Source organism: Lissotriton helveticus, chromosome 8 (genome assembly GCF_964261635.1).
Source record: "Lissotriton helveticus chromosome 8, aLisHel1.1, whole genome shotgun sequence".
NCBI classification, from domain to species: Eukaryota; Metazoa; Chordata; class Amphibia; order Caudata; family Salamandridae; genus Lissotriton; species Lissotriton helveticus.
The window spans coordinates 1,699,067,387-1,699,139,475 of record NC_136069.1 but is presented as its reverse complement, the minus strand read 5'-3'; positions in this window follow the sequence as shown (position 1 = coordinate 1,699,139,475).

Genomic DNA, 72,089 nt, shown 5'->3' with positions numbered 1-72,089 from the left:
AATGTGTGACATTGATCCACATTCTGTCCATCACTGTTGTGTTTGCAATTACCGCTCTAAGTGTACTGGGGATGCTCAGACGTGAGTCCCAGGCACTCCACACCACTGGAGTCAAGCTAGCCGGGCTGATGAGAGGTGTTACCTCGAAACCGGGCCGGTCCTCGGATGCTTGATTCCGTTCTGGGAAGGACATGGCTTTTGTAGTTCGGACTGGACTGTTCCCATGGGGCACAGGGTCAGCGCTGATTTGCATATCGCCATTGTCTAACCCAGGGTGGTGTGGAGTGGAAAAACGATGGATTTGGGCCCAGATCTTTGGACTGGGGTGAATGTGTGACATTGATCCACATTCTGTCCATCACTGTTGTGTTTGCAATTACCGCTCTGAAGTTTCTGTAGGTCTGACTCAGGAGAACCCGAGGTCTCTGGTGTGTTGATCCCCTGGCACCGCTGGGTTACCGGTTCTGTACCGGTTCTTAAAAACCCAGTACCTCAGGTCCCCAAGTAGGATAGGTCAACACACCAACCACATTTCACCTCTACAAGACTTCATTTGCATTTTCTGGTACTGCCTATGAAATTTGGGGTTCCCATGAGATATTATACAGAATAAAATGAAATTTATACAATTGTAGCTTTTGCAGTACAGTTCAGCTCCACTCTGCTGGGTCGCAGGTCACTTTCTCAGGAGCATCTTGGCTGTGGCTGCCAGCTGGCTGAGTTCCACTGTTACAAGGTTTTCTTCCCTCTGCCAAGGTGACATGCGCAGTAGAGATTTTCAAGATGGGGTTTGGACTCCCTCCCAGGCCCAAGGGTTTACGATACATGAAAAGTAAGCGAAAAAAAATTAAAACATAGAAATAAATGAAAACACTGTATACCATGAATAGCTACTCTATACCCCTTACTTTATATAAACTATGGCATTATGTTTTAGTGCAAATAAACAATAACACAGAAGCAGCAGTACAAGCTTCACCATGTGAGGATACAAAGCGGACATCTTAATGCTAATGCGCAAGCGCAAAGATTCCCACCAGAACTGCAAGTACGTCACGTCACGTGAGTGTGACTAACGCATGCACAGAAGAAACCCCGCCAAGCAGCGGCCATTTTTAGTGACAAGCGTTATGGGGTTTTAGTACACACATAGGCAAGCGTCTCTCGGGCATTCCCAGTGTAAAATAAAGGGAAAATTAGTAAGACAAAACAGGTTGGGTTACTCTGTTACATGTTATTCGAGGTTCATGAATTCAAGCGAGTCGCGTAATGTGCGAATCCTTGCTCCATCAATCCCCTCTTTGATGATATTTACTATCATCACAAAACCAATGGAATCAGATGCCAACTTTCACAACTTTCCCAATTCGATCTCTTACAACATTCGATTAAATTTCTCTTTCGTATCTTTGTTAGGGTGAGAATTCTTCACCCTTTTATAAATCTGATTATTCAGTTCCTCTAATTCAAGTTCATCCACACTCCGTTTTATGCTTCTTTTGTTCACAGTATACTTCTTTTGGTGTTTGCGACATTTGCAACAGACAAATATGAGAAATATGATAAAACCTACTACTGCAATTGGCATCAGTACCTTAATCAATAAACCTTTACCTAAATTAGAAAACCAATGACCTACAGCGGAGAGACCATCAGTAAGTCTCTTCCAGGCACTATCAACCTCCAGTGGTTTGAGTTCCTTTTCCAAATTTGTAATGTTCCTTACATACTTTTTAATTTGTACACTTTTGTCCAGTATATTAGTGCAACAATGTTGCTCTTTAAACATTCGGCAGACTCCACCCTCTTTTGCTAATAAGGTGTCAAGAGCAAGTCTGTTCTGCAAAACCATAGATCTGATCGCAACCATTTCGGTATTGACCATCAGAAGTCCACTAGCGGTGTCAGTAGACAACCGATCCACTATTGTTGACAATTTGCAAATTCTGTGTGTGTTCAGAACCACTCACACTGCAGGTATCAATGCACTAAATGTACTACCCATTATTTCACCTACACTTTCTCTTTTACTACGCACTAAACTGTTAGTGTTTTCGTTGCTTCCAGCAATTTCATTCACATGGTATATTTTCGGGAAGACAATTCCAAAATAGCAGCTTCCATACCAGTGATCCGGCAATTTGAAAAAAGCCTTGTTTCCACATATGTAATAAATTCCGGGAAACACAGGTTCTGACCCATTTTTGAAACTCCAACCTCCAATTACCTTGTAATTGTGCTCACATTGACTGGAACCAATGAAAATGTTATTATAATAACTAGTCTTTTCTCGGTGAAGACAAAGTTTCCCCTTTTTCTCGAAATCCAGCAACAAAGCAGGACCAGCCACACCATTTGAGGTGCTTCCCATGTTTTCAGCCCACTTAGGAGTTTTCTGCCTTTTATCATTCGCCTTTCTTTGGAAACGTTCTCTTCTTTTCTCTGCCATGTTTAAAAACATTTTCTCTTGTTCATGTAATGAACAGGTCAAGTTATCTCTGTGTGCTTCACCTAAATCTATGGTACCTATAGTCAGAAAGTATTCTCCCATATAACGTGTTACATCACTTTTGGTATGTACAGGGTTCAGATTTCCACGTATAGGAAGTTCAGAAAATATCACGTCTGAGTTCGAGTAATAGTACTGTAACGGTCCTCTTTTATAGAATAAGCTAGCTAAAATACTACAGGAAATTCCATATGTTAGTGGCAAGTGATGGTATGTCACTCCCTCAGCTACAGAAGTAGGTAGCTTCATGCAAACGTAACAGTCTTCTATTTCCATGGTTTCTACATAATGCACTAAAAGGTTAGCGAATACGTTTAAATGAGTCTTGTTCTTGATTCCGTGATAACGCAGTCCTTCCTAATCTGGTGCTTCTAAGTTCGATTTAGTTTGTCTAATGCTAAGTGCTTTCTCATGTCCTTCTATACTTTGTGATGTCACTTCTTCTGCATTTTTCGTCACAGTCTCTGTAGTGTCAGTATTAGTACTTTTGCTCATCATATAAGGAATAGTAATAGTTAGTCCTATCCATAATATTAACACTAAGGCTATACTACATATACATACTTTACAGCATGTTTTACAGCAATTACGTCTAGGTCTTCCATTCACTTTTGAATCAGACATTTTCGCTCAAAAGAAGTGTTCAACCCCTTTTTGTAAATTTGCACAGGTAGCTTACACTGGGCAATTTCAGGTTGGTTCTTCTTCTTCGGCAGACTGGTCAGCAGTCAGGTCTTCGTCACTGTCGTCAGTTATATCAAGATCCTCAAATTCCTCCAACACCAGGTAAGTCCATTCAGGATCCTGATACTTTTCGTTCAGTCTTTTTATACATTCACTCCTTCACTTGGAGTTCTCTCCAGTTTGCTCAGTCTTACTGGAACCCAGTCTTCTTTGCTCAAGCTTCTCTTCTACTGTTTTCAGTCTTAATCTTAGTCTTTTGATGTACCTTGGCCCTGTATTCTTTTTCTTGAATCTTTTAACTGGCACTGTGGTTTGGCTTTCTTCTAATGCTCTTTTATTCTCGTTTGGTTGTGGTACTTCTGTTTCTGTTTCCTCCCTTTCTATCTGACTAGTTCCAGGTCTTACTTCAGTTTCTTCTGCCTGGTTACTAAGCTGGCCTTGTTCAGGTGTAGACTGGTTTTGACTTTTGGGCGTTTCAATTTCTGTTTCCTGAACACCTTCGTCTAGTTCTATCTGATCCTGTTCAAGCACTTCGAACCTTTGATTTTCTTCCGCTTGAACTTTCTCCCTAACGTCTGTCTGTCCCTTTTCAACTTCAGGAGTTCTTGGAGGTGTGTCGATCACTTGTTCTGTCCCTATCTGATTTTCTTCCTCATCAGATTTGACATGGATTTCGATAATCTGATTGTCTCCTCCTATTCCTGTCTCGTCCTCACTATTCCACTCTCTGTCTGAGTAGGTTTGACTTCTTGTTCTTATGGGATCATCTGTCAGGTCGATTATGGGTATCCACTCGTCTTGACTGGTGCTCGGTTGTTCGTCATCAGCTACTTCAGGACCAACGTCGGGAGACCCCTCAGTTGGACAACCTTCAGCGTCAGTTTTCTCGTCTTCGGTGACCTTCTTGGTGTGGCTTGCATGGATCCACTTTGGCACCCCGGCACACTTCACCGCTGTTGTGGTCACCAGGATCACTTGTCTTGGTTTTCCCCACTTCGGTGCAAGGCAACTTGAACGAGTGTGTTTCTTAAGGACCACCCAATCACCTGGAAGCAATTTATGGACTGGAGTTGCTGGACTGGAGACGGCGTCTTCCCCAATCTGGCGAGAGATAGAACGCACTTGGTCACCCAGTTGCTTGCAGTACTCAAGTACCTAATCATCAGAAATGCTTATTAGTTTGTGTCCTGGCACCCATGCATGTCTCATCACTCTTCCCATCAGGATTTCGTGGGGACTCAGGCCTGTATTTCGGTCTAGAATACTTCGGATTCCCATCAGAACAAGAGGTAAAGCCTCTATCCAATTCATGTTAGTAGACTCACACATCTTTCCTAGTCTCGACTTGATAGTGCCATTCATCTGTTCCACCACTCCAGAAGCCTCTGGATGATATGCACAGTGCAGCTTTTGTGTAATCTTGAATGCTTCACAGAGCTGACCAATCACTTAATTCTGAAAATGCCCACCTCTGTCTGATTCAATTGTGACTAGGACCCCGTACCTAGGTATTAGTTCTCGCAGTTCTAGGCAGACAATGACAAGGACATCTCTCATTCCTTTACAAAGGGGTAACTGGATAAAGTCAATTTGTAGTCTTGTAAAGGTACCTCCAGCTTTCCCAATTTTACCTATTTCAACAACTGTTTTCTTCCCAGCGTTGAATTGCTGACATGTCAAGCACCTCTGGCAGAGTGACTCTGCTACTTTCCTGAACTTCGAGCTGAACCATGTTTGTTTAAAAACACGAACCAGGGCATCCCTACCAGTGTGTGCATCTCCATGTATTAACCTGGCCATAGAAGCAAGCAAGCTGTCAGGTAACACAATGTAGTGAATGAAATGATGAATGGTCAGTAGATTCTTGAAGCTCTTTATTTCAAGTAAGATGAACAGGGATAAAACCCCACCAGGAACAGGATGTTCACTGCTCAGCCCTCTCTCATCAACTGTCATTCCACATCCACACCAGGCACGCTAACGTTCTATTCACTCTGTCATTCATCATTCAACATTCCATACTGACATCACATACATACTGGCTGAGCAGGAAGCAAGGAGATAATATAAAGCACAACATATCTCCTTTTCTTCAACGAAAAATAAACACAATAATATAATACATTGCGAAAGATAAAATTTGCAATATATATGCATATTTAAATTTAGACTATAATGAAATAGACTAAGCAAATATAGCTAAACACAACCTAAGCAAATAATATATATGTACATTTAAATTAAAACTAGAATGAAATAGACTAAGTAAATATAGCTAAATATATCCTAAGCAAATATAGCTAAACACATCCCCTTCCCTTGGGAACATTATAATTGTAAATTGCAACAATACCAATGTATGTATAGAATAACCACTGCAAAGAAGGCACAGCTGAAGCTAAGTAAAAAGATTATGTAGGGTATAAACAGTAGGAAGGGCGTGCGCACACCCCACTCTGAATATGTATAGAGACCAGCTCTGAACTACCCTACGAAGAAAATAACCTCTAAACTTAAAGTGTCAGCAAAACAAGAAGCATCATATCATGAAGCTAAATTTGCAGTACTAAATTCGTAATATATAAATAACAACAATAAATTAAATCATGAAGGTAATACAGACTAACTGCTGTATCAAGCATTGAGAGTAATACAGATTCATACGAATTGCTGTACCTAGCATTGAAAGTAAAACCAGCTTGAAGCACTGTACTAAGCATATAACGAAACATATGCATACCTGAATTGTTGTATAAAGCATAAATATATAACATACTTATATGAATTAGTGTAAAAACATTTAAGTAACACATATTTGAAATACTGTATGAAGCATAAAACGTAATACATACTATTGGATTACTAAATTATAAGAATAGCTGTAAAACACCTTGCATAAAATTTTGTAAATATCAGTATAAATTATTTAAACATAGCTGTATAAATTAAATAAACATCACTGCTACCCTATTAACGGAAAAGCAGTTTAAAAAGAATTGGTGTATGAATCATAAACATTGCAGTCTTAGTGATATAACTGTATCAGTTACTAAAGGCTTACAGTGTTATTTAAATTGCTGAAATATGCTGAAACACCTATAACATAACCTTTAAGTAGTAATAAAATGAGTCCCCATGTTTAAATAAGAGCTACATGAAGTACCGACTTAATCCAGCAGATGGCAGTAAGACGATGACTAAAGTAATTGAAAACTAAACAGAAAGAATGAAGATTGAATATTATTCCGTCAGTATTTCATCAGCTGCGACACCTCAAGGCTCGACTGTTCCACGTTGAAAGAAAAGGACAGAATGACAATATTTGGAGACTTCTTATAGCAACGCTAGCACTTCTCTCATCAAGTCTCAAATGTATTTGTTCTTCTTCGTTTACCTCGCGCTGTCACAGCAAAGTAGTAGTTGAAATGGGGAGTCAAACTTGACCTCATATGTGAAGACGAGCTGACATGCACAAGGAGAAACGCGCTGTGACCCATGAAATACCAGCGCGGGCAGAGTGTCAGAGGAATGCGCTCCGCAGGATGTGTGGTGTAGCATTGTTTCCGGTTATCACGGAAACGAATATGTAGATAGGTGGCAAAGATTGTCATGACGTGACACGTACTCTTGCAAAGATTCTGAAACGTCACCACATGCAGGATGGCTTCACCGAGGAAGGAGCTCTCCATGAGAAAGGCAGTTGGCAGTTGAGAAAACGTAAGATGCCTCATCATTTGTAACTGAAATTAGCTCTGAAGTACAGGCTTCCACACAATAGAATTATAATGGGAATCACCCGTTTCTCAATGAAAACCACTCGTTTTTTCAGCAAACTGTAAAGCACTCATAGGACATTTGATATAAATTCCTTGCTCTTAGACTTCCACAAAAGTGAATTTTAAATGAAAGTAACTCGTTTTTTCTCTTTTGTAGCAAGAAAGGTTGTCAGACTCTGTGAATCTCAGTATTAAATCACTGTACTCCACACAATCGAATTTTGAAGGAAATCTTTTGTTTTCCCTTTCCCTTAGCAGCACAGGTTTTCCCTTTTTCTTGGTGGCAAGTTAGAGTATTTGAGCTAGATCTGGCACATATGAGAGTTTAGGGCGACCGATTTCGGGGTCACTGGTGGGGTTTTGGAGTGCCAGGTAGCTTGGGGAAAACTTTAGTAATATAAAAGTCCTTTACCTTAATTGAATTCTTCTCTTTAGGGTAGTACTGCTTGAAGGTACCTTGTAAATAGTATGTAGCACGCTGTGAGTTCTCCAAACGTCGCCAAAATGTAGTGAATGAAATGATGAATGGTCAGTAGATTCTTGAAGCTCTTTATTTCAAGTAAGATGAACAGGGATAAAACCCCACCAGGAACAGGATGTTCACTGCTCAGCCCTCTCTCATCAACTGTCATTCCACATCCACACCAGGCACGCTAACGTTCTATTCACTCTGTCATTCATCATTCAACATTCCATACTGACATCACATACATACTGGCTGAGCAGGAAGCAAGGAGATAATATAAAGCACAACACACAGGCATACCATCAGGGCCAACCATGACACCATCCTCGTTTCTCTGTTGACAACCAAACTTTCTCCATCTTCCCTTTTCCTTTGGTGTTGCTGCATTCTGTAAATCTCTCAATTCTTCCCATGTAGGCACATTCTCAAACACCATAAGTTGGCAGCTGTTTCCGTATCCCCCCAATTTGATATTGACAGACATTCGATGTCTGGCACAATGTTGGGCTACTAGGTCAGCATATCGATTACCTACTGGCACATTATCGTCACCAGATCTGTGAGCAGTACACTTGACCACTGCCAATTCTTTTGGTAACTGGATTGCGTCCAGTAATTCCTGTACAACTTTTCCATTTCTGATAGGAGTACCTGAAGAAGTTAGAAACTCTCTTTGTAGCCACAATTGGCCGAAGTCATGCACAACTCCGTAACCATACTGACTGTCAGTGTATACGGTTACTCTTTTATTTTTCCCAATTTTACAGGCTCTTGTCAATGCAACCAATTCGGCTACTTGTGCAGACTTTACTCCAAATAGACAGGATGCTTCTATAGTGCGTGATACCGTGACTACAGCATAAGCAGCACTTAGGCCTACAACTTCGTGTCTCAGACATGAGCCATCCACAAACAGCTCGTAATCTTCTACAGGCAGGGGCATTTCCTTGATATCTGGGCGTGGTTTAGTACTGAACTCAGTTAAGTCAATGCAGTCATGCTCGACCTCTCCCTTCGCTTCTGCAATCAGTGAGTCTGGTAATAGGGTAGCTGGATTCAATATGTTACACCTAGTAATGACCACATTCGCAGCACCTACAAGAATCCTCTCATATTTAGTCAGTCGACTAGGGGTAAGATATTGGGTTTTGGTTCTTGTCAACAAGATCACGACTGCATGTGGAACATACACAGTTACAGGATGTCCCATAACAACGGATTCACTCTGTTCTAGACTCATGCAAGTTGCAGCTACTGCTTTCAGACTTCCGGGTAATCCAGCAGCCACTGGATCCAGAGTAGCAGAGAAATATGCCACTGGACGTCTAGTCAAACCATGCGCTTGTGTTAGGACTGATAGTGCACAATTGTCTCGTGTGTCACAAAACAGTGCAAATTCTTTCGAATAATCAGGCATTCCGAAAGCAGGGGCTGTACATAGACATTCTCTTAATTTAGTGAATGATGTCAAGCTTTCCTCATCCCATTCCACTGGGTCTTTTGCTCCTTTCTTTGTCATTTTTATTAATGGTCTTGCTAGGACTGCAAATCCCACAATCCATTGACTGCAGTAACCTACGACTCCAAGGAACATTCTGATTTCTTTCTGAGTATTGGGTAATTGCATGCTTCGAATTATTCTGATTCTTTCTGAGGTAACTTTCCTGACTCCCTTTTCTATCTGGTGCCCCAGATATTTTACTGAATTGGTACAGAACTGTAATATGTCCTCTTTCACCTAGATGGTTCAGTAAGGCAATGGTGTCAACAACACAGTCTTTCTGACTCTTGGACGCCACCAAGAGGTCGTCTATATATTGCACCAAAACTGAGTTTCCAGGTAAAACTAATGATTCAAGGCACGTTTTCAGAATCTGATTAAAGATTAAGGGGCTTTCTGTGTACCCCTGAGGGACACGATTTCAAACGAACACGTGATTGTCGAATTCAAATGAGAAAATAAATTTGCTGTCTGGATGCAATGGGATCGAAAAAAATGCATGACATAGGTCAATCACGGTGAACCGCTCAGCATTCCAGGGAATCTGATACAGGATCACTGCTGGGTTCGGAACAATAGATCAGCAAGGAACGACGATTTTGTTTACCTTTCTCAGGTCCTGCACTACTCTGTACTTACCACTAGGTTTCTTGATTCCAATTATGGGTGAGTTACATGGACTACTCATCACTTCTTGTATGATGTTTGCTTCTAGCAATCTTTTTATTTCAATGGCAACTCCTGCTTTCACTTCTGCACTCCTTTTGTACTGTTTAGTATTTGGGTAAACTGCATCTTCTTTTATGGCTATTTTAATTGGGTCTACATTTGCTATTAGTCCTATATCTTTTCCAGTAAAGTCCCATATCTGGTTTCACTGTCTGTTGGAGTTCTTCAGGTAAGTCCTGTATTGTCAGTCTTTTAATTTCTGAGTCAGGTCTAATTAACATTAATTTGTATATTCCATCTTCATCTGGGGTTTGAATTTCGACGCCCTTTGGTGTGCAAAAGATGGTACAGTTCATTTTACGCAACAAATCACGTCTCAGTAAGTTTACTGGACTGGTATCACAAACAACAAATCTATGCATTTCTTTGAAGTTCCCTATTGTAATCTCCATGGGCCCAATAACTGGGATACTAATCAATTGATTAGATACTCCCACTACTTGGATTGCTTCTCCCGAGAGGGGTAGGTTTGGAACGTCTGCTGTTCTCACAGTAGAACGGGTAGCCCCAGTGTCCAACAGAAAGGTGACATCATTGCCTTCAACCTTTCCTTCAATGTATGGCCCTGACTGGTCTACCGGCAAGGAGGCACCAAGTACGCACTCCTCGTCCTCCCCCCTCGGGCCCCGTCAGTATTGATCGTCACAGAGGAAAGTATCATTCAACAGAAATTGCAAAGTTGCTGCATTTCTATCCTCTTTCCTCCCCAAATTTCTATGTCTTCACCTTGCGGTGTCTTTCCCTTAAAATTCGGCATAGGTGCACGAGGCAACTGACTCGCCTTTACTTGTTGCTGGGTCTTTCTTGGTTTTTCATTCTGCGTCTGTGGATTTAAATCAGTGGTTTGGGGGTTATTATTCTGTGCGTATGGACACTCGTCTCTCCAGTGCCCTATCTGTCCGCACCTGTGACAGGGAAACTTCTTTTTAGCTTCCTCTCGGCTCATTTTCATTTTGGGCTTCCCTCCACCCCCAGATCCTTGATTTTGGGAATTGTTATTCATTTTACCCAATTGCTTTTCTTGTTGTTCTGCTAGTTTGACTTGTGCCCACATAACCTTTTCTTTCAAAGCCTTTCGTTTATCAGCCATCTCATCCTCACAGTACTTTGCGTACCGTAAGACCTCATCAATCTTCTTTGACTGCCAACAGATTTTATTGTCTTTGATCCACCGGCAAATTTCAGGTCCTAAACCGTTTACAAACCTGTAAATAAAGTGGGTCATATCCTTCATCTCGATGTTATCTATACCGCTGTAAGTTTTAAACACCTGTAGCAATCGTTCATAAAAGGAATGCATAGTCTCATCTCTTTCCTGGGTAGTTCTATCTATTCTGGTCCAATCAGTTTCCTTTGCAGGCACTTTTCCCTTCAAATGTAACATTACCTGATTGTATTTATTCATTACCTCATCGGAAGGAGCTCCTGTAGTAGGATTCCTTGGGTATTCCTTACTAGGCCAACCAATGGCAATTTTACATTCTGTCCACAAATCTACAGGAACCACTATGTCGAAAAACCCATCCAGATATTTCCACAGGCATTTTTGTACCTTTACAAACCTTTCTACCTGTCTGTACCACTCCACGTGTTTTTCTCTTAATTTTGGGAAGTCATTGGTAAAAGACACAATATCTTGTCTGGACCATGGAACATGCACATACTTTCCACCTGGCACTTCTCGCATAGGATATAATTGTTCTGGCTTGTCAGCTTCTTTTAAAACAAACTCAGAAGTCATCTGTTTGGATCTACACTCTTCCTTTTTCTTTGCCCACCCGGCTTTCCATTTTTCCAAGACTCCCCATTTTTGCAACACGTTCAACAATTCCTTGATCTGTACCTTCTTTCCTGACACATTCATATTCTTTAGATCTTTTTCTGAGAATTCTGCTCTGTAGGGTTTCTGTAATGGCTTTGATTTTCCAATATCTATTCCCATACTGGCGGCAGTGTCTGTTAATTTCTCATGGAACACTCTGGTATTACGGGTAAGACTTTTACAGATAAATAGAAGCTCTTCCTCAGAATAGGTATTCAATCTGTCTAACCCCACGTTTCCTGCCATCAGTTCTTCTATTTCTATTCTTAGTTTGTAAATATCTAAGGGTTTTGACTGGGGAATTTGTCTCTTTAATTCTCGACTCCATCTCTCAATCTCTTCAGGAGTCACTACTGTGACACTTTTAGTACCTGAAGTCGATTCCATTTGAATCTCTCCTGTATTAAAAGGATTATGTCTCCTCTGCGAACTCCTTCCTGAGTCCCTGATCGGCAAATCCATTAACGAAACCTCAGATTCACATTCACTCATCTGATCATCTACAATTAAAGGCTCTTTTCTCGGCTGTACTATAGCTGGGGTAATAATCGGAGCCTTTGGACTCCCCTGTCTATCCCCATACAAAGGAACAACTGGTCCAATAGTTACTGGGATTGTCAAGGCTTCAGGGCTTGTATTTAACTGGGAGATTTTCTGAATTATCTTGTTTCTTTGTTTGGCTAGAGCCTCTCGCTCCTTTTCCTCCAATAACCTTTCTAGGGATTTCTCATGCAGTACCTGTGGAGTCAAAGTTGGAGCATAACTCAGGGCAGTAGGATGCGTCATACTTGGTCCTTCACCATAATTAGGTTTCAGGAACAAGCTTCCTGTGTTTAAGGATCTCGGTTCTTCCTCATACGGAGGTCTTGGACAAAAGTCCCTCTCACCTGAATATCTTGATTCTCCACTAAATGGTGGTCTTAGACAGGTATCTCTGGCACCCATGGGTCCTAGGCCCTCGTTCTAGGAAGGTGTTTGACAGCCGTCTCCTACATTTACAGATCTAGTCCCTTCCTGATAAGGGGGTCTTCGGGAAGTATCCCCTACACTAGAGGATCTAGGTCCTTCGTTATAAGGAGGTGGATTCTTCATGCACAGGTCCTCCAAATAATCATCATCCGATTCCCCACTAGTTACCCAGTATTTGGTCTTTTCTGCTTTTTTCTCTCCCACAGGATCACCCATTGCCATCATAGGATACAGTCCTTCTACTATCATATTCTGTCTCCATTGTTTCATTTTTTTATCTCGGGTTTCTTGTTTCAGTTTCGGATACCATTTGGTTAAGCCTTTGTCCATTCGGGGCTTGTCTCTCTCAAAAGCCTCTATCTCCCATTCCTCTAATGCTTCGTACTGTGTCAATCTAGGTCTGGGATGTAAATCATTCATTCGGGTTCTCAAATTAAATAGAATCCTGCCATTAAATGTACCTTCTAACGGAAAAGCCAAAATTCCGTCATCCTTGGTATACTCCGCCCAGTTTTCCAAACATACACATGAATGGTACCCTTTATCAAACATCATGAAAGATGCGGGAGTATTAGGTGGCGGTATGATAACACCTTCTCTAGTTTTAATAGGTTTGTCTTTCTTGAAATAATTCTTCACTTTATTTACAAGGGACAATTTTCTCTTATTTCCATAGATAATGCTGGTGTTATGACCTTTCCACTGATCGTTTTCAAACCCTAAATATCTTGGATCAGGTCTAGTCTCTGGCCTATACGTATGGCACATATAACTTCCTACAAGCGACTTTGTTTACAAAATCACTCTCAATCCAAATGCGTCTTTTATTTTCGTGCAACCAATCAAAGGCATGGTTTCAAATAGTCTCAACCAATGGGTGTGCGGCCTTTTCGCGAGACAGGTTCTCACGCTTCGGCACTCACCCCTCCTTTACAATTCCAGCTCCGCTACACACCCGCTGTTTCGACCAATACCAGCGCTGCACAGAGTGACGTCAGAGCAGCTTCGCAACTGACTCCCTCCTTTACCAGGTAACGGAAACTTGATTTCTCTTTTAAAGGCCAGTGCTTTAGTTATTTAACAACGTAAACACATTCGCCACTGTACTCGAGTGTCTACGGGTCAGTTAAGAACGGGAGAAACCCCAAGGAAGGACAGTCATCAGTGGGACAGCAGGTGCAGAATGGACACCCCAGTACAGGACAGGAAACCCAGATTAGGATCAGGACAGGACCACCAAGGTAAGACCAGCACCCGCAGTTCGGAAGCAACGCCTGCGCTCCACCCTCTCTGCAGCTATCAGCCAGAACCCCGATTGGGTTATCGATTTCCCCAGCAAAGTGCTCCGCCAGCACTTAAGGTTTCTTAGCAAAAACTCCTTGAGTCTCTGGAAATTATGGACAGAGTATTGGGTAATTGCATGCTTCGAATTATTCTGATTCTTTCTGAGGTAACTTTCCTGACTCCCTTTTCTATCTGGTGCCCCAGATATTTTACTGAATTGGTACAGAACTGTAATATGTCCTCTTTCACCTAGATGGTTCAGTAAGGCAATGGTGTCAACAACACAGTCTTTCTGACTCTTGGACGCCACCAAGAGGTCGTCTATATATTGCACCAAAACTGAGTTTCCAGGTAAAACTAATGATTCAAGGCACGTTTTCAGAATCTGATTAAAGATTAAGGGGCTTTCTGTGTACCCCTGAGGGACACGATTTCAAACGAACACGTGATTGTCGAATTCAAATGAGAAAATAAATTTGCTGTCTGGATGCAATGGGATCGAAAAAAATGCATGACATAGGTCAATCACGGTGAACCACTCAGCATTCCAGGGAATCTGATACAGGATCACTGCTGGGTTCGGAACAATAGATCAGCAAGGAACGACGATTTTGTTTACCTTTCTCAGGTCCTGCACTACTCTGTACTTACCACTAGGTTTCTTGATTCCAATTATGGGTGAGTTACATGGACTACTCATCACTTCTTGTATGATGTTTGCTTCTAGCAATCTTTTTATTTCAATGGCAACTCCTGCTTTCACTTCTGCACTCCTTTTGTACTGTTTAGTATTTGGGTAAACTGCATCTTCTTTTATGGCTATTTTAATTGGGTCTACATTTGCTATTAGTCCTATATCTTTTCCAGTAAAGTCCCATATCTGGTTTCACTGTCTGTTGGAGTTCTTCAGGTAAGTCCTGTATTGTCAGTCTTTTAATTTCTGAGTCAGGTCTAATTAACATTAATTTGTATATTCCATCTTCATCTGGGGTTTGAATTTCGACGCCCTTTGGTGTGCAAAAGATGGTACAGTTCATTTTACGCAACAAATCACGTCTCAGTAAGTTTACTGGACTGGTATCACAAACAACAAATCTATGCATTTCTTTGAAGTTCCCTATTGTAATCTCCATGGGCCCAATAACTGGGATACTAATCAATTGATTAGATACTCCCACTACTTGGATTGCTTCTCCCGAGAGGGGTAGGTTTGGAACGTCTGCTGTTCTCACAGTAGAACGGGTAGCCCCAGTGTCCAACAGAAAGGTGACATCATTGCCTTCAACCTTTCCTTCAATGTATGGCCCTGACTGGTCTACCGGCAAGGAGGCGCCAAGTACGCACTCCTCGTCCTCCCCCCTCGGGCCCCGTCAGTATTGATCGTCACAGAGGAAAGTATCATTCAACAGAAATTGCGAAGTTGCTGCATTTCTATCCTCTTTCCTCCCCAAATTTCTATGTCTTCACCTTGCGGTGTCTTTCCCTTAAAATTCGGCATAGGTGCACAAGGCAACTGACTCGCCTTTACTTGTTGCTGGGTCTTTCTTGGTTTTTCATTCTGCGTCTGTGGATTTAAATCAGTGGTTTGGGGGTTATTATTCTGTGCGTATGGACACTCGTCTCTCCAGTGCCCTATCTGTCCGCACCTGTGACAGGGAAACTTCTTTTTAGCTTCCTCTCGGCTCATTTTCATTTTGGGCTTCCCTCCACCCCCAGATCCTTGATTTTGGGAATTGTTATTCATTTTACCCAATTGCTTTTCTTGTTGTTCTGCTAGTTTGACTTGTGCCCACATAACCTTTTCTTTCAAAGCCTTTCGTTTATCAGCCATCTCATCCTCACAGTACTTTGCGTACCGTAAGACCTCATCAATCTTCTTTGACTGCCAACAGATTTTATTGTCTTTGATCCACCGGCAAATTTCAGGTCCTAAACCGTTTACAAACCTGTAAATAAAGTGGGTCATATCCTTCATCTCGATGTTATCTATACCGCTGTAAGTTTTAAACACCTGTAGCAATCGTTCATAAAAGGAATGCATAGTCTCATCTCTTTCCTGGGTAGTTCTATCTATTCTGGTCCAATCAGTTTCCTTTGCAGGCACTTTTCCCTTCAAATGTAACATTACCTGATTGTATTTATTCATTACCTCATCGGAAGGAGCTCCTGTAGTAGGATTCCTCGGGTATTCCTCACTAGGCCAACCAATGGCAATTTTACATTCTGTCCACAAATCTACAGGAACCACTATGTCGAAAAACCCATCCAGATATTTCCACAGGCATTTTTGTACCTTTACAAACCTTTCTACCTGTCTGTACCACTCCACGTGTTTTTCTCTTAATTTTGGGAAGTCATTGGTAAAAGACACAATATCTTGTCTGGACCATGGAACATGCACATACTTTCCACCTGGCACTTCTCGCATAGGATATAATTGTTCTGGCTTGTCAGCTTCTTTTAAAACAAACTCAGAAGTCATCTGTTTGGATCTACACTCTTCCTTTTTCTTTGCCCACCCGGCTTTCCATTTTTCCAAGACTCCCCATTTTTGCAACACGTTCAACAATTCCTTGATCTGTACCTTCTTTCCTGACACATTCATATTCTTTAGATCTTTTTCTGAGAATTCTGCTCTGTAGGGTTTCTGTAATGGCTTTGATTTTCCAATATCTATTCCCATACTGGCGGCAGTGTCTGTTAATTTCTCATGGAACACTCTGGTATTACGGGTAAGACTTTTACAGATAAATAGAAGCTCTTCCTCAGAATAGGTATTCAATCTGTCTAACCCCACGTTTCCTGCCATCAGTTCTTCTATTTCTATTCTTAGTTTGTAAATATCTAAGGGTTTTGACTGGGGAATTTGTCTCTTTAATTCTCGACTCCATCTCTCAATCTCTTCAGGAGTCACTACTGTGACACTTTTAGTACCTGAAGTCGATTCCATTTGAATCTCTCCTGTATTAAAAGGATTATGTCTCCTCTGCGAACTCCTTCCTGAGTCCCTGATCGGCAAATCCATTAACGAAACCTCAGATTCACATTCACTCATCTGATCATCTACAATTAAAGGCTCTTTTCTCGGCTGTACTATAGCTGGGGTAATAATCGGAGCCTTTGGACTCCCCTGTCTATCCCCATACAAAGGAACAACTGGTCCAATAGTTACTGGGATTGTCAAGGCTTCAGGGCTTGTATTTAACTGGGAGATTTTCTGAATTATCTTGTTTCTTTGTTTGGCTAGAGCCTCTCGCTCCTTTTCCTCCAATAACCTTTCTAGGGATTTCTCATGCAGTACCTGTGGAGTTAAAGTTAGAGCATAACTCAGGGCAGTAGGATGCGTCATACTTGGTCCTTCACCATAATTAGGTTTCAGGAACAAGCTTCCTGTGTTTAAGGATCTCGGTTCTTCCTCATACGGAGGTCTTGGACAAAAGTCCCTCTCACCTGAATATCTTGATTCTCCACTAAATGGTGGTCTTAGACAGGTATCTCTGGCACCCATGGGTCCTAGGCCCTCGTTCTAGGAAGGTGTTTGACAGCCGTCTCCTACATTTACAGATCTAGTCCCTTCCTGATAAGGGGGTCTTCGGGAAGTATCCCCTACACTAGAGGATCTAGGTCCTTCGTTATAAGGAGGTGGATTCTTCATGCACAGGTCCTCCAAATAATCATCATCCGATTCCCCACTAGTTACCCAGTATTTGGTCTTTTCTGCTTTTTTCTCTCCCACAGGATCACCCATTGCCATCATAGGATACAGTCCTTCTACTATCATATTCTGTCTCCATTGTTTCATTTTTTTATCTCGGGTTTCTTGTTTCAGTTTCGGATACCATTTGGTTAAGCCTTTGTCCATTCGGGGCTTGTCTCTCTCAAAAGCCTCTATCTCCCATTCCTCTAATGCTTCGTACTGTGTCAATCTAGGTCTGGGATGTAAATCATTCATTCGGGTTCTCAAATTAAATAGAATCCTGCCATTAAATGTACCTTCTAACGGAAAAGCCAAAATTCCGTCATCCTTGGTATACTCCGCCCAGTTTTCCAAACATACACATGAATGGTACCCTTTATCAAACATCATGAAAGATGCGGGAGTATTAGGTGGCGGTATGATAACACCTTCTCTAGTTTTAATAGGTTTGTCTTTCTTGAAATAATTCTTCACTTTATTTACAAGGGACAATTTTCTCTTATTTCCATAGATAATGCTGGTGTTATGACCTTTCCACTGATCGTTTTCAAACCCTAAATATCTTGGATCAGGTCTAGTCTCTGGCCTATACGTATGGCACATATAACTTCCTACAAGCGACTTTGTTTACAAAATCACTCTCAATCCAAATGCGTCTTTTATTTTCGTGCAACCAATCAAAGGCACGGTTTCAAATAGTCTCAACCAATGGGTGTGCGGCCTTTTCGCGAGACAGGTTCTCACGCTTCGGCACTCACCCCTCCTTTACAATTCCAGCTCCGCTACACACCCGCTGTTTCGACCAATACCAGCGCTGCACAGAGTGACGTCAGAGCAGCTTCGCAACTGACTCCCTCCTTTACCAGGTAACGGAAACTTGATTTCTCTTTTAAAGGCCAGTGCTTTAGTTATTTAACAACGTAAACACATTCGCCACTGTACTCGAGTGTCTAGAAAGGAAAGATACGTTTTACTGCAAGTAAACCTCTTCTGTCTACTTTTCATACACTACGGATAGATCTCTTCCGCCTACCCTTCACTCAAGCATTAGGGAACCTGCTACTTCTTTTGACTCATCCACTTCTTTTCGGGATATATACTAAGTCTAAAAGTTTCACTAGCGAACCCCTTTGCTATCACCCAAGCTCCGAGGAACCTGCTACTCCTTCCGTGTGACCCTTGCTAGGTTATCACAATAGAAGTTTTGCCAGCGAACTCGTTGCCATCAATTATTCGAACATACATTCAGAAAACCCTAATCAGTGCTTCCAGTTCTGCCTAACCTGCACTAATTTTCCTCAAGCCAATGACCTCACTACGGTGTGGATTCTCCTCACCACCCGCTATCCAATTCCCCGGGGATTCCAGACAACATATAACAATCACTAACGAGTGTATTAGTACATTTTATCAATATAACAATAGAAAAAACTATTTAAAACATTTCATAATTTTCAAAGCAAAAACATTTCACGTGATTTTCAATTTAGCAGCAATATAATATTCACAGTTTAGCAGCAAAATCTTTATAGCAGCATCCGACCTACCTACCTATCTTAACTACTCCTACCTAACTTTAACTAGTCCCTAACCATTACCTCTGCTACCAGAAAAATACTGATAGAGCGCGCAGGTCACCCAACCAACAATTTTAACATATACGTATCGGGCCCATAAACTTCAATTTACCATATGCATTAATCAGGTGACCTTACACTCTACTACCAGTATCCCTGTTCCTTACTATTTTATTTCTACTGTACCCGACTTACCAATCCACCATTACGGGTACCTATGACCACAATGGATCAGGGAGCTAGCTGTAAAAGAAAGGCAGCAACACAATACCAACTTTATATTCTTCTGTATTTTCATAAAGACCACAGACTACGGGGAAGTTTTAAAGGTTTTATCTAGATTTCAGATTCGGAAAGCATGAGATTTATTACAAGCAAACAATCAATAACCAAGATAATAAAAAGCACATATCCATAAAGGAAATAGATCAGGCTAATCATTTATGAGTACTAAGAAAGGTAAAAACAGGGAATATACTAATCAGAATTTTCAGTGATTGAATTTCTGAATGAATAACTATAGAAAAAATATATAACTATAGGGAAAATTATGGAACACTTTAGAAGGTTACTACTGGAAATACTTCAGATAAATGGGTATAGAAAGGACCTGGTTTATATTGCGAGAATTTGGAATGCTATACCACTATTGGAAAGGTAAAAATTAGGGACACGCTATAATTCTAGAAACATCCCTTCAGTCAGCTTAATTGAGAAAATAATAACACACATCTATTTTCATGAACGATATGGAGAATTTTGCTTAGGGAAGGGAAGGGAAACATAGGAACATGCTAAGAAAAATAAATGTATGACTTTTCATTTAGTAGTTTGCGGAAAAAGCATGGAAAATCACCATATGCAAAGGTATGTCTTTAATAAAGCAAAAGACGGAAAAATAGAAAGGTGCAGTATAGAGTTTCAGCACTATATTTACCTAGAATGGTGTGAAGACCAACCCTGGCCACGGGTCAGTTAAGAACGGGAGAAACCCCAAGGAAGGACAGTCATCAGTGGGACAGCAGGTGCAGAATGGACACCCCAGTACAGGACAGGAATCCCAGATTAGGATCAGGACAGGACCACCAAGGTAAGACCAGCACCCGCAGTTCGGAAGCAACGCCTGCGCTCCACCCTCTCTGCAGCTATCAGCCAGAACCCCGATTGGGTTATCGATTTCCCCAGCAAAGTGCTCCGCCAGCACTTAAGGTTTCTTAGCAAAAACTCCTTGAGTCTCTGGAAATTATGGACAGAGTGCTCCGCAGCCCTCTGTATCAGTCACCTATTGAGTGCGTTGGGTCAGTGACAGGTCAGCTATTCGGACAAGTCGGATAATTTCTCTAGCTAAACCTAGGCTAGTTATACTGTTTTCGGGTCAGTGTACCACCCCCCAAATGTGGCAAGTGTCAGAATCCCCAATTTCAATTGGTCCCCAAGTAGGATAGGTCAACACACCAACCACATTTCACCTCTACAAGACTTCATTTGCATTTTCTGGTACCGCCTATGAAATTTGGGGTTCCCATGAGATATTATACAGAATACAATGAAATTTATACAATTGTAGCTTTTGCAGTACAGTTCAGTTCCACTCTGCTGGGTCGCAGGTCACTTTCTCAGGAGCATCTTGGCTGTGGCTGCCAGCTGGCTGAGTTCCACTGTTACAAGGTTTTCTTCCCTCTGCCAAGGTGACATGCGCAGTAGAGATTTTCAAGATGGGGTTTGGACTCCCTCCCAGGCCCAAGGGTTTACGATACATGAAAAGTAAGCGAAAAAAAAATAAAACATAGAAATAAATTAATACACTGTATACAATGAATAGCTACTCTATACCCCTTACTTTATATAAACTATGGCATTATGTTTTAGTGCAAATAAACAATAACACAGAAGCAGCAGTACCAGCTTCACCATGTGAGGATACAAAGCGGCCATCTTAATGCTAATGCGCAAGCGCAAAGATTCCCACCAGAACTGCAAGTACGTCACGTCACGTGAGTGTGACTAACGCATGCGCAGAAGAAACCCCGCCAAGCAGCGGCCATTTTTAGTGACGAGCTTTATGGGGTTTTAGTACACACATAGGCAAGCGTCTCTCGGGCATTCCCAGTGTAAAATAAAGGGAAAATTAGTAAGACAAAACAGGTTGGGTTACTCTGTTACATGTTATTCGAGGTTCATGAATTCAAGCAAGTCGCGTAATGTGCGAATCCTTGCTCCATCAGTACCAGAGGGCCAGTTATGCACTTGTCCTTCCTGATGGCACATAGGAGAGGTTCAATTGCACATACAAAGAGCGCCGGTGATAAGGGGCATCCCTGACTGACCCCTGATTCAATGTGGAGCCCCTCAGATAGTGTACCATTTATAAGGACTTGGCTTTCACATCCAGTGTATATTAAGCCAATAGTTTTGATGAAACCTTCTGGGAATCCCATTTTTCTGAGCACTTTGAAAAGGTATTCATGACTTAGGGAGTCAAAGGCTTTCTGGAAATCAAGGGCCAAGATAGCTAGTGGATTCCCCCTGTCTTTCGCTAACCACAAGGTGTCTCTAATGATGGTCAAGCTGTCCCAGATTTTCCTTCCTGGGACCGCACATGTTTGGTCTGGGTGCACGATGGAGGCCAGCACCTTTCTGCATCTTCCTGCCAGGACTTTACTTAGGATCTTACTGTCCACATTCAAGAGGGTGATTGGCCTCCAATTGTTGATGTCCAGCTTGTCCCCCTTTTTCTCCAGCAGTTTGATGATGCCCTGTGGAAAGGAGGGGGGTAAAAAAAATGTTTCCAAGCATTCTTTCAACAGACTCCAAAAATCCTTCGCAATAAGCCCCCAGAAAGCTTTGTAAAACTCCCATGGAAGGCCGTCTTGCCCAGGGGCTGATCCTTTTGGGGCTTCCTGAATGATTTGGAAGAGTTCTTCTCCTGAAATGGGGGTGGTTAGAAAATGTTGTTCCTCTTGGGATAAAGAGCTCTGCAAGGACCCTAGAAAATCTTCACATGCACTTATATCTGATGGCTCATTTTTGTACAATTGGGAAAAAAGGCTGTTGTTATTTTCCCTACTTTCTCTGTGCCCTTTTGTGTTTGTCCTTTTGTGTCTTTCAGTTCATTCATTACCTTTTGCACTTGCTGTGCCTTTTTGAAAAAAAACCTTGAGCACTTTTCATCTTCCTCAAAGATCTTGATCCTTGAGTTAAAAATGTATTCTTTTCCTCGTTGTTTCAGCCATTCTTTCAGTTCTGTTTTTGTTTTTTCTCTTTCCTCCCCTACTTCCATTCCACCCCTTTCCAGGTTTTCTAGCGTGATCATTCTTTGTTGTATTTCGTCAAAGTTTTGAAACTTTTCCTTGCTTTTGATCATGCTCTGTTTTCTGAAAAAAGTTTGTTTGTTTTTTTACCTCTTCCCACCATTCTGCTAAGGATGGGAAACTTTCCTTTCTGGTTTTTAAGTTGTTGTACATATCACTGTAATTTTTACATATATTTTCCTCTTGTAATAACAAGATGCTCATTTTCCACACACACCTCCCCATTTGACACATGTTTGAGATTTCAACAGTTGCTTTCAAGATTTTGTGGTCTGACATACCACTCTCGTTTGTTTCATAATTCCTTGCTTTTATATATTTGGAGGTGAAAATGAAATCAATTCTTGATTTACCTTTGCCACTTTCTGCTTCCCAGGTAAGCCTTTGTTTTGACCATGCTTTTGCCCCTGTATCTGACAGTTGCAAATCTTTACACATGATTTTGAGACATTTTGCAGACTTATCAATTTCGTAACAATTTTTCTTGCCACATCTGTCTGTGGGGTTTATGATGCAGTTGAAATCCCCTGTTAACACAATTGGGGTTGCACCTGGAATAAAAAGTGGGAGCATTTCAAACAGGGACATTCTTTCATTCTTGTCGGTTGGTGCATAAATATTACAGACCTTAAAGGTGATGTTTCTGTATTGTATGGTGACCATCATAGCCCTGCCTGGCTGTATAATTTTTGTATCAAGGATTGACATTTCTTTGTTTTTTATGATAATGCCGATTCCAGCATTCTTGTTTCCACCCCCAGACCATTTGAAGGGGCCTTCTTCCCAATATTTGGATATGTGACTGTAGTCCGTGGAGTGGGGAATTGCACATTCCTGTAAACATATAATGTCCCCTTTTTGTGCTTTGCAGAGCTCAAACACTGACGCTCTTTTCACTTGTGAGCCCATTCCTCGGGCATTCCATGATATGATGTTAAACATTATATTTGCAATGGTGATTACTTTGCACGGTACACAATACATGTTAAACCTGAACATTTTCAAAGCTCAATGGCGACCAGATGCTGTCACATATTTGCTGATTGCTTTCACTATTTTGCGTCTCTTGCCCGCCAATTTCTTCTGCTCCCCCTAAGTATGGGGACTGTAGAAAAAGGTCTTTGTGGGGGGTTACTCCTACCTCTTGTGAGAATAAGCTATATCCTAGGTCTTCTGAGTCTGAGAGGTCCCCTAGTACACTATACCTGGACCCCGAGCAGTTCTCTTTTGGTAGAGTTTTCTTCCTAGTTTCTTTCTGTTCTGTTGCAGCCGGACCACTTGGGGCCGCCGCTTGTTTTTTAATTTTGATTTTATTTCTTTTTTTAACCATCTGCATTTGGCCCTCGGTGGTTTTTGTTTCCTCTTCTGAGGAGGTCTGTTCTTCTCTTTCCCTTTTTTCCTGTGCCCTGTCCTAGGCTTCTTTGATGATGTTATATATATCTGTAGGGATAAGAGTACAATCTGAATCTATTTCCCTGTCTTCCACTTGTGAGTCTATGTCTGACATCCCTTTAACTTTCTTTTCACTTTCCTCTATTTCTGTCATTTGAGTTTCCTCTACTACCTGTGTACTTTCCTTGGTTTGTTCCTGTTCTGCCTGTGGGGTAGGGGTAGGTGCGACCTGTATTACTTGTTTTTTTGTGTTGGGTGTTTCCCCGGTGCCTCCATCACTTAAAGATTAATGGTGCCAGTACTGTGGCGTAAGGTTTACTATCCCCTGGCTGGTGATGTTTGGCAGCTGCAGATGCCGCATATGAGAATATTTGCTTTGGGCATGCTCTATAAAGGTGCTCTTTTGATCCACATAGGTTACATGATTTGAGGGCATTACATTCGGTGTGTTTGTGGCCAATGTCCCCACAGAACTTGCAACCCTCATTTTTGCATTCTTCTTTCAGGTGGCCAAAACTTAAACAGTTCCTACAATATTGTGGTTGGCTTGGGTAGTTTAAATAGCCTCTGTTTGGGACCAATGCAAAGGTTTGTGGGAGGTGGGTCACCCCCGAGCAGGGTTTGGTTTAAGTATCACAAAAAACGCTCTCTTGCCATTCCAGATTCCAAACTTATTTCTCTGTAATATACCTCCCCTCACCTTTGCGCAAAACCTGTTTAAAAAACATTCAATCTCCCGTGTGGACACATGGGCATTGTACATATGGACAATTACTGGCACCTCCTTTGCTGCTGCCATAGCAGTAATTTTGACCCCTTGAGGTTCTCATGTGAACATATGAGTGACACACCCTGTAAAAACATTTCATATTTCAGCTCTGTAAAAAACGTAATTTAAAAAAAACCTCTATATTTGTTTTGCTGTACACATTTTAAATCCTTAGTAGTACATTTAAATACTTTTTCAAGAATTTCCTTCTCTACATACTCTAGATCCTTAGTACCGCTGTACTCTTCTTCTATTTCGATTTTTATGGCAAGCTCCCCATACTGGAGCGCTTGTTATCCATTTTATCTGTGCGCTTTCTCCCTGTGCTTAGGGCAACATTTTGGCTCTGTGATTGTAGGCCATCTGTGGCTGAGCCCTGTGATTGCCCACACAAGTTTACACCAAGTTCAAAGTCAGTGTTCAAAAAGTCCTTCGTTTTCCCAGGGATGCAGTGCCCCTGTCTGCCACTCGCTTTAAGTTAGAAGTGAGCCGAGGTGCCGTCGAGGAGCGCTCTGTGTGGAATGTGGGGGCGTGGGCCTGATTTTATTTATTTTATTTATTTATGCATTTTTATATAGCGCAGACTTTACCCGAAGGTGTCAGAGCGCTTCACAATAGGAACAGAACTGATACATGAGACCATTACAAGTGAGCAAAATACAAAAGCAAACGTTACATTAAATGACGCAAAAATGACAATCGTGAGCCAACAAAATACAAGAGGTAGCAAACGGTGCATTACAAAAGTGACAATCGTGAGCCAACAAAATACAAGAGGTAGCAAACGGCGCATTACAAAAGTGACAATCGTGAGCCAACAAAATACAAGAGGTAGCAAACGGTGCATTACAGGAGGAAAAAGTGACGTGTGCAGGTTACAAAAGCGTACAAAATAAACATAGAGGTAAAATACTGTAATATATGGAGGACACTCAAGCACAAGAACATTCGTTACGTAGGCACTGGTGGCACTTGTGGAGGTACACATGAGTCCCAAACACAGGTAGGATAATACTGCAATAAATGGCAGACTCTCAAACCACAAGAACACACTGGGAGGACACTTCCAAAGTCATGCAAAGTAGATTTTTCAATTATTAAAAGGGCTTCCTTCAGATAATAGAGAGGGCATGGATTATATTTGGAAGTGTCTTTGAAGGAGGAGAACTTTGAGGTCAGTTTTGAAGACCTGGGAGGAGGTGGTGGTCCGGAGCTGAGGCGGAAGTGAGTTCCAGACTCTCACTGAGCTGCCTGAAAAGGATTAGGCCATCGATCTTTCCTTCTTGAAAATGGGAGGTTCCAGCAGTAGAATTTCCGCATTTCGTGATGGTCTAGAGCCTCCAGAGAGTTTCAGTTTATTCTCCAGGTAGCGCGGAGTGGAGGAGTGCAAGGCTTTGTGGGTGATGCAGGCAGTCTTGTAGATAGCTCTAGCCTCGATGAGAAGCCAGCGGAGGGTGGATAATATGGGAGTGATGTGGACGCTTCTTTTGACCCCATAAATGAAACGAGCTGCTGAATGGAGAACAGACTTAGGGGAGGATAGGTGGGATTTGGGGAGGCCAGTCAGAAGAGAATTGCAGTAGTCCAGTCTGGAGAGGACCAGCGATTGGACCAGGGTTTTAAGGTCATGCTCCGGGAAGAAGCGACGAATCCCCCATAGAAGGCGCAGTTGGTATCGGGCAGACTTTGCAATTGAATTAATGTGGGAGAGTAGATTGAGCTTTGTGTTGAGTAGGACACCGAGGGATTTTGCGCTGTCGACAATGATGGGTTTGTTGTTCAGCAGATTCATCTGGTCCATCCATGATTGAACCGGGGGAGGAGAAAGAGAGGAGGAGAGGAGGAGGAATTCAGTTTTGGAGGGATTCAGAATCAGTTGATGTGTTGACATCCAATTTTGAATGGAGTCGAGGGTAGAGCTTGGGACGGAGAGATCGTGAGTGGAGGCAACCTTGAGGTAGATTTGAGTGTCGTCTGCGTAGAGATGATAGTTGACCCCAGATTTACTTAGGAGATTTCCCAGAGGTTCCAAATAGAGATTGAACAATGTGGGTGCAAGAATAGAGCCTTGGGGAACACCTTCACCCACCGACAGAGGAGATGAAAGACTATCCGCTATTTTGATCATTTGGGATCTATAAGAAAGGAAAGAAGAAACCATTTAAGCACAGTGCCCTCCATGCCCATTCTCTGTTGAAGAGTGTTGAGGAGAGTGTTGTGATTGACAGTGTCAAAGGCTGCCGAAAGGTCAAGGAGAATTAGAAGACAAGATCCCCCTGAGTCTAGTATACGCAGCGCGTCATCGATCACTTGCAGCAGGGCAGTTTCAGTGCTGCTGTTTTGGATGAAGCCGGACTGAATATTGTCAAGAAGATCATTGTCCTTGATATGATGAGAGAGTTGTTTCGCAACACATCTTTCTGTGATCTTCGCAAGAAAGGGTAGGTTAGTGATAGGGCGGAAGTTGTTGAGGTCAGATGCATCAGCAGTTGGTTTTTTAAGAAGCGGGGTGACCTGCCCAGTTTTGAAGGGAACAGGAAGGGATCCTTGACAGAGGGAGAGGTTGACCAGAGTGGTCCAATAGGGAAGAGAATGGGTATAGAAGTCAATGGCAATGGCACTAGGGATGGGGTCGAGCGAGTGGTTGGAGGGCTTTGTTTCGAGGATGCACTTGAGGAGGACATCTTCAGAGATGGGGTCGAAGTTCCGCCAAATGGCTAGAGATTTGCGCTCCTCTGGAGGGGTAGGATGAGCAACCTGAACCACAAGTGATTTCACTTTTTCGTCAAAGAATACAGCGAAATCAGCAGCTTTCTTAGTAGAATCATCCAATTTGGAGGTTGGGGGAGAGTAGTTAGTATACTTGATGAGATCAAATAGTTTTTTGGGTCTATTTTTGGCTGAGTCAAGGAGGGTTCTGAAGTGTGATGCTTTCCCAAGGAAGATGTGCTTGTGGTACTTGGATCTTGCTGAACGAAGCGTAGCCAAATTATCGGTGGAGGGTGCTTGCCTCCATTGTTTCTCCAGGAGTCTTAGGTGCTTCCTTTCTTCATATAGGGATTTGTTGAACCAGGGTGCTGAGGGAATGAGCCTTTTCTTTTTGCTTTGGAGAGGAGCGACGCTATTGATTTCGACTGCAAGGACTGAGAGGCATTGTGAGGTGAAATCATCAACATCTAGGTTCGGGTCTAACCTTGGAAGTGAGGGAAACAGTGTCAATGTTTTTAGCGTCACGGAACCAGGAGGTAGCCCTCTTAGGTTGGCCAAGAGTTATAGAGTGCGCTAGGTTAAGAGAGAATGGAATGAGGAGGTGGTCAGACCAGTCTACGTGAATAGGGGTAGCGATAGAAAGCATGCCTGCTTTAGAAATAACAAGGTCCAGGATTGAGCCCTTAGAGTGTGTTGATTCTGTGCAGTGTTGAATAAGATCGTTTGTAGAGAGGAAGGTGGCCAGCAAGTTCACGGAAGAGTCTTGCAGGGATCCCCAGTGGAGATTAAAGTCCCCCACGAAGGTCTGATTGTCACTTTGTGCGTATTGGTCGCTGATGAAGTCAGTGAGTTCCTCCATAAACGAAGGGCCGCTGCCAGGAGGGCGGTATATGACATGGAGTCTGAGGGGTGAAGCTCAAGAGATAGACATTCAAAAGTGCGGATGGCGCTAATGGGAAAAGCTTTGAGTTGAAGGGAGTTTCTAAAGATGACTGCAACACCTCCCCCAACTTTGATAGGTCTGTCATTCCTGAAAATAGAATATCCTGTGGGTAGCAGGAGATCAAACATAGAGTGAGAGGTATCGTTGAACCAGGTCTCTGTTAGGAACAACAGGTCAATATTGTGAAGGGTGATGGTATCAGAGATTTCGAGTTTGTGTTTTATTGCGGATCTGCAATTGTGGAGCAGACAGCGCAGTTCTGCCGAGACTATTTTGGTGACGGGGGTACTTGGGCTAAGAAGGGTGATAGGGATATTATACCTATATGGGGGTGCACTGGAGGGTTTAGGTGGATGCTTGGTTCTCACAGAGGAGATGGTTGGAATAGAGTAGTTAGTTGGGATACTCGGAGGTGCTGGTTGAAGAAGGGTGGCGCTCAAGGGCTTGTGTGAATGAGCGATGTTTGCAGATGGCAGGTTGTGCTTGGCTATAATGGGGTGAGGGGGCGAGGTGCATCTCGTGGGGAGGTGAGAGTTTTCCAGAGGAGTTGAGGTGAATGGGGAAGTTGAAATCTTAGAGCTTAAAAGTGAAATGGAAGCTACCAGCTGGGAGATGGAGGTGAAAAGAGAGCATAGCTTATTTTCAAGAGAGAGTAGGGCAGAGCACGGAAGGTTGGGTGTCTCGATGGCAAAAGGAGGGGGTGATATAGGTGGTGGGAGGCAGGGAGAGATGGGAGGACAGGAGGAGAGTTGAGGTATAGGGTTCATAGGTGGGGAAAGGTGGAGGTTGAGAGCGGGGGTTGGTGTATCAGAGGTGAAGGGAGAGTTGTCTTTGTTGGCGTTGCACGAAGGAAAGGAATTTAGGACATGTTTAGGGGGAGATGGGTGCGGAACAAGATGGTGGGGAAGGAGAGGGGAGGACTGTGAGGTGACATAGGAGTGTAGGAGGTTTGGGAGGAAAAGAGGGGCGGTGGTTGTAGAGGTCCTGTTGGCTAGGAGAGGTGGCTGTGAGGGAACCGGTATCTGGTAGAGTGGGGGGGTTGGGAGAAGGGGAAGTTGAGGACAGGGAGAGGGGGTAAAGGGGGCAGCACAGCATTGCTAGCGGAGAGGGGGAAAGGAGAGAGATGCAATGGGATTGTGAAGAAATCGGGGAAAGAAGTGAGGGGAGGAGGGGGTAGAGAAGAGGGCGAGAGGGAGGAATGGGGGAGCATAAGGAAAGTTAGCTGTGGGAGGAGGTTGGCGGAGGGGTGGACTAAAAAAGGGAGTAGCAGATAGGAATAGGGGGGACGAGATGAGATTGGGGTACCGGGACGGTGCAGATTGGACGAGGAGCGTATTGCCTGGTGGTAAGGCTGACGTGACAAAAGGGGGGGTAAACTGTGAAGTGGGAAGAAAGGGAGAGGAGGGCACAAGGGAGGGGGAGGGAAGAGGGCTGACCTGAGCCTCCCGAGGGTGCAGTCTATTGGAGTATAGGGAGGTCAAGGGAGGAGAAAGGGAGTAAAGGGTGGAGTTAGATGGGGAGTCAGGGGAAAACCTGGTCGCAGAGGAGGGGAGTAGGGAGGGTAAGAGGTGGTCAAAGAGAGAGAGACAGGTGTCTTTGCCTTGGATCAAGACAGTACCGTCGTTATAGATTGAGATGGTGAGGGAGCCGTTGAAATACGCAGAGGGGGAAATCTTTAGTTGTTTCCCATGAGGGATAGAGGAGGCGGAGGTAACGTTAAGAGAATTAGATAAGCTGGTGGACCAAGAGGGGGTGTCGTGAGTGAAGAAAATGAAATCATTTTTACGCCTCCCAGAACGACAATTGTAAAATTGGTCAACAAAAAGGGAATCAGGGAAACGTTCAATAGTCTTATGCTTCAATCGTTTAACTGAAGCTTTAGTTTGGCCGGGAGGAAAGATGATTTTGTAGCAGTTAATTCCATCCTTTACATGAGAGGTGGCCATGTTGGGGACGTGAGAAAGAGTGAGGGGGTATGAGACGGGTGTTACTAGGAAAGCGGTGGTGATGAGAAGTATAAGGACTAACAGGGGGCACGTATTCCAGGCGCATCGGGAGTGGAAAACTGAACTAATGTGTTGTCTGGGAAGAGAGGTGGGTATTTGTTGGGCCCTTCATCTAGGTTTATATGAAACCAACTGGCACAAGATAATATTTACAAGGGAAATGATTACATATGGTACGACCAACTGGATCACTGTCAAAACCATCACACTGCACAATTAGTCAAAGTAAAGCAGATCACAAACGAACACCCAGAGACTATTGGTGGTCACTGCACTTAGCATCAGCCTGACACATAAGCACATTCGGCACCAACCGCATTGTACGCCCATAATCTCAGCAGACCACTATTGGACCCTAATCATAAACCATAATGTCAAGGTTGCTGCCAATGAAGCGAGAGTCCTGACTCAATCAGAAATGTCCCCACGGATAAAGGTGTCATAAACGGTGCAGCTGGCACTACTTGCAGCACAGCTGTAAAAGGCCAAACGGTGCAGCTGGCACTGCTTGCTGCGCAGCTGTAGAAGGCCTAAACGATGCAGCTGGCACTACTTGCTGCGCAGGTGAAAAGGCCTAAATGATGTATCAGCAGAGGACATGCTGCGCTGAAGAGAGTGAGAGCCTTCCCGCCCACCTGTGGCGCTCAGCAATTACCGGGCTCAAACACCGCTTAGTAGGTCCGAAGGTGATGCTGCAGCAGCAAAAGTGGGCTCACGATATGAGGAGCATGAGAATCGCTGTCCTAAATCTTGCTTTCATCCACCATTTTGGGGTCAGGCGCGGTGCGCTGGGTGATGGGATAGGAATCCTTTATCTAGTACTTATTTGGGAGGGTTTAAACAGAGCAGCAGCAATGGCTTGGCATAGGGGCTCATAATCAGACCAGAGAACCCCTTGAGCAGAACAACATTGCAGGGAGGCAGTCTCTGATTATATCAGGTTCCAGACACGGCGCCATTGTAGAGACAGGCTAATGACTGGAGCCTTCTTCACGACAAGATGGACCCCCACTGCTTCTCTCAATCTGTGAGGCACTCATTCCCGCTGCTCCAACGCAGCATCGGCAGCTCCCCCTGTAGGGTCCCAATATATTGCGGATCGCAAGAGACGGCAGGAAAGCGCAGGCCAACCACCTCAGTCGAGCTGGGGGGCACAAGCGACACCCCTGCCGCCGCTAGCACCCGGCAGTTCACGAATCCTTAACCCCCAGATTGATTACTGCGCCTCACACTGGGCTGTAGGCAGTTGCAGAAGAACATCTCAGGCAGAGGAAGGCGAGGTGCGTGGTGGTTCTATACGCGCCCCTCCCCCCACAGGCCCCGTGTAAGCAACTGGAATACGGCGCTTCACCGGGTCAGATGAATCTCCCGGCTAGCGGCGAAATCTAAAGGGGCTGTGTGCGGTCTTTGCTGTGGTGGGGACGCGGCGGCACTCACCAGAGTCTCCCGCGGCTGGGGCAGCTCCGAGTAGTTGAGGCCTCAGGCATCGAAACAGGAGAAGTGAGCAGGGGGGGGAGTTGTATCGCAGGGCTAGAACGGCCTTCCCCGGGCGCTCAGCGGCTCCGTTCTTCGACCGGAGGATTCCGCACCGCTTCAGGCAACAGTCACATCGTGCTCGCACCGCGATGCCAGCGCTGGCCCCAGGAACATGCCATAATGCTGGGTGGCCAGACGGAGCTTCAGAGCCGAGCGGCCATTGCTCAAGGCGGGGGCGGGTCCTTCCCATTCCCATCCCATGATTAGGAGAAGAGTTCCGAGTGGGACCCCAGGGAAGGCAGGACAAACACTGATGGGGGCACGGGTCTCTCTGCGCCTCAAAACGGGGATGCACTCAAGTGGAAGTGCGAGCCCCCACTGATGTTTGAGGTGGTATTTGCTGGGGGGATGGAAGGGGCTTCCTGCCCAGTGCTAACAAAGGGAGAGAATCCTTTTTCTCTTGTGTGCGCCACCAGCCACCTTCCGAGTGAAAAACCGGTCCCAGACTCACCTCACTTGTAGATTCGCGGCTCCGGCCCGGCCCTCTAGGTGTACTGCAGTGTAATGATACTCACAGTCTTATATGTAGTTTCCAGCTTTATTGCAAGAATATAATCCAATACAGGTGAGCACCAGGGAGCAGCCACTATCCAGCCCCACTCCTCTGCAACCGCTCCTTAATTCTAAAGATGCAACACAAGCATTCTACAAAGCATCATAGCATTCTTACCACGAGACACAGCCTTAAAGGTGAAGACAGAATAAGACAACATAACACAGCCCCCTCTCTTCAAACAAGAAAAAGAAAGAAAGCATAAAGTAATAAACTAAAAAATAAATTAAAAAATGACAAAACAAATAACAATAAATAAAAGATAAATAAATATATATGTGCATAATCAATTCATAACATAGTCCTTGAGCCAAGAGGGTAATGTACTAGTTCTTTTACCATTACTTCTCTCAACTAAATTGGATTCACCAGATTCACCACTGGCATTGTTGGAATCTCCATTGATATAACTATTACAATGACCAGTAACTCTTCCCCCCTCTTCACAAAAACATTGACCCACAGTAAGCGAGTCACTTGCGACTCCATTCGTGTTCCCCTCTGTACCAGCAAAATGTGCTTGTAGGCAACTGTTCTCAAAATGGTCTTCCATCCAATCATACATGTTTTGATTATCTGTCACTTCTCCCTCCACCTCATCAGATCTATTGTGACTAATAGCAATACTCTTCATATTCCATACTTTTCCATCACTTAATCTAACAGCATTTCTCAAAACTTCAATTACTTGTTTCTGTGGTTCAAAACGACTTTCACCTTTTGGTACTTTATAAGGTTTCTTCACCCGTACCCATTCACCCACCTTGATTTCCACATTTTTCGTACCATAGTGTTTATCATAAAACTTTTTACTTTTAGAATGGAGTAATTCCAAGTCATTCTTTACTTCAGTTGGAGACCACTGTGTAATTTTACCTTCCATTAACCAAGCAGGATTTATTTTGCTCCTCGGCAACCTCCCTCTCATCATAACAAATGGAGATAATCCTGTGCCCGTTTGTGATGTAATCCTGTAAGACCAAACTGCCTTTTGTACTTGAACTTTCCAATCCAATTTCTTATTTACCGCTGCCTGAATAACCCCCTTGATCACCCTATTGAATCTCTCAACAGTGCCGTTCCCACTAGGATTGTATAACGCGGTTGTCTTATGTTTAACACCACACTTCTGAAAATAATCACCTGCCATGTGCGACAAAAACTGCACTCCATTGTCCATAAGGACACAAACAGGTAAACCCTCCATAATAAAAATCTTGTCCAAAAATTTCAACACACTACATGTGTCTGCTTTGTCCACAAATCTCACAATAGGCCATTTTGTAAATAAATCAATTGCCACCAACCCAAATTCTTTCATTTCACCAATAGGCCCAATGATATCCACTGCAATAGTTTCCAACGGAAGCTCCGGAATCAATCCATCACTCATGCAAGGTTTCAAAGTCTTAAGAGTTTTATCTGCAGAACTACAAACTTCACAGTTCCTAACAAATAATTCCGTGTCCTTATCCACACCTGGCCACCAGAACATACTTTTCACCACAGTTTTGCTCTTCTCAATACCAAAATGTCCCTCGTGACACAGCTCTAAAATCTTCTTCCTTAAAGAAATCGGAGGAACAACTCTGTCGCCTCTGAAAAGTATATCTTTTTCTAACGACAATCCCATCCTAACCTCCCAAAATGCTCTAAAATTTCCCTCCATGAAACATTGTCTTGGCCAACCTTTACAAATATACTCCTTAACTTTTTTGAGTTCAAAATCTTTGTCCTGTTCCTCCAACCACTCTTTATTACTGATAGCTGGGGCTCCTGAATCATGAATTAAAGCAATACTAACATTACCCCACGGGTCATCTACACATTCCTCTAGTGGGGATGGCAATATAGATAGGCAATCTGCGATTACATTGTCTCTTCCTGGCAAATAAACCATTTCATAAATACATTCTTTCATGCGCATAGATAATCTTGCCATTCTAGCCGAAGCTCCAGAAATGCCGTCTGATGACAAAATTTTCACTAACGGACGATAATCTGTCCTAATACTTACCGGTTTGCCCCACACAAAGGCTCTAAAATGTTCCAGAGCCCACGCGCATGCCAAGGCCTCTCTTTCAATAATGGGGTACCTGATTTCAGCCGGAGAAAGTGCTCTAGATGCAAAAATAATGATTACCTCCTTTCCCTTAGTATCTTTCTGGGATAACACCGCACCTATACCCTTATCGCTCGCATCTGTTGTTAATAAACATTCAACATTAGGATCAAAACTTGCTAAAGCACTAACGCTCTGTAAATCCACTTTAATCCTATCAAATTCATCCTGGCACTTTTTTGTCCAAACAAGCTTCGTATTCTTCTTAAGCAAACTCTGAATATAAAACACCTTTGACGCAAAAATTTTTACAAACTTTGCGCAATATTCTGCCATACCCAGAAATGCTCTTACCTCCTCTTTAGTACTCGGTGCCCCTGATTTCACAATATTTTCACTCCTTCCTCACTTATGATGTGCCCTAAATAAGATACACTTCTTTTGCAGAACTTACACTTTGATAACTCCACTGTAAATCCTGCCTTTTCTAAAACCCTCAAAACTTGTCTTAACTTTGAGTCATGTTCCACTTTGTCCTTAGCTGCCACTAAAATGTCATCTTGAAAGAATGTAATCATATCCATGTTCCCCAATAACCTATACATCAATCTCTGAAATACCGCCGCAGCCGACGCTAACCCAAATGGCATTCGCCTAAATTGATAACACCCGAAGGGTGTGATAAAGGCCGTTAAATACCTTGACTCGCTTTATAATTCTACTTGATGGTAAGCAGCAGATAAGTCTATGGTTGAGAACCATGTTGCGCCTTTAAATGAGGACACCCTCTCGTTGATTTTAGGTAAAGGAAATTTTTCTATAACAATGTTGTTATTAAGATGGTGTAAGTCTATGCATAAACGGATCTTGCCGTTCGATTTCCGTGCAACGACAATAGGGCTGATCCACTCAGAGGCTTCCACTTCCTCAATGATCCCTTTAGCTAAAATTCCTTGTAACTCTCCTTTCACCTCATCTCTAATTAACATTGGGATGGGTCTAACTTTGTGTACCTTTGGTTGTGTATTGGCTTTAAGTTGTATTTTGTGTTCAAATCCCCTCAACTTTCCCAACACAGTACCAAACACTCCTGGAAATTCTTTGTTCAAAACATCACTCAATTTGCTCTCTTCATCCATAACCAACACTTTTTCTTCACTATTGGGATCCAAAATAATACTTACGTTTTTCTGATCCCACCACCTCAAAACTGATGGTCCCACCTTAGACACGTATAACTTTCCACTTGTACTCCTTCCTTTAAATAAAAATGTGAGCCACCTGTAACCCAGCATCTCAATTCTCTTCCCTGTATACCCTACCGGACAAATATCTGATACTCTTAATTGATCCCCAATTTTTCCCACAAAATATTTCTTCCAAACCTCCTCATTTACAATAGTGTAAGGAGATCCCGAATCTGCATACACTTCCACCACCACTCCACCAAAGATACCTTACATAAAGGCTTCCCTTCTAAAGCCTCATCTGATATGTTGATGACATAATTACCTCTCACATTCTTTACCCATTCCAAACTTCCATCATCCTCCTCAACCACTACCTCTTCTTCATCCCAAACATATTTAACATTGCTACGCTTGCAGCACATTTTTGAAAAATGTCCAATCATCCCACAAATACCACATTTCTTATTAATAGCAGGGTAGGTCCTACTAAAAGCTAAGTGTTCTTTGCTATCACAACGATAACATCTTCTTTCTTCTCCTCTAGTATCTTTCTTCTGATATCTTGCTGGTTGATTATTCCATCTTCCTTGTGAACTCTGTTGATACCTTGTTTGAGTCCTGATTTGTGGTAGAATTTTGCAAATTGCGCCCGAGCTTTTATCATGTTCAGTTTCTTTTACCACAGTAGAACATCTCGCCGACATTTCCGCCTTCCTCATAATGGCTAACACATCCTTTAATGGCGCATCGCCATTCACCCATAGTCTATCCTGTAACGTTGTATTATTATTATGCATAACTAGTTGGTCCCGTATCAATTCATCATTAAGAGTTCCGAATTTACAATCAATCGCTAATTTCTTCAAGTCATCAATCCATTCATCAACCGTCTCTGTTTTGCTCTGCTTCCTCTGAAAGAATGTGTGCCTAGTCACTCCCATGCACACCTTAGGTGCAAAATATGTATCCATATTATTTATGCAGTTTTCAAAAACATTCAAAATCACATCTTCCACTTTACTCATGCGAGAATGAGTTTTTAGACCAATTGCTCCTAAAGAATGCAATAAAATTCTTTTCTTTTGCTCCGGTTTCATTTTTTTTCCTCATCAATTGCCTCTATGTAATTTATAAAATATTCATTCCACTCGATCCATTTTATTTCTGGTTGAGTACCAGTAGCCCAAAACGGTTGAGGAGCACTTATAGTGAAATTCTGCTGTGCCATTCTCCCCTCTGTATTCTCTCTATAGTTGTCTGTAACAATATTCTCACTCGAGTCTCCTCTCTCCATAAACCTCTCCTCTCTTTTTTTTTATATATTTTTTTAAAACAGTCTCCTTTTCTGTATAAAATGTACTACTCCCCGACGACCTCAGCTGTATTTCCTCTTTTCCTCTTCGTTTTATCCACCACGAAACATACTCCTTCACAGCATGTACACCCTCGCGTCTCTGCCGTGTACACTTTCGCGTCTCTGCTTCAAATTAGCGGTTCCGCTTTACTAAAATGGCCGCCGCGCAAGGTTACATTGCGTGACCTTGCGCTACAGCGTCATTTCCTCCACGATCCAGAAGAACTTCAAACAGCCAGTTAGCTGCCTCGCGCACTTCCCGTATAGAATCCCACCAGCCATTCATAAGATACAGCTACCAGAGATTCGACAGGCACCGTGCGTAAATCAATTAAAACTCTTTTTACAAGAGGTATGTTGCTCTATATGCTTCCGCTTACCGCCAATTCACCGTTCCAATCAGGTTCTGTAAATCCACTGTAATCACTGTTAAACAATCCTCCACAACAGTAATTCTTCTGTAGACTTTCTTAAATAATTATCTTAAAGATTTTTGGGTCCTCTTCCATGTTCCATCGTCGCCAATTGTAATGATACTCACAGTCTTATATGTAGTTTCCAGCTTTATTGCAAGAATATAATCCAATTCAGGTGAGCACCAGGGAGCAGCCACTATCCCGCCCCACTCCTCTGCAATCGCTCCTTAATTCTAACGATGCAACACAAGCATTCTACAAAGCATCATAGCATTCTTACCACGAGACACAACCTTAAAGGTGAAGACAGAATAAGACAACATAACATGCAGGTTTTTTTTTTAGATGTCCCGGCAGCCTCCTTCGCCAGTGCAGGGGGTCCAAAGTGGGCTCGTCTGCTGCCCGTGCGTTTTCCTCTCAGGGGTGGGGGCACCTCACAGGAGTCAAGGACAAAGGGCGATGCCTCGAATCACTTGTGGCCGGTGATCCTGGTCAGCTTTAGACCAAAGCTGTGGCCGGAGGACCCAACGGGCCGCAGTGGATTCTTGTCGTGTGCAGAGCCCTGCACCCTTCTTAGGGGCCCTTGGAAGGACGCTGGCCCCGAGTGGGCTCACGGTAAATCCCTCGGTCCGATGCGCAGAAGTGGCCCTGCCTGGCTCACAACCCGGGTTTCCTCGACGGGGTCGGCTCCCCACTCCCTCTCAGCATCAGCAGATGGACATTAGGAAAGGCAAAAAACGAGCACCCAAATTCCGATATTCCTGCAGCTAGGACAGCCCTTCACCCCGGTGCTTATTCCCTTTGGCGCAGCCTTGCTCCGGACAAGCCAGAGGTCGAAGGCCCAGCCGCAGGGTCTAGTAGCCGAGGGTCCGCACTGGACTATCTACCCTCCCCCTCCCCGACATGCAGCCTGGCACCGGACAAGCCAGGGTGACGCAGGCCCGGCGCCTTGGAGGAATTAGGTAGAAATGTGATTGCAGCTCGTTACTAGATGTCCCTGTAGTCAGCTGCAAAATGTGCAGCCCGCAGCTTGAGGTACCTGTACAGTCAGACAAGGTTTTCAATTTCAATTTATTTTACTTGTTTGATTAATTATACTATTACAAAAGTTCCAAAAATGGGAACAAATCTAAAATATTTATGATTGATACAATATCTTAAATATGCTAACTTATACTTTAAAATGCAGTACACAATCGGGCAGATTTACAAGCCCCTTGCGCCACTTTTGTGTTTAAGGGATCAAGGGGCATACAATAACTGGCGCATCCCTGCAAGTCAGCAGGGATGCGCCAGTTATTATGCGCCACAACTCCGCCATCATGGATGGTGACCGTCCTGACTTGCTCAGAAGCGGTCGCTCCTCACGCTGCTCCCTGCTCACTAATTGGTATCGTAGCGCTTACTGCCAGACTGCTCATTGCCATTGAATTCAATTGCGCACTGCTTACTGCAATTAATTGTGCCTGATCATATCGATATCGTAGCGCTTTACTGCTAAACTGCTCTTCAATTATATCGATATCGTAGCGCTCTCTGCTTGACTGCTCTTCAATTATTATTCATCTGTGCATTGCTCGCTTTGCCTGCTTTCTTTATTTGTGCCCGATTGTGCCACTGCCACTGCCCATTTAATAGCGATTAATAAGATTGTGCCCCAATCTCGTCCTGTTTGGTTCTGCTGCCATTTTGTTGTTTGTTGTTGTGCCTCCCAGCCCGGCTCTCCACCCCGCTCCCGCCTCCCAGCTGCTCCTCCCTCGCCCCGCCCCCCCACTATCCACTTATGTCAGAGCAACATACGCTCAGCGTTCACGCGCAGCGGGCGCGCCCCATGCGCGCTGAAGGTGCGCCAAAGGTAAGCCCGTCTACGCCCATCCGCGCCTGGACCGCGCCCAGCGCCAAACCCCCTGGCCCCTGCATAATCCACCCCACCCGCATAACGTACGACGCCGCCACCCTCTCATCACTAAACCCCGGCCGTCTCCAACACTGCTACAAAGCCGCTCCAGGACACACCCACGGACCCTTCACCTGCCACTCCTGCAAGTTCGACAGCATCAAGATCCACACCAAATCCACAAACTACAAACATAACCCCGTAACTAACCACCTGAAATGTATCCTGCTCAATACCCGCTCGGTTCACAAACACGCTACTGAACTTTGGAACCTACTAGACACCACATCGCCGGACGTCGCCTTTCTTACAGAAATCTGGATGAACGCCTCATCAGCGCCCGACATCGCCATAACCATGCCGGACGACTACAAGATCTTACGAAAGGATCGCCTCAACCAAACAGGTGGAGGCATCGCCATCGTCCATAAGAACACCATCCGCATCACGACCAGCTCTGACAACACCCTCGCAATTGCCGAACACCTTCACTTCCAGATTCACATCGACCCCAAGACCACACTCAGAGGCACCCTCATCTACAGACCACCTGGCCCCCGCACACAATTCAGCGAAGACATCGCTGACTTCATCAGCCCACACGCCCTCCCCTCCGAGGACTACATTCTACTGGGAGACCTCAACTTCCACCTGGAAAAGAACAATGACAGCAACACCACCACCCTTCTGAATAACCTCGCCAATCTCGGACTCAAACAACTTGTAGACACCCCCACCCACTATGCCGGACACACGCTCGACCCAATCTTCTCCTCTAGCAAGCACATCTCCTTCGACCACGCCACAGGACTCCATTGGACGGACCACAGCTGCGTTCACTTCAACTACAAAAAGACCACGACCCACAACCACCCACAACCAATCCCCCGCAGAAACTGGAATAAAATTACCACCGACCAGCTCTTCACATCGCTCCACCAAAACCCTCACACCAAATCATTGGACCCTAACCAAGCAGCCATCAACCTCACACAATGGATCACCCACAGCGCTGACGAATTAGCACCCCTGAAAAACCATCAAATATTACAAGGTAGCAAAAAAGCCCCCTGGTTCAATGACGACCTTAAGAAATCCAAAAAGATCTGTCGCACACTCGAGAAAGCATGGCGAAAAAAACCAACCTCTGACAACTTGACCACCTTCAAGAACGCCACCCGCAAACCACCAAGAAATCATCATTCAAGGATCGACTCGACAACAACGCCCACAACAGCAAGGAATTATTCAACATCGTCAAAGAGTTTACCAACCCCACTGCCGGCACCAACGACATCACTCCCTCTCAAGACCTCTGCGACTCTCCAGCCTCGTTCTTCCACAACAAGATTGCTGACATACATAACAGCTTTGGCAACCAATCCACCCCACCCACCTCCGGACAAAAACCCCCTACCAACAACCTTTGCGCCTGGAACCCAATCACCACTGAAGACACCATCCGCTTGATGAACTCCATCCACTCAGGATCGCCAACCGACCCATGTCCCCACCACATTTTCAACAAGGCAGACTCCATTATCGCACCCCATCTCCGAGATGTCATCAACTGCTCCCTCAACTCCGCTACCTTCCCGGAAAGCTGGAAACATGCCGAACTCAGCGCCCTCCTGAAGAAACCCACAGCAGACCCCACTGAACTTAAGAACTACCGCCCCATTTCGATCCTCCCATTCCCTGCCAAAGTCATTGAGAACACAGTCAACAGTCAGCTCGCCACCTTCCTCGAATCCAATGGCTCCCTCGACCCATCACAGTCCGACTTCCGAGCCAAACACAGCACCGAGACCGCCCTCATCGCAGCAACAGACGACATTCGAACTCTACTGGACAACGGAGAAACAGTTGCCCTCATCCTACTTGACCTCTCCGCAGCCTTCGACACAGTCTGTCACAGCACCCTTATACAACGCCTCAGCAACGTCGGAATACAAGGAAAAGCATTGGACTGGATCATCTCATTCCTCGCTGGAAGAACCCAGAGAGTCCACCTCCCCCCCTTCAAATCGGAAGCCACTGAAGTCATCTGCGGCGTTCCACAAGGTTCATCACTCAGTCTCACCCTCTTCAACGTATACATGAGTCTCCTTGCATCCATCGCGCGCCAACACAACCTCAACATCATATCCTACGCAGACGACACCCAGCTGATCCTGTCCCTTACCAAAGACCCAAACTCTGCCAAAACCAACCTACACGACGGGATGAAAGAAGTAGCCGAGTGGATGAAGAACAGCCGTTTAAAACTGAACTCGGACAAAACGGAAGTCCTCATCTTAGGATCATCCCCCTCCGCCTGGGATGACTCTTGGTGGCCACCGGCCCTGGGAAACGCACCCAAACCAATGGACCATGCACGCAACCTGGGCTTCATCCTGGACTCCTCCTCGATGACCAGACAAGTCAACGCCGTCTCATCATCATGCTTCAACATCCTACGTATGCTCAAAAAAATCTTTCGTTGGATCCCCACCGAAACAAGAAAGACGGTCACCCATGCACTAGTCACAAGCCGACTGGACTACGGAAACACCCTATACGCCGGAACCACAGCCAAACTACAGAAAAAACTCCAAAGTATCCAGAACGCCTCAGCCTCATTCCGTCTCCTCACCCACGCACACAAAGCCCTTTACGACCTAGGACCCGAATACCTCAACACGCGCCTGACCTTTTACACCCTCACCCGCCAACTACGATCGTCCAATCAAGCCCTCGCCACGATCCCACGCATCCAAAGATCCAACATGGGGGGAAGATCCTTCTCCTACTTAGCGGCCAAAACCTGGAATTTTCTCCCGTCCCACCTCCGCCTTACACAGAACCACCTCTCCTTCAGAAAACAACTAAAAACCTGGATATTTGATAAGTAACGTACCCCCCCCCCTCATGCGCCTTGAGACCATCTGGGTGAGTAGTGGGGATTTGTCCTTTTTCTTTGTTTGAGACCGGACTTTGGATGCTGCTGTAGCGCACTGGCGCTGTGAAACCCCGAGTGCCTTTGACCCTGAAAGCGCCACCTCTCGCCGGACCCGCTCCGCGGGTCCCGCTTCGAGGCGCTGGACTCTAGTGGGTGTAAGAGTCACCAAAGACTGCTGTAGGCGCAAGTGTGAGCAGGGCTGCGAGCGTGCTGGCAACTGGACTCCGTTTCCCAGGAGTCTCTGCTGTTGCTGGCCTGCCCGAGTCACCTGGGCAGCTCTCCCTGTTCAGACACGCCCACCTCCTCACGGCCAAAACCATCGGACCTGCCTTCATCGTGGGATTTGTCCATTTTCTTTGTTTGAGACCGGACTTTGGATGCTGCTGTAGCGCACCGGCGCTGTGAAACCCCGAGTGCCTTTGACCCTGAAAGCGCCACCTCTCGCCGGACCCGCTCTGCGGGTCCCGCTTCGAGGCGCTGGACTCTAGTGGGTGTAAGAGTCACCAAAGACTGCTGTAGGCGCAAGTGTGAGCAGGGCTGCGAGCGTGCTGGCAACTGGACTCCGTTTCCTAGGAGTCTCTGCTGTTGCTGGCCTGCCCGAGTCACCTGGGCAGCTCTCCCTGTTCAGGCACGCCCACCTTTGTCATTCCCCTATAAACAGCGCACGTCATCTCTGCTGAGTGGGAGCGCGCGGGAGTGTCCCGGGAGAAGCCCGGGACAAGGGCGGGGGCGTCTGTGGCCGTCAGGGGCTGAAGGAGGCTGGGCTGGGCCCGGTCTCTGACATCTCCCTCTGTTTCATCAATCTTGGTGATTTGTCTCCATGGTGTTGTAAATTGTGTGGCATTTTATTATTAATGTTCAGTCATTGATATGTCTAATTCACTTACATCTTGTGTCGGTGTATCAATCCTCTGGCCTCTCGATAAATACTTTGAGAAGGCAAACAAGGCGATTGATAAAGAGCTGTTATTAGCCGAGAAACGAGCGGAGCGGCATCGCTCCATAGAACACCTGAAAAACATACCACTGTCCACCCAATCGGATTTAAACACTTTACAAGATATTGCCAATACAGGGGGGGGCGACCGAAGATGCTGATATACTTAGTATCGACCAAATCCCTAGCATTTTTCGGGCACCCAATATCTCCCTCCCTCACTCTGGAACCAATAGTGAGGGAAATATTAGTAGTCATCCCATTGCCTCCATCAGTCTTATTGATCTTAACTCTCCTGTTGCCCAGACTATATTGCCCAACCTGCACTCAACACTTACCAATCGCTCTCTGGATAGTGTTGGTCCTTGCGATAACACCAGGTTACCCACCAATAGTGAGACTGGTCCCAAAGTTAAGAACCCCAAGAGTCAAGTCAAGTCAAGTCAAGAAATTTATATAGCGCACTATATACCCGGAGGGTCCCAAGGCGCTGGAAGAAGGGTGGGGAATTACTTGTCGAATATCCAGGTTTTAAGTTGCTTTCTGAATGCTCGGTGGTTTTGAGTGAGGCGAAGGTGGATAGGGAGTGAGTTCCAGGTTTTGGCTGCCAGGTAGGAGAAGGATCTTCCTCCCATGGTGGTTTTGTTGATGCGAGGAACAGCAGCAAGGGCTTGGTTGGAGGAGCGTAGCAGGCGGGGGGGTGTAGAAGGAGAGTCGCGCGTTGAGGCAATCGGGTCCAAGTTCGTAAAGTGCTTTGTGTGCGTGGGTGAGGAGGCGGAATGTTATCCTCTTATTGACAGGGAGCCAGTGGAGGTTTTTCAGGTGACCAGAGATGTGGTCATAACGCGGGATGTCTAGTATGAGTCTAGCAGATGCTTTCTGGATGCGTTGTAGTTTTTTCTGGAGTTTTGCGGTAGTACCGGCGTATAGTGTGTTTCCGTAGTCTAGGCGGCTTGTAACCAGTGCGTGGGTGACCGTTTTTCTGGTCTCGGTGGGGATCCAGCTAAATATTTTTTTGAGCATGCGAAGAATGTTGAAGCAAGATGATGAGATGGCGTTGACTTGTCTGATCATCGAGAGTGAGGAGTCCAGGATGACGCCCAGGTTTCGTGCGTGGTCCGTTGGGATGGGTGCTTTTCCAAGGGCCGCTGGCCACCAAGAGTCGTCCCAGGCGGAGGGGGAGGTACCTAAGATAAGGACTTCTGTTTTGTCTGAATTCAGTTTTAGACGGCTGTGCTTCATCCACTCTGCTACTTCTTTCATTCCTTCATGTAGGTTGTTTTGGGCGGTGTTAGGGTCTTTGGTGAGTGAGAGGATCAGGTGAGTGTCATCAGCGTAGGAGATGATATTGAGGTTGTGTTGGCGTGCGATGTTCGCGAGGGGGCTCATGTATACGTTGAAGAGGGTAGGGCTGAGTGAAGATCCTTGTGGCACGCCGCAAATGACTTCAGTGGCCTCTGACTTGAATGGTGGGAGGCGTACTCTCTGAGTTCTTCCGGCCAGGAACGAGGTGATCCATTCTAGAGATTTTCCTTGGATTCCGATGTTTCTGAGGCGTTGTAACAGGGTGCTATGACATACTGTGTCGAAGGCTGCAGAGAGGTCGAGGAGGATGAGGGCGACTGTGTCTCCATTGTCTAGTAGAGTTCGAATGTCGTCTGTTGCTGCGATGAGTGCGGTCTCCGTGCTGTGTTTGGCTCGGAAGCCGGATTGTGAGGAGTCGAGGGATTTGTTGGTTTCGAGGAAGGCGGCGAGCTGGTTGTTGACTGCTTTTTCGATGACTTTATCCGGGAATGGGAGGAGCGAGATGGGGCGGTAGTTTTTGAGTTCTGTGGGTTTTTTCAGAAGGGCGCTGAGTTCGGCGTGTTTCCAGCTTTCCGGGAAGGTGGCGGTGTTGAGGGAGCAGTTGATGACGTCTCGGAGGTGTGGTGCTATGATGGAGTCTGCTTTGTTGAAGATGTGGTGAGGGCATGGGTCAGTGGGGGATCCTGAGTGGATGGAGTTCATCAGGCGGATGGTGTCCTCCGTGGAAATTGGGTTCCAGTTGTTAAGGACGTTCAAGGGGGGTGAATGTTCGGTATCTGGTTGGGGGGGTTGTTGTCCCGTTTGGTTGACGAAGCTGTTGTGGATGTCTGCGATTTTGTCGTGAAAGAACGAGGCTAAGGAGTCGCAAAGTGTTTGAGATGGAGTGATGTCGTTGGAGTTGGCGGTGGGGTTGGTAAATTCTTTGACGATGTTGAATAATTACTTGCTGTTGTGGGCGTTGTTGTCAAGTCTGCCTTTGAATGCGGTTTTCTTGGCTGTCCGGATTAGTTGGTGGTGTAAACGGGTGGCGTTTATGAAGGCGTCCCTGGTGCTGATGTTTGGGTCTTTTTTCCAAGCCTTCTCAAGGGAGCGACAGAGTTTCTTGGATTTCTTAAGATCATCGTTGAACTAGGGGGTGTTTTTGCTGCCTAGTTTGATTTGACGTTTTTTCAAAGGTGCTAGGTTGTCGGCGCTGATGGTTAGCCATTGAGTGAGGTTAATGGCTGCTTGGTTGGGGTTCGATGAGTAGGCAGGAGGGTTTTGGAGAAGCGATGAGGAGATCTGGTCAATGGTGATTTTGTTCCAGTTTTTTCGCAGAGTAGGTTGTGGATGGTTGTGTGTTGTGGTTTTTTTGTAGACAAAGTGAACGCAGCTGTGGTCCGTCCAGTGGAGAGTTGTGGTGTGACTGAAGGAGATATGTTTGCTGGAGGTGAAGATAGGGTCGAGTGTGTGTCCTGCACAGTGTGTGGGGGTGTTAACTAGTTGTTTGAGTCCGAGGTTGGCGAGATTGTCCAGAAGAGTGGTAGTGTGGTTGTCGTTGTTCTTTTCCAGATGAAAGTTGAGGTTTCCTAGTAGAATGTAATCTTCGGAGGGGAGGGCGTGAGGGGTGATGAAGTCAGTGATGTCTTCACTGAATTGTGATCGGGGACCTGGCAGCCTGTAGAGGAGGGTGCCTCTGAGTGTGGTCTTGGGGTCGGTGTGGATCTGGAAGTGGAGGTGTTCTGTGGAAGCGAGGTTGACGTCTGAGCTGGTTGAAATGCGGATGGAATTCTTATGGACGATGGCGATGTCTCCTCCTGTTTGGTTGATGCGGTCTTTTCGGATAATCTTGTAGCCTTCCGGGATGGCTGTGGTGATGTCTGGACCTGATGAGGCGTTCATCCAGGTTTCTGTTAGGAAGGCGACGTCTGGAGAGATGGTGTCTAGTAGATTCCAAAGGTCGATGGCATGTCTATGGACCGAGCGGGTGTTAAGCAGGATGCATTTTAGGTGGTTGGTGTTGGATCTCTGATTGCTGTTTGTGGATGTGGAGTTGGTCTTGGCGCCGATAAACTTGCAAGAGTTGCATGTGAAGGGTCCATGGGTATGCCCAGGTGCGGCTTGGACGCAATTGGGGAGACGGCCGGCGTTTAGTGCTAAGAGGGTGGAGGCGGCGTATGTAATGCGAGTGGGCTGGGCATTGCGGGGACCAGGGGGTCTGGCGCTGGGCGCGGTCCAGTCGCGGACGGGGGTAGACGGGCTTACCTTTGGCGCACCTTCGGCGCGGCCACAGCGCGTGGACGCTGCACGTAGGGCCATCTTTCCTAAATGGAGAGTGGAGGGGGGAGGAGGGTGGGAGGGGCAGCAGGGAGGCGGGAGCGGGGCGGGGAGGAAGGGCTCTGGGACACAACAACAAATAAAATGGAGGCGGTGGAAAGTCGAGTGAGGCTGGGGCCACCGAGGGTATAATCAGAGCGCTTTACAAGCGGCGCTAGTGGGCAGAGATAGGGCGCAGTGCCGTTTTCGTCGCGCTGTATGAATGGCACAACTATGCAGATATTCAAATCACCAGAAGCGCTATGAGCGCAGTGACGTCTTAGAAATGATTAAAGAGCACAAAGGTTCACACACCCGGCCAATCTCTCCTCTAGTGAAAATCTATGGTTCTAAGGTTCTTCCCTCTGTTTTATATGGGGCGGAACTATGGGGCTATAGTAATCTGGCTCCCATGAGAATAGCTCAAAATAAATTTCTCAGGGTGGTAATGGGTCTTCCACAATCAACACCAAGGATCCCACTCCTGTACGACCTTGGGCTCCAGCCTGCGGAGGACCAGGCCAGGTTTCGTCCACTAGCATTCTGGCGTCGCCTTTGGACAACGCCGGAACTCCATTCTTATGCTAGAGCCTGTTTGGAGGTTAGAGAGCGTCCGGGTGCTTATAATATAGGCTGGTTTAAGGACCTAAGAACCACTCTGAACTCCATGGGGTATGGCGATTTGTGGTTAGATCCCGCAACTGTAGCATTCCCTTCAAAAAAGGCCTTGAAACTATGCTATTGGGAGTGGGTGGTTCAAGCCAGACATTCGAGATTGGGCTCTAGTACTCTTACTAGTTTATTTGTGGCCATTAAAGACGTTCCCAATCTTGAAAAATACTGGGACACTATAACAAAGCCCTTGGACCGCAAACTATTCCACCAATTCAGATGCGGTTCATTGCCTTTAAAGGAGTTTACCAAAAAATGGGGCTCCGGTGGGACAGGGCACTGTCCTAAGTGTCCGGGTCAAGGTGAAAGCCTAAACCATTTTCTGTTTGCTTGCCCCTTGTATGCTGCTCCGAGAGCCAAATGGTTAAGTCCGGTCTGTAGAAGTCTGGGAACGCGCTCGGCTGTCACTGCCAGTAGAATACTAAAAACAAATGTGTCACCACTAATTGTAACAGGCGTAGCAAAATACTTAGGTTGGGCCTGGATCCTTAGAACCAGGTTCATCACAGTATCCTAGGTGTTTATTAAAATTCTATGCTTCTTTACTTCCGGGAAGTTGTATGAATCTGTGTCACTGCGTTTTTTTTTTTTTGCGATTTTGCATTTTTATATTTGTTCATAAGAAGTCTGTTAAGTAATTTAATATGGTTTTAGAGGGTTTTTTATTCTGTCTTATATTAATTGTACATTTCATGTATATTATGTAATGTATGTCTATTATGATTAATCAATCGAATAAATGTAGTGTGCTATACAAATTTCTAACTTGAACAATGGCGGCGCACCATGGAGCAAAAATGTGACGTATCCACGGGGTCTTTGCCCCACAGAGACTTTCCAATAATTACTCAAGATATGACCTTCATCACTATCACACGAAGTACAATAACAGAAGACTATAAATTAGAGCAATTCTGTGCTTTTGATAGTGCAGTGGCGTCGTGGAAGAAGCATATAATTGCAATGTACATCACTCTGATGTTATGGTGGTTTAATTGCACCTTATAAAAACATCCTTTAATATAATAACTAAAGGTAGCAATCATAACTTATCATTTAATCTTAAAGAATGTATGTATTTAGACGAGAATACAACCGTTGTTGTTTCTTCGCAAAGGATTCTGGGCATGCAAAGTTCTAAAAGGATTGTGGTTCCTGGAGACGTCATTTCCTGCGCGGATATCCTATCGTGGAAGCTAGCCTTCTTGTTGATTGGCTGAATAAAGGGCGGCCCTCTCTTCCTTCTTGTTGATTGGCTGCATAAAGGGCGGCCCATCTCTTCCTTCTTGTTGATTGGCTGCATAAAGGGCGGCCCCTCTCTTCCTTCTTGTTGATTGGCTGCATAAAGGGCGGCCCCTCCATCTCTTGTTTTTGTTGTTGTTTTGTTTCTTGGCTCTGCCTTGGATTCCTGCCTGTCCCGAGGGTCCAGGCGTTAGACCCGCAATCTCTCTCAGCTGCTGACAAATATGTCCATTGATCTGTGCTTTCTGGCGACCCACAAACCTGAAGTTTCCAAACTACAGTATAATAATATATTCTCATCATCATTAAAATCGTCATGAATGTGGAACTGGAAACAGAACAACATTTCCTCTCCTCCCCACCAGTGATCTCTTCATCTCCTCATTTTGTTTGGAAATGAGCCCAGCAGGCTGAGGCTGCGTTAGAAGGGGGAGGGTGCAGTACCGCAGCTCGTCACGAGGGGTCGCTGTAGTCAGATGCAAAATGTGCAGCTCCCTGTACAGGCAGACAAGGCTTTCAATGTCAATTTATTTTATTTGTTTAATTAATTATAATCTTACAAAAGTTCCAAAAAGGGGAACAAATCTAAAAGATTTATGATTGATACCATATCTTAAATATGCTAACTTATACTTTAAAATGCAGTACAAAATCGGGCAGATTTACAAGCCCCTTGCGCCACTTTTGTGTTTAAGGGATCAAGGGGCATATTTACAATAACTGGCGCATCCCTGCAAATCAGCAGGGATGCGCCAGTTATTGTGCGCTACAGCTCCACCATCAAGGATGCGCCACATTTACAATGCGGCGCACCATGGTGTAAAAACGGCACAGATGCGTCACGCATCTGTGCCGTAAAAGTGACGCATTGCTGGAGTTGCGTCGCAAGCGTGATGCAGCTCCAGCAATGCTCTGGGGGCCCTATCTAGTTAATGCTGCGTCAATCCGTACGCCTGCTTCAGGCAGGCGCAGGGTTTTGACGCAGTATGGGCCTAAAAGTGACGGAGTGAAATCTTGTAGATTTCACTCAGCCACTTTTAGGAGGCGTTCCTGCACCGGAACGCCCCCCCCCCCCATCACAGGAACGCCTACATGTGGCGCAGGGCAATAGAACGTGACGCATCTCCCAGATGCGTCACGTTGTAAATACCCCCGCACCATGGAGCAGGATTTGCGCCGAAGCTGCGTCTCAAAGGTGACGCAAGGGTGGCGGAAATGAGGCGCAAGGGGCTTGTAAATCTGCCCCCAAGGGTGTTAGCATAATAGGAATGATAACATTTACTCATTATTTGAAAGGTCCTTTGTATTTCTGTGTTACATTAAGATTCATACTATTTCCTTTATTTGCTATGCATACCTCAATTTATTAATATGCAGCAGAAATTAGGGGCCTTATTTATGAAGGCCTTGCGCCGCCGGTGCATCACTTTTAAAATGGGAAAAAGTGACGCACCGGCGGCGCAAAGCCTTCATAAATAAGGCCCTAAGGGGCATATTACCAACCAATAGAGATAATTTTTGTCTCTAACTTGTTTAGAGACAAAAATTATCGCCGCACATCGGCGATTTTTGTCGCAGATAAACCTTGCTATTAGCAAGGTTTATCGCAAATGCGATAAAAAACGGCCGCAATGCATGAATATCGCTGAAAAGTCAGCGATATTCATGCATTATCGAGCAAATGCTCTTAGCCATGTTATCCACCTCCCATTGGTTAACATGGCTAAGAACTGCTCAGGGCAGGTGTTAGCTTTTGGAGATATTCGCGCTTAGCGCGAATATCTCCAAAGGTTGGTAATAGGAGATAGCGATGTTAGCGACTGTTTCCAGTCGCTAACATCTTGGCACGCCCACTTTGCATGTCATTAGTGATAAATATCACTGACATGCAAAGCGGGGCCCAAGATGGTCGCTATCTCCTATTAGCTGTCGCTAACTGGTGTTAGCGACAGCTTGGTAATAGGGAGATAATTATATCTCCGCTTTCTTGGCTTTTAAAGCCAAAAAAGCGGAGATAAACCTCCTTGATAATATGCCCCTAGATGTCTCCAAAAGTATCATGTATTACAACATTGATTGGCTCACTTTAATGATATATTGCTAGTCGGGGCCTACTAAGTCACATCTCATTACCAGATATGTGTGTAGCTTCTATGTCTAAAACCCCACAAAAGATGCTGTTATTGGGAGATGTGCCAGGTCTTTTTGATCTAGGCCCAAGGCTCTTAAAGATCTGGCCCGTTTTATAAAGTTCTCTGGGGCATATTATCAAGGGGGTTTATCTCCGCTTTTTTGGCTTTAAAAGCCAAGAAAGCGGAGATAAAATTATCTCCCTATTACCAAGCTGTCGCTAACACCAGTTAGCGACAGCTAATAGGAGATAGCGACCATCTTGGGCCCCGCTTTGCATGTCAGTGATATTTATCACTAATGACATGGAAAGTGGGCGTGCCAAGATGTTAGCGACTGGAAACAGTCGCTAACATCGCTATCTCCTACTACCAACTTTTGGAGATATTCGTGCTAAGCGCGAATATCTCCAAAAGCTAACACCTGCCCTGAGCAGTTCTTAGCCATGTTAATCAATAGGAGGTGGATAACATGGCTAAGAGCATTTGCTCGATAATGCATGAATATCGCTGACTTTTCAGCGATATTCATGCATTGCGGCCGTTTTTTATCGCATTTGCGATAAACCTTGCTAATAGCAAAGTTTATCTGCGATAAAAATCGCCGATGTGCGGCGATAATTTTTGTCTCTAAACAAGTTAGAGACAAAAATTATCTCTATTGGTTGGTAATATGCCCCTCTGTTTGTTTGCATATTGGAGGAGGGATCATCTCAGAATACTGGGCCCGATTCACAGAATGAATTTAAGACTCAGGGGCATATTACCAACAACTAGCGATAATTTTTGTCTCTAACTTGTTTAGAGACAAAAATTATCGCCGCACATCGGCGATTTTTATCGCAGATAAACCTTGCGAGGTTTATCGCAAATGCGATAAAAAACGGCCGCAATGCATGAATATCGCTGAAAAGTCAGCGATATTCATGCATTATCGAGCAAATGCTCTTAGCCATGTTATCCACCTCCCATTGGATAACATGGTGAAGAACTGCTCAGGGCAGGTGTTAGCTTTTGGAGATATTCGCGCTTAGCGCGAATATCTCCAAAAGTTGGTAATAGGAGATAGCGATGTTAGCGACTGTTTCCAGTCGCTAACATCTTGGCACGCCCACTTTGCATGTCATTAGTGATAAATATCACTGACATGCAAAGCGGGGCCCAAGATGGTCGCTATCTCCTATTAGCTGTCACTAACTGGTGTTAGCGACAGCTTGGTAATATAGAGATAATTTTATCTCCGCTTTCTTGGCTTTTAAAGCCAAAAAAGCGGAGATAAACCCCCTTGATAATATGCCCCTCAATCCTAAACTTACTACTATTTTGGTATTCACAGAATTCACTTACTACTTTTGGTATTCAAAGAAATTAGGATTTTGTCTTAAGTTTGTCTTAAAACAAAATTAAGACAGACTTAAAACAGACTTAAGACAGACTTAAGACAAAATCCTAACATCTGTGAATAACAAAAGTAGGAAGTTCATTCTGTGAATGCCAAAAGTAGTAAGTGCATTCTGTGAATACCAAAATATTAGTAAATTTTAACTAAAATAAACAAATAGGGGAAAAATGGCAGCCGCATATTTTTTTTCTTCTGTTTGTTTACTTTTGTTATAATGGTGGCGTGCGTGCACCATTGTAGCAAAGTTAGAAAATAGGGAAGGAAAAAAGCACGTAATCAATTGTCCCGTTTCTATGCTGCCCTCAGAGGGAGAGGCTGTGGTTCAGGGGTTAGAGCTGCTGATTCGGGAGCTGGGGACCAGTGCTTGAGCCTCAGCATCGGCTCAACAATGGTAACTATTAGTGGCTGAACAATTGTAATTATTAGCAAATCACAGATCTTTCAATAATAAATAAATAAACAGGGATCTCTTAGGGGAAGAGGAGAGAGACGAAAAAATATAACTAAGGGGCATATTATCAACAGCCTTATCGCTGGCCGTGCATAGCGATAATTTTGTTATCACGGGCTATCTCTGGAATTCATCGCCCTGGTAGCGCGTTATTAACAACATGTTTCTCCAGGGATACAAACTCCAGAGATAGCGAGGTTAGCGCCGTTTTGCAGGGCCCATCGTTGGTTTGCCAGCGATGTTCCCTGCGTAACGGCGATAACTTTGCTGATACGACCCACAGGGTCAGCATAATCCACCCCAATGTTAGGGATAGGTAGGTCTACATTTTAGCAGATGTTAGGGGCATATTAGCAAGGGCTGGCGATATAATTATCGCCACTTTAGTGTCTATTTTTGGGCGAAAAGCGGCAATAATGATATCACAATATCATCAAGGACACGCAAGCGTGTGTTTCCTTGCTGGAAAGGCCATTTTTTCACAGCCTCGCCTCGCGTCCCTAATGAGATGCAAAGAAGGTGTGGCTGTAAAAACAACACATGCTAATATCATTAAGGTTGCTTTGCGATATTAACGAGGAGATGCAGTGATAAAAAAAATCGCGCTACCTTAGCCTTAACTCAGGAAATTAACGTCTGCTAAATTCCTGACTAAGGAATACTTTTAATGGGAGATGGGTTATGCTGATACGACCACAGGGTTGTATCAGCAACGTTATTGCTGTTTTCAATGGAACATTGCTGGAAAACCAGCGATGTTCCATTGAAAACACCGCTATCGCTGAAATAATATCGCCCTAGAGCTGTGCTTTGTAAATATAGCGTTATCATGGCGATAATTTTTCTATCGCTATGTACGGACAGCGATAATTATCGCTGGCCGTTGACAATATGCCCTTTAGTTTTTTTCTCCCAAATCTAACATGTGCTAAAATGCTGAGGCAGCCTTGTAAATATCGCGATGTGAACATCAGCGATATTTGCAAAGTAGTCCATCCGGGGTACGCCCAGTGACGCCCACTTTGCATCTCTTTAGAGATGCGAAGGTAGGCGTTGGGGAAAATATCGCATGCAAGCACCCTCTTGTAAATAGGGCGATAGTTTTATCTCCGCTTTTTTGGCTTTATACGCCAAAAAAGCGGATATAAAGTCCTCGTAAACATGCCCCTTAATCTCCCAGTGCCTATCCAAACATGAATGCTAGATCATTCAGCCTATCCATTAACCACTCTTGCAAGGACTCTAGATCCCTCTCCAAGTCTCCTGTCGCAGGGCAAGGATGATCAAGGGCCGCCTGGGGCAATATTTCAGGAGTCACCCAATGAAGTGCTCTTGGGGCTCGACCCTGCTGCCTAGGAGCAATACTAGATGGTTTCTTTGTGCCGAGTATGTAGATTGTATGCCCCCAAGGTGTAGAGGCTGTCCCTTTCTCCCTACCACAGATCTGGAGAGATGAAGGGGGATGACCAACTCTCTATGTACTTGCTGAACTGTCGCTCATTTAAAAAACATTGCATGAACATTCATGACCTGCTCATCGACTATCAACCCGATTTGTTATTTCTAACGGAAACTTGGCTCGATGAGGCCGCCGCCCCGGACATTCGGGAGGCCCTTCCACCTTCATATGGGCTAATCAGAATTGATAGAGAAATCCAAAAAGGGGGGGGGGCATAGCATTTGTTCATGAAATCGACCTTGAGTGTTCCTTAAAGCAAGTATCGATTAGTAACTGTGAAGCGGGCCTTTTTTCCATCAAAGTCTCCTCGGAGTGTACTATTATGGGCTACCTTATTTATCGCCCTCCTGGGGGGTCTCCTTGAAACGGTGATTCGGCCTGCCTTCAGGTATAACAGATTCCTCATAGTAGGTGATCTCAACCTTCACTTTGAAGATATTGACTGTACTGAGGCACAATCTGTAATCACCTCTCTAAAAACCTTGATGTTTAGATTATCGGGTGGTAGGCCTACCCATCAGGCGGAGCATCTTCTTGATCCCATCTTTGCGAACTGGGATGATATTAAAGTTTCTTCCCCAGTTAGGATATTATGGTCTGACCATTACCTTGTCCCGTTTAGTGTGCTGGGCTTGAGTAGAGGGGATAAACCTAAGCGTTTACCTTTTCCTAGACGCAGGAACTGGAGGAAATTCAACCATGAGATATTTGACTCTGCCCTTAATCAGGAAATCCCTCCGCTGAGTCAGACTCTCAGGGGAGCCTGGAAGGCGTTTGAGGACAGGATAACTAAGGCCCTGGATAGGGTTGCCCCCTGGACCCAAAAAGCCCCTGCACGTGGATCCAGATCAGCCCCGTGGTACAATGAGGAGTTGCGCGCAGCTAAGGCCAAATGTAAGGTTCTTGAACGCCGATGGCGGAAAGATTACGATATAACTCACAAAGAATCTTAAAGGAATAGCCTTATGGCGTACCATAACCTGATCAGAAAGGCGAAAAGGGATCACTGTAGGAAGGTGGATATCTGACTATGGTTGCCTCCAACTTTTTTCCTGGTGTTTTGCTGGTTTTTCGACTTAGTTGGCCTGGGGCCCAGCTATTCAGGACCCCAGGCCCACTGCTCTCTCTGTAAAATGGATTCCATGTACCCTAGGTACATACCTAATTGGATACTGAGTCACTTTATCAGCTCCTGTACAGTGTACCTTAGGTACCCAGGGCATAGGTGCACACAGGGCCTACCAGGGTCTGCAGCATGTATTATGCCACCCCTGGATGGCCATCCAAAACAGACACAACTGGCTGCTTGACAGCTGGGGCAAGGTGGTGTAATCACCCTTGCTTTAGATATAGTATACCTATATCTAAAACTAAAATGGGCACACAGATCTCCTATCAGTCACTCCCATGGCAGGCCTTAACAATCCTGAAGGCAGAGTGCTTGGAATCGTGTGAGATGGTGCTCTGGCATGAGCTGAGCCTGTCTGAGGCCTTCGGGATCTATCCCTTAGCCGTTTCCATGAAAGCGTCAGACCATATACTTTTAAGTGCCTTATAATCCTCGCGGTTATGGTAACTTTGGTCTGACATTATCTAAACATGTCGTGTAAGGTGTCATACGCTTTGGAATCCTACCCCCTCGCCAGTTCTGGCGACGGGGGTAGCCTTCCACCCCTCTAGAGGGAGCAGACATGTTGGTAGCTGTAACCCCGGTTAAAGTTAAACACAGCCTCAGCTCCACAAAATGGATGCTGCCACTGAGACACGAGTCTGACCTCCTGCTGCTGGGAGTCCTTCCAGCGAGGGAGGCCTGGACAAAGGTTTCCTGTCAGGGGCGGTGCCAGCACCATCCCAGACAGGATTTTGTGTATCCCAGGTAGGCAGGGCTGAGAGGAAGGTGACTGCAAGTGGCACCCCGGTGCTCACTGTGCATATGCCGGCTCAAACCAGTTCCAGGGGCACACCAGCCCCTGAGCTGGGGCGAGACCGGACAAAGGAGAGGGGTGTGACCACCCCCCCTCCTGGTCCCACCCATGGGCAGAACCTAGTCGCGTGCCAGCCCCTTTTCTTAGAATAAAGGTAGGAGCGGGCCCCCTTCCCAAATTGGATAATCTTGAAACTTGAACTACTTTCCACGAAAGGAACTCTTGACCTTCTCTGAAGACTCTCCCTTGTGGCTAAGGAGTAGCCACCCTGCACCAGCAGGCACCATCTAAGCGCTTGCGGTTTGCTGCACGTCCATCCTCTGGATCAAGACTGACCAGCTCGACGAGACCCGGATTCCCTGCCATCTCTGACCTCTACCTGCATCATCAGCCCAGCTGAGATTCATGGGTGCGACAAGACCCGTGGGACCGGCTATCTTCAAGACCTGCACGACGCTTAACCAGCACGACCGCCGAGGGATCCTCGAGTGGGTGCACTGGGGTTTGAGAAGCCCCAACCCTGAGAAGCTCCAGCACCGAAGTACAGCCCCCCAGCCTCCACGAGATCTGCGTGGGGCCCTTCTGCTGCCTTGCTGTTTGCCACGTTGTCCGGTCACTTGCCCGTCGGCTAGTGACCCTCCTGACGACGTACCGCGACGTTTTCACCGCTGGTCTAGGTCCTCTAGACTGGCCCTTGCTCCTTGTTCAACAAGAAGTTCCCTGGACCCTCCTGGTCCATTCCAGACGCCATTTTGACTCAACCGCGTGGGCTTGCCTTTGCCAAGGCTTGTTGCTCCAATCCTGGACCCAGCATCGCCGACAGCAGACACCATCGTGGGACAGCTCGCACCTCCAGCCTGGACGCCGACAACGCCTCCTGGCCCGTGTGACTGCAGAGTCCAGCGTCACCCACTCACCTGATCGCGGTGACTTCATCCGGTGCCATCCTGGTGCCCACACAATCACTGGCTAGTGATTGAGAACTGAGTCCCCTCTGTTTTCAGGTCGTCTCCTTCACTGATCCAGCCTTGGATCACACCGAACATCTTCACTGGTCGCCTGCCAGCAACATCTTCTTTCAGGCTCCATAGACTACAACGAGGATTCCCGACGTCATTTGAACCCTATGCACCCGCAGCCCCTAGGCTAGGTAACTCGAGCATTTCGGTGCTTCAGCACAGGTTCACTATCCTAGTGTCCAGATCCTTTTTCGTTTTTAGTCTACCTAGTCGGATTCGTCCGGAAACAGTAACTTTAGAATTGCTAGCATCCATAGACTTTGTCCCGCATCCCGCGTAAGAGTTCGCACTCTGCACCCGGGTTCCCTAGGCCCCCTGCTCCTAACCTAAGGGTTCAGTAAGGTAGTCCTAGCGGTCCTGAAGCCTCTAGAACGTGTTACTTACCTGCTAGCATTTCGCATTCCACTTTTAGAGTATATGGTTTTTCGTGCCCCTCGGGCATTTGCGTTATTTGTGCGACTTGCAGTATTTTCTTAAGAGTTTTGTATTGTGCTTAGCTCCCTGACTCATAAAGAGTTCAGGGTAGTCTTGTTATTAATAAATATACTTTATTTTTATAACAACTTGTGTGGTGTCCTTTCACTTGGTGTTCAAGGGGTATATGTGATGGTAAAACAGCTTGCTTAACGCGCCCTCTAGAGTTTAGCCTAAAGACTGCTCTTGTCCATGCTACTAGGATAGCTGGTCTATCAGGTTGACTTACAACCAATCATCAATAAGGGTTGTTTGGAATGATACAAAGTGATCACTAGAATAGTGAGCACTATATATCAGGCCAACTTCTCACATTGGTGAGCAGCAGTTGGGATTTGAGCTTGCTGATGTTTTACCACACACGTATCCTAAAAAATATCATTTGAAAGATCACATAAGTACCAAGGTACATATAACTTAGCTTAGAATACTCTGAGTTCTACTGAACCAGCTGTTGTAGTGTAACAGGGCTTAGCACACCCTAACTACAACTCTAGCAAGGGATCAGTAGGTAAACCCATAGTGTAGGTAGGTGCATCCCTTACACCGCACCAGAAGCATGTCTACCCATGGAGAGTCTTCAGAGACTCCCCTAGTGGCTAGTGACCCTCCACAGGTCCTTTCCAGATATGCAGCTCTCAGTTTCCAGGAGATGAGACAATTGTGTACCTCCAGGAAATTGAAACAGGGTTCTAACCCTACCACTACTTTTCTGTTGGGTCTCTTAGAGACATATGATGCTAGAAAAGCTTCTCATACAGATGGGAATATGCCAGCCTTAGAAGGTACCCTTGGTGATCCTGACCTCCCTGAAACTGAGGAAGTAGAGGAGGAGGAGGATGAAGAGGATCCTTCTGGGGATGAGGCAGACAAAGGTCCTGAGCTAGTCAACCGACTTACTAGGGCCAACTTAGACCTACATAGGGAAGGATCTGGGGGACCCCCAGTACTGACCCTAAGCAGGCCTAACTTCGGAGTTAGAAGAGATAGATCTCATTATAGGGACTCCAATAGATCTGTGCACTCTCATGCCTCTTCCCAGAGGAGAATGACTTCTCCCCAGAGGAGATTGACTTCCCCTCAGAGGAGAGAACATGAAGCAAGGATGAAACAGGCTAATCTGAGGATCCAGAGGGAAGAACTTGCCCTTGCCATGGAGAAGCTTGCCTTTGCTAGAGAGCAACAGTTGAGTGGGGCAGTCCCCACTGGTGGCAGCATTATCCCTAGAGATAAAGACAGGAGTTTTGATACTAGACACCTGAGTAAAATAGTGCCCCCCTTTAAACAAGGGGATGACATCCACAAATGGATGACTGCTTTGGAGAGGGCCTGCACTGTCCAGTGCATTCCCCAGAGTCAGTGGGCAGCTATATTGTGGCTATCCTTTGAAGGTAAAGGTAGAGATAAGCTCCTCACTACTAGAGCTGAGGATGCTAACAATTACCAAGTCCCGAAGAATACACTGATTGATGGGTTTGGCTTAACAACTGAGCAGTACAGGTTGCTGTTCAGAGACACCCAGAAAATTCAGTCTCAGGATTGGGCTGACTTTGTTGATTGTGCCACTAAGGCTCTGGAGGGCTGGTTACTGGGTAGCAAGGTTACCGACTACACAGGGTTGTATAATCTTATCATGAGAGAGCAAGTCTTAAATAATTGTCAGAACCAGTTATTACACCAGCACCTGGTAGACTCTGATCTGACCTCTCCACAAGAATTGGGTAAGAGGGCAGACAAATGGGTCAGAACCAGGATTAGGCCTAAGAATCAGGGTGGTGACCAAAAGAAGGAATCAACCAAGCCTCAAGAGAAGGGTGGGAATAAATCTACAGATCAAACCACATCAGGGCCCCAAAAATACTCAGAAAGGGGTGGGTCCCAGAATCCTTCCAATACCCAGAAGAAACCTTATTGCTATACCTGCAAACAGGTAGGCCATTGGAAAACTGACAGCAGTTGCCCAAGGGCCAACAACAATAAGGAAAACATACCCCCAAGTAACACTTCCAAGCCTCCTGTTGCTACTAGTAGTAATCCCCCAGGTGGTGGGAGTGCCCCCAAGAATTTGGGTGGATTTACTTTGGGAGTTCCTGGGGACTCTGGCCTAACGAGGATTCCCGACGTCATTTGAACCCTATGCAGCCGCAGCCCCTGGGCTAGGTAACTCGAGCATTTCGGTGCTCCAGCACAGGTTCACTATCCGAGTGTCCAGATCCTTTTTCGTTTTTAGTCTACCTAGTCGGATTCGTCCAGAAACAGTAACTTTAGAATTGCTAGCATCCATAGACTTTGTCCCGCATCCCGCGTAAGAGTTCACACTCTGCACCCGGGTTCCCTAGGCCCCCTGCTCCTAACCTAAGGGTTCAGTAAGGTAGTCCTAGCGGTCCTGAAGTCTCTGGAACGTGTTACTTACCTGCTAGCATTTCGCATTCCACTTTTAGAGTATATGGTTTTTCGTGCCCCTCGGGCATTTGCGTTATTTGTGCGACTTGCAGTATTTTCTTAAGAGTTTTGTATTGTGCTTAGCTCCCTGACTCATAAAGAGTTCAGGGTAGTCTTGTTATTAATAAACATACTTTATTTTTATAACAACTTGTGTGGAGTCCTTTCACTTGGTGTTCAAGGGGTATATGTGATGGTAAAACAGCTTGCTTAACGCGCCCTCTAGAGTTTAGCCTAAAGACTGCTCTATTCCATGCTACTAGGATAGCTGGTCTATCAGGTTGACTTACAACCAATCATCAATAAGGGTTGTTTGGAGTGATACAAAGTGATCACTAGAATAGTGAGCACTATATATCAGGCCAACTTCTCACAATCACATTAAAGAGAGGATTGAGAATTCGGACAACTCATCCAAAGAGCTCTTCCTAATATATAAGGAGTTAACATCCCTCTCTGCGATTATGACCGAAGACACCCCCTCCGAAGATATCTGTGAAAACATAGCGGATTACTTTGTGTGTAAAGTAGAGAAGATCTATGAATCTTTTCAGCAGAGTACAACAGCGGTTACCCTGGCTAGGGTCACCTGTGTTGGACCCAGGAATAGCTGCGCTTTTGAGGAATTCAGGGTTCCTCCGCGGGAGGAATTGATAAATATTATCTCGGATATCCAATCTGGATCTCCAATGGATGTAGCTCCTGCCAAGATCCTTAGAAACCACCTACAGCTCCTGAGTTACCATATAGGCAATCTGGCCACTCTGTCATTTCGAGAAGGTCGGGTGCCTGAGGAATGGAAGTTGGCCCAGGTCGTCCCTATTAAAAAGAAGGCCAATCTGAGTATGACCCAGCTAGATAACCTTCGTCCTATATCCCTTCTGCCTTTTTGTGCTAAGGTAGTTGAGAAACTGGTGAACAATCAACTGGTTAGCTTTGTGGAGGATAACCATCTTCTTCACCCCTCCCAATCGGGTTTTAGGGCGAAGTATTCTACGGAGACTGCCCTTCTTTTCTCCACCGAACTGCTTCGCCGTAAAGCTGATGACGGTCACACTGCGGCGCTGATATTATTGGACCTGAGTGCGGCTTTTGACACCGTGTCGCACTCGGGTCTTCTTGTACGCCTGAGTGAGATTGGAATAGCTGGCCAAGCCTATGATTGGTTTAGCTCTTTTCTGGCGGACAGGAAATTTCAGGCTCACTGCCCCCCATATAAATCCAGACCGAGATCTCTTAGACAAGGGGTTCCGCAGGGCTCTATATTGAGCCCTACGTTGTTCAGTCTATATATGGAACCCCTTGCAAGATTGGTGGAGTCCTATGGAGTGGATATTGTCTCATATGCAGATGATACCCAACTGGTGATTACTATATCTCATAACCCAGTTGGGGAAGCAGATAACTTCGCCTCCTGTCTTGTGGCACTTGCTGGCTGGATAAAGGGTAACTCTCGACACCTTAATGGCAATAAGACGGAACTCCTGATTGTCGGTCCGTCTCCCTCCGTCTGGACCTCAGCCTGGTGGCCAGCTGATCTGGGTACTATGCCCACTCCATCCGCTATGGTGAAAAATCTGGGGGTTGTCTTAGATTCAAATCTCTCTTATTCCCAACATGTGAGGATTGTAGCCGGGAAATGTTACGGCACACTCAAGGTCATCCGTAAGATCTTAGATCTTCTTCCGTTTAAAGCGAGGAAAACCCTAGTGCACGCCTTAGTCACCCCACACCTCGATTATGGGAACTCATTACTCTGTGGGCTTAGTAGAAAGGGCCTGAGCCAACTTCAATGTGTCCAGAATGCGGCGGCCAGGCTAGTTTTAAAACTGCCTAGGAGGTCATCTGGTAAGCGGGCACTTCATATTTTGCAATGGCTTCCCATGCAAGAACGCATTCGGTTTAAAACCTTGTGCATTACCCACCGCATCGCTCATGGCCGTGGCCCCACATACCTCCAGAAGTTGATGACCATATATCGCCCGAGACGGTTGTTGAGATCTATGGGGAGCATGCAGATGATGGTCCCCCGCATCCGTCGTGCTCGGATGGGAGGGAGATCCTTTCGTTTCCTTGCCAGCAAACACTGGACTCCCACTCGAACTTCGGATGGAGCCCTCGGAACCGCTCTTTAGGTTGAAACTAAAAACTTACCTGTTCCCCAAGGTCTAGTTGTTCTGTTGCTTTCTGCTCTTCCTCCCTGTGTTGCTGGGTCTTTGTTCGGAGTTCTGTCTGTATGCATCCACAGCGCGGGGACGCACTGTCTTCCTGTGTCACCAGGCGCTTAATAAATGTTTTTATTATTATTATTATTATTGAAACAATTACGTTTTTTTACTTCTATGTGTGCTAATGCAGCACACATAGAAGTTGAAAAACGGCATTCCAGATTGTTTTTGTGCACAAAAGAAACCCTTCCTGCTCAAAAATAATCTCCCCACCACGCAGGCATCCTTGCACCATGGTGCAAGGGTGCCTGCACCGGCGCATGGCAGCAGCTTGTGCGGCAGCGCAGGGAGAAGCACAGAGATGCAACATATTGTTGTAAATATGTCGTATCCCTGTGCCTTGAAAGTGACTCCGTGCGGCGCAGCCAAATGGCATGTGTTCCACACTGAGTCACTTTCTTGTAAATCTGCCCCAAAGTCCCTAAGCAAAAAGTGCAGAAGCAAACAATTCTACCGCAATACTCCAGGGCCCACAAAGTACATACAACAGATGGTCCTGGGGCACAAGCGCCATAGGATAGACCTGAACAAACGTAACAGAGCCATGTTATAATTTATTTTTGTGTGCAGATTTTATATAGCGCAAACTCGACCCGAAAGTATTGGAACGCTTTACATGACCCCCGGTTCTGTTTACACATTCAGGCACGCGGAGTTTAAGGGCCTCATTTATGAGGTCATGCGTTACTTTTACGCCACCGGTGCGTCACTTTTTGTGACGCACTAGCAGCTTAAAAAGTTTGCCTTGTTGCACCATATTTACAAAGTGACGCATCTAGGTAGATGCGTCACTTTGTAAACCCCTGCGCCACATTATACCTGTGCCAGGTATAATGTATGCAGGGGGGCATTCCGGCGCAAGAAAGGGTCATAGAAGTGACGCAGTGAAATCTATAAGACACAAATGCGTAAATTTCTTACGCCTGCCTCTGACGCAGGCACTATGTGAAGACACATTGCTGGAGTTGCATCACTTTTGTGACACACTCCAGCAATGCGTCACTTTTGCACCATACAGATACGTCAGAAATACTGACGTATCTGTAATCCTTGCGCCATAATGCGTCATACTGTAAATATGACGCATCATTGGTGTCGCAAGGAGGGCGCAGTGAAAAGTGACGCATCGCTGTTTTCACGCAGCGATGCGTCACTATTCATAAATGAGGTCCTAAGTGATTAGCCCAGAATCACAGTATGTGGAAGTGCCATGAAGCCACATCTACAGAAACCCGTTAGCGGAACACTATATGCACGAAAAAGAAGTGGGATGGAACATCTCCACCTATGACCATTACTGCGTATTTATATTATGCTGGGGTTGAAGTTTATTCTTATCACTGTAAAACGAGCAGCGAGCCTCGGCGGGAACCCGCAGAGACTTTACAATAATTACTCTGAATATGGCCTTCATCACTATCACACGAGATACAGTGACAGAAAGCTATAAATTAAAGGTTATCTATGCCATTAATGGTATAGAAGCGTCGTCGAAGAAGGATATAAGTGCAATTTACAACACTCTGATATTATGGTCCTTTAATTGCACCTTATAAAAACATCCTTTAATATAATAAATAAAGGTAGCAATCATAACATATAATTTAATCTTAAAGAATGTATGTATTTAGACGAGAATATAACCGTTGTTGTTTCTTCGCAAAGGATTCTGGGCATGCAAAGTTCTAAGAGGATTGTGGTTCCTGCAGACGTCATTTCCTGCGCGGATATCCTCTCATGGAAGCTAGCCTTCTTGTTGATTGGCTGCATAAAGGGCGGCCCCTCTCTTCCTTCTTGTTGATTGGCTGCATAAAGGCTGCCCCTTCCTTTTATTTATTTTATTTATTTATTTATTTATGCATTTTTATATAGCGCGGACTTTACCCGAAGGTGTCGGAGCGCTTCACAAAAGGAACAGAAATGAAACATAATGAGAAACATTACAAAAGCATACGTTACGTTCCATAAGGTAATGGTGACATTTGTGATCAAACAAAATACATGAGGTAGTAAAAATTGTGAGCAGCCAAAAATACATGAGGTAGTAAAAGTGCACAGGAGGAAAAAAGTGCCAGGTGTGCGGTTACAAGAGAAAATAAAGTATCATTTGAGGTATAATACTGCAAAAGGCGCTAGACACTCGCGCACAAGAACAAGCGTTATGTAGGCAAAGGTGGCACTTGTGCAAGTATCAAAGGTATAAACATGTGAGAGGTAGCAAACCGTGTGTTACTAGGGCAAAGTGGTGTGTGCATGTTACACACGGGCACCAAACACAAGTACAAGGAAAATACTCCAAAGAGGCAGACACTCCAACCCCAGGAATATCCTGGGAAGGCACTTCCATGGTCGTGGAAGTTATCAGTAGTGGGAAGTCTTCCTCCAAATAACAAGAGGACGTGAATTACTTTTGGAGGTGTCTCTGGAAGAGGAGAGCTTTGAGGTCCTTTTTGAAGGCCTGGGAGGAGGCGGTGGTCCGGAGCTGAGGCGGAAGGGAGTTCCAGATTCTCACTGTGTTGCCTGAAAAGGATTGGGCCATTGTTCTCTCCTTCTTGAAAGTGGGAGGTTCAAGCAGTAGATTCTCCGCATTGCGTGAAGGTCTAGAGCCTCCAGAGAGTTTCAGTTTATTCGCCAGGTAGCGAGGAGAGGAGGAGTGGAAGGCTTTGTGGGTGATACAAGCGGTCTTGTAGATAGCTCTAGCCTCGAAGGGAAGCCAGCGAAGGGTGGATAACATCGGTGTGATGTGATCGCTTCTTTTGGCCCCATAAATGAAGCGAGCTGCTGAATGGAAAACAGACTTAAGTGGGGACAGGTGAGATTTGGGGAGGCCAGTAAGAAGAGAATTGCAGTAGTCTAGTCTGGAAAGGACCAGCGATTGCACCAGGGTTATAAGGTCCTGCTCCGGGAAGAAGCGTCGGATTCCCCAAAGAAGGCGAGCAGATTTTGCAATAGAATTGATGTGGGAAGTTAGATTGAGTTTTTTGTCTAGAATGACTCCAAGGGATTTTGCGCTGTCGACAATGATGGGTTTATTGTTTAGTAGATTCATCTTATCCATCCATGATTAAACCGGGGGGGGGGAGAGAGTGAGGAGGAGAAGAGGAGGAATTCAGTTTTGGAGGGATTCAGAATCAGTTGATGAGTCGACATCCAATTTTGGATGGAGTCCAGAGTAGAGCTTAGGAAGGAGAGATCATGAGTGGAGGCAACCTTGAGGTAGAGTTGGGTGTCGTCTGCATAGAGATGATAGTGAATCCCGGATTTGCTTAGGAGGTTTCCTAGTGGTTCTAAGTATAGATTGAATAATGTGGGTGCAAGTATAGAGCCTTGAGGAACACCCTGACCTACCGCTACAGGAGAAGAAAGACTGTTCGCTATTTTGATCATTTGGGATCTGTCAGAGAGGAAGGATGCAAACCATTTAAGCACAGTGCCCTCCATGCCCATTCTCTGTTGAAGGATATTGAGGAGGGTGTTGTGATTGACAGTGTCAAAGGCTGCAGAAAGGTCAAGGAGAATTAGAAGACAGGACCCCCCCGAATCGAGTATCCTCAGCGCGTCATCAACCACTTGCAGTAGGGCTGTTTCAGTGCTGCAGTTTTGCATGAAGCCAGACTGACAATTGTCAAGAAGATCATTGTCCTTGATATGACGAGAGAGTTGTTTTGCTACACATCTTTCTGTGATCGTCGCAAGGAAGGGAATGTTAGTGATGGGACGGAAGTTGTTGAGGTCCTTCGCATCAGCAGTGGGCTTTTTAAGCAGAGGGGTGACCTGCCCAGTTTTGAAGGAGACAGGAAGGGAGCCTTGCCAGAGGGAGAGGTTGATCGGAGTGGTCCAATAGGAGAGGGAATGGGTATAGAAGTGCAATGGCACTGGGGATCGGGTCAAGAGAATGGTTGGAGGGCTTTGTTTCGCGTATGCACTTGAGAAGGGCCTCTTCAGATATGGGGGCAAAGCTCTGCCAAATGGCTAAGGATTTGCGCTCCTCTGGCGGTGTAGGATGAGCAACCTGATCCACAAGTGATTTCACTTTTACATCGAAGAAAATAGCGAAATCCGCTGCTCTCTTAGTAGGATCCTCCACCTCGGAGGATGGGGGAGAGCAGCTCGGAGTCTTGATGAGATCGAATAGTTTTTTGGGTCTATTTTTGGCGGAGTCGAGGAGGGTTTTGAAGTGCGCCGCTTTCTCAAGGAAGATATGCTTGTGGTACCTGGATCTTGCTGTGCGAAGCATGGCTAAATTGTCTGTGGAGGGCACTTGCCTCCATTGCTTCTCCAGGAATCTTAGCTGCTTCCTTTCCTCATAAAGGGATTTGTTGAACCAAGGTGGTGAGGGAGTGGGCCTTATCCTTTTGCTTTTGAGTGGAGCGACGTTATTAATTTCAGCTGCAAGAACTGTGAGGCATTGGGAGGTGAGATCGTCAACCGCTATGTTTGGGTCTAGCCTTGGAAGTGATAGCAAAGCTGATTCACATAGGGGACCGACATCAATATTTTTGGCATCACGGAACCAGGAGATGGCCCTCTTGGGTTGGCCAAGAGTTATAGAGTGTGAAAGTTGAAGAGAGAATGGGATGAGGTGGTGGTCAGACCAATCTACATGGATTGGGGTAGAGGTAGAGAGCATGCCTGCTTTAGAAATAACAAGGTCCAGGATTGAGCCCTTAGAGTGGGTTGGTTCAATGCAGTGTTGGATAAGATCGTTTGTGGAGAGGAAGGTGGCCAGAGAGCTCGCAGAGGAGTCTTGTTGTACGCCCCAGTGGAGATTGAAGTCACCCACGAAGGTCTGATTGTCACTTTGTGTGTATTGGTCGCTGATGAAGTCAGTGAGATCTTCTATAAACGAAGGGCCACTACGAGGCAGGCGGTAAATGATATGGAATCTGAGCAGTGGATGGTGTTTCAATTGAAGCTCAAGAGAAAGGCATTCAAAGGTGAGGGAGGAACTGATTGGAGAAGCCTTAAGTTGGAGGGCATTTCTAAAGATAACTGCAACACCTCCCCCGTGTTGTCAGTTCTGTCATTCCTAAATATGGAGTAACCTGTGGGTAATAGGAGATCAAAAATAGAGTGAGAGGTATCTTTGAACCAGGTCTCTGTGAGGAAGAGCATGTCAAGTTTGTGAAGGGTGATGGTGTCGGAGATTTCAAGTTTGTGTTTTACTGCAGATCTGCAGTTGTGAAGCATACAGTGCAGCTCTGTCAAGACTGTTTTGGTGACGGGGGCACTTGGGCTCTGAAGGGTGATCGGGATATGGTACTTATGTGGGGGTGCTCGGGAAAGTTTAGGTGGATGCTTTGTTCTGACAGAGGTGATGGTCGGAATAGTGTAGATAGTGGGGTTGCTAGGGTATGTCTGTTGAGAGGGGTGGCGTTCAAGGGCTTGTGTGAGTTAAAGACGTTTGCGGACGAGAGGTTGGGCTTGGCTGTATTGGGGTGAAGGGGCGAGGTGCATCTCATGGGAAGTTGAGAGGGAGTAGAGGTGCATGGAAGGGTGGAGATCTTAGAGCATAAAAGTGAAATGGCAGCTGTAAGCTGGGAGATGGAGGTGATCAGAGAGCCTAGCGTATTTTCCAGTGAGAATGTGGCAGAGCACGGAAGGTTGGGTGGCTCAATTGAGACAAGGGGTGGTGGTATAGGTGGAGGAAGGCATGGAGAGGTGGGGGGACAGGAGGTAAGTTGGGGAGAGGTGGGGGGACAGGAGGAAAATTGGGGTGTGGGGTTCACAGGTGGAGTAAGTGAATTGGGCGTTAAGGGAGAGTTGTCATTGTTGGTGTTGCAAGAGGGAGAGGAGTTAAGGACAAGTTTAGAGGGAGAAAGGTGCGGAACACGGCGGTAGGGAAGTAGGAGGGGGGAGGCCTGAGTGGCGTTATGGGTATGTAGGAGGTTTGGGAGGAAGCGAGGTGCAGTAGTTGTGGAGGTCCTGTCAGTTAGGAGAGGTGGCAGTGAGGGAACGGTCATCTGGCAGAGTGAGAGGGATTGAGAGAGAGGGAAGGTTTGGAAGGGAAATAGTGCTGCTGGGCCCGAGGGAGGGAGATGGGAGGGGTTACTGGGAGAGGGTAGGGGGTAGTGCAGCAGTACTGGTGGCATAGGAGGGAGGAGAGAGATGCAGCGGGAATGTGGCAAAAACGGGATGAATGGCGAGGGGATGAAGGGGTGGAGAGGAGGGATGGAAGGAGGGATAAGGGAAGCATAGGGAAAGTTCATTGGGGGAGAGGGTTGGAGGAGAGGTGGACTAAGAAGGGGGGTGATAGGGAGAGGTATAGGGGAGGAGAAGAGATTTGAGTATTGCGATAGTGCAGATGGGACGAGGAGCGTATTGGCTAGTGGTAAGGCTGAAGTAATGTGGGAGGGGACATGCTGTGAGGGGGGAGGAATAGGAGATGAGGTAAGTTGGGGCGGGGAGGGAAGAGGACCGACCTGTGCTACTCGAGAGTGCAGCCAATTGGAGTGGGGTGGGGTCGGCGGGGGAGAAAGGGAGAAATGGGTGGAGCTGGAAGGAGAGACAGGGGGAAGCCTGGTTGCAGAGGCGGGGAGTAAGGAGGGGAAGAGGTGGTCAAAGAGCGAGAGGCAGGTGTCTTTGCCTTGGATCATGACAGTACCGTTGTTATAGAGTGAGATAGTGAGGTAGCCATTGAAGCACTCAGAGGGGGAGATTTTTAGTTGTTTCCCATAAGGGATAGAGGAGGAGGAGGTGACGTTGAGGGAATTGTAAAAACTGTTGGACCAAGAAGGAGTGTCGCGAGTGAAGAAAATGAAATCATTTTTGAGCCTCCCAAGACAACCATTGTAAAATTGATCAACAAAGAGGGAGTCCGGGAAACGTTCAATAGTATTATGCTTCAGTCGTTTTATTGAAGCTTTAGATTGATCGGGAGGATAAATGATTTTGTAGCAATTGGCTCCAGACTTAACTCGAGAGGTGGCCATGATGGGAGGATGCGGCGAGGAAGGGTGGGGGAGGGATGAGAGGGGTATTATTGGGAAAGCGGAGGTGAGGAGAAAAAAGAGGGCAAAAAGGGGGCGCATAATCCAGGCGTTTATGGTGAGATAACCGAATTAATGTGCAGTCAGGGAAGTGAGGTGAGAATTTGTTGGGCCCTTCATCTAGGAGTATGAGGTGCCACCTGGCACTAGATAAAAGTTACAGGGGAAATATTTGCAAAAGGTAGGGACCCATCACAGAGCGGATACAGACAAAGTAGAACAGAATAAAAATGACCACCCACTGACCATTAGAGAACACTAAACTTAGTACCAGCCTGCTGATAGAACCAAATTCGGTACCAGCCGCCATGAAAGCCCAAGTTCTCACCCGACTACTATATGACCTTAAGCTCCTATGAGACACTAACGTTAGGGCAAAGAGCAAAGGGTGGAACACAAGTTGATTAACAATGTCTAGAAAATGCACAGCAACCTTGTCATCTTCAGACCACCTCTGATGCCGCAGGAGTCATGATTCAATTTGAACTGATCCCACGGAGAAAGTTGCTTAATAGGTGCAGCAGGCACTACTAGATGTGCACCTGTGAAAAGGTCTGAACAATGCAGCTGGTATTATTTTGCTGTACATTTAATTGATGGCCTAAACGGTGCAGCTAGCACTACTTGCTGCGAAGCTGTAAACAGGGGGCCTAAGCGATGCAGCTGGCACTACTTGCTGCGTAGCTGTAAAATGCCGAAAACGGTGCAGCTGGCACTACTTGCTGCGCAGCTGTAAAAGGCCTAAACGATGCAGCTGGCACTACTTGTTGCGTAGCTGTATGAGGCCTAAACGGTGCAGCTGGCACTACTTGCTGCGCAGCTGTAAAAGGCCTAAACGGTGCAGCTGGCACTAATTGCTGCGCAGCTGTACAAGTGTTAAAACTAAATACCACACAGTTAAAGAGTTAAGCGGATGGCAATTATGATGGAAGAATGCATTTCTTGCAGAAGCTTGCAGGGCTGTCCAGTTGTTGCAGGAAGCATTGGCCGTGAAGAGGACACATCTGGAAGACAGGCTGTGAGCTCACTTAATACAGCTCAGTAATAGAGAAAAAGTAATCTGGAGGACAGGCTGTGAACTCCCTTAATACAGCGCACCTGCTCCCCGGGTCTGCTCCCAGCTCTCCACCGTGTTGCAGGGCAAGCTTGTGTCCATGAAAGATCAGCAGAGGACTTGCAGCACTGAGGAAAGTGAGTCTTCCCGCCCTCCTGTAGTACTCAGCCGTTATCGGGCTCGATCACCACACCCCTCTGTTATCGCCTCTACTCTTGCTACTTAAACTGAGACCGGTGCCTCGAGGCATCCAAAGCCAGCAATGGGGGGAGGGGACGGGGGGAGGCCCTTAGCACCCTGCAGAACTTAATTTCACGTGGGAGTGCTCTCCGGGGCATCGCTCGTCCGACCTCCCTCAAGGGCCTCCCCCAGGGCACCCAACATCTCCAGCGCCGGTAGGGGAGAAGCACGGAGAAGTCCTCAGGTCGCCACAGCGTTTCGCGGAATCACCGCGGCCACCATCTTAAGGTCAGGCAGAGGGAGTCTGTCACCTCGACGCTGCTACCGGGCACCGCACCTCCGCTCACTCTCAGGGGCTTACCGCCTTTGTCCTCGTCGTCCCAGTGCCCCCATCTGAACTCGGCAGCACTGCAGCGACCGCCCGGCAGCAGCTCCTCGCCGCGGCTCACCGGAGCTCCCCGGCCGCCATCTTGTCCTCGGGACCGGCCGCAAAGTCCACTCGTGGGAGCCCCCACGGACCCCCGGGAAGCCAAAGGTACCGGCCGCTAGTGCCCTGGGTGCTCCGCCGCACTAGGCTGCTCCGTGGAGTCCGTACTGCATGTAGGGCCGCCACAATCGCCCGCCGGACAGCGCGCGGACCGGGAGCCGATGCAGGCTACGTCTTCCTCCTCAATGTGGATGCGAACGCTCCCTTTCTTTTTTTTGTTGAATTGTTTTGTTACTTGGCTCTGCCACAAGGATTCCTGCCTGTTCCGAGTGTCCAGTGCGTTATACACGCAATCTCTCTCACCTCTTGACAAATATGTCCATTTATCTGTGCTTTCTGGCGACCCACAAACCTGAAGTTTCCAAACTACAATATAATAATATATATATAATATATATATAATATATTCTCATCATCATTAAAATCGTCATGAATGTGGAACTGAAAACATAACAACATTTCCTCTTCTCCCGCACCAATGATTTCTTCATCGACTCATTTTGTTTGGAAAATGAGCACAACAGGCTGAGGCTTTGCGTCAGAAGGGGGAGGGTGCAGTACCTCAGCTCGTCACTAGGGGTCCCTGTAGTCAGATGCAAAATGTGCAGCTCCCTGTACAGGCAGACAAGATTTTCAATTTCAATTATTTTATTTGTTTGATTAATTATAATCTTACAAAAGTTCCAAAAAGGGGAACAAATCTAAAAGATTTATGATTGATACCATATCTTAAATATACTAACTTATACTATAAAATGCAGTACAAAATCGGGCAGATTTACAAGCCCCTTGCGCCACTTTTGTGTTTAAGGGATCAAGGGGCATATTTACAATAACTATCGCATCCCTGCAAATCAGCAGGGATGTGCCAGTTATTGTGCTCTCAGGGATGGTCCCAGTGGCCCACTGGAACCACGTTGCTCAATTATATCACAAGGCGTATTAGGGGTGAAGACGCTACCTGAGTGAACCGATTAAACGCAACAAATAAACTATAGAATACACCAGTTGTGCATCCATCCAACCGATCTATGGGCCCGATTCACAGAACTAACTTAAGACAAAATCCTAAACTTACTACTTTTGGTATTCACAGAAGTTAGGATTTTGTCTTAAGTTTGTCTGAAGACAAACTTAAGATAGACGTAAGTTAGGATTTTGTCTTAAGTCTGTCTTAAGTCTGTCTTAAGACGAACTTAAGACAAAATCCTAACTTCTGTGAATACCAAAAGTAGTAAGTTTAGGATTTTGTCTTAAGTTAGTTCTGTGAATCAGGCCCTCTGTTAATTTTCCAAACCTCAATAGG